Source organism: Radiomyces spectabilis (genome assembly GCF_025331425.1).
Source record: "Radiomyces spectabilis strain NRRL 2753 chromosome Unknown BYT42scaffold_6, whole genome shotgun sequence".
NCBI classification, from domain to species: domain Eukaryota; kingdom Fungi; phylum Mucoromycota; class Mucoromycetes; order Mucorales; family Radiomycetaceae; genus Radiomyces; species Radiomyces spectabilis.
The window spans coordinates 1-64,841 of NW_026251931.1; the positions used below are offsets into that span (position 1 = coordinate 1).

Genomic DNA, 64,841 nt, shown 5'->3' on the forward strand with positions numbered 1-64,841 from the left:
ACAGATGTCATGCCATAGGTATAAGAGTGGATTACAGGAAGACTTGTAAGCTCAATCTAACAAATGCATGAGACTTCAATACATCCTACGAGTTTCTGCATCTGATATTTTACCATGAAGGTGGATACAGTAGAGAGGCAACCTAATTGCTTCTGTAAGTGTCTATATTTTCATTAACCCGACAGATAATGTACCACAAAAACCATCAGCAAGACCTGTCAAAACATAGCAGGACATCAGGGACATTGGAACCCCCGATTGCAACAAGGATATAACTGCCAGAACAATAGATGCTATGATGTTAGCGGCGAAGGTGCCAATCGGAAAAACCCCTCCTCTCCACAAATTAAGGAATGATAATTGCCAGCGTAAAAGAGCGCCAATAGGAGCAAACACACAAGCAAATGCAAGCTCCCGCTGACCCTGTGCAAATACACTCGCAAAGATAACGCCCAACCAACAGAGGATGCCGAAAGCTATGATTCCGAAGTCTAGCCTCGCCAAGGACTGTAGAGAAAATCCGGCCGGAACTATACGTAATTTTGCTGGAGAACGGCCCTGCAGTATCCAAGCCTTGTAGAGTTTACCAATATGGTAACCAAAGACGACGCCATTGAGAGACATGGCCAATGTCACCAACAATTGGGAGATGGCCGCCAGGACGTTCTTCCCGGTCGAATGGGGATCTCCATCGTAGTTCGCAAAAGCTTTGAAGATCCCTAATTGCCATGAAGAGAACGTTGTAATGGATCCACAAAGTCCACTTGAGATTCCACCAACGAGCGGAAGGTACACTGCAGACAAACTTGGCTTGATTTCAGCGACGAAACCCATAATCACACAGCCTACCCACTGGGCGTAAAGCAGACCAAATATAGGCGCGCCAGGATATGTTTCAAGTCGTTGTAAGCCAATGCGAATCAGAAGACCAGCAATTGAAAAAGGAATGATCAACGCTGCAACGGGCCATTTGTTTTCGAATACAGCGAGTGAACTGTCAGACGTCTGCTTTGGCGATAATGGAGGTCTGTCGCTTGCAGTTTGCGAAATATTGCTGTACACAGCCTCGACAGTATTGTCAAGATTAACTCGGCGATTCACGTTAGGTATTACATCGAGGTTGGTAGTCGAGCTGTACACAGATTGTTGAGTTACATCGTCATCATCAGTTGAAGGAGCAGCATTGGGAATGTTTGCCATAGCCGAAGAAGGGCAGCCCATTTTCTGTGGAGCTGTAGTTGTTCAGAAAATTTTTGGTTCCGGAAGGACTGCATATCGCTTGAAACAAAACACCAATGTCTAAGATCGACAATTATAATGATTGAACGTATACGTATGTGCCCATGCCTGTAAATGGGTCCTAAAAGTTTTTGAAGTCTATGGCACTTCGTTCTAAATGTGATTACCTCTTTCTAATTGTTTGTGAAGCCAAAATCATCTATTTGTTATCCAAACCAACTTTCATCTGTATTGACTTGCTGTTGTGAGGGCTGACTACCCGCGAACTACGCTATGTCCGCTAGTAATAAAACGATTACTGCTGTAAAGCTTTGTATGCATGGCTTTGAATTGCCTCACGCAACGAAAAACTGACAAAGTGCTATCTGTACGCCATCACTCCAGGCAATGAGATGTTGGAATATCGAGAAGGGGTTGTGTACGAGCTCAGTTATGTGCAGAACAAACCAAGTGGTGGGATCGCTTGCGTAATCGTTGGTAGATAATGGTCAGCTGATGGCGCTGTTCCTGTTCCCCCTCTCTATTATGTTGAGAAATTGGGTATTGACCATGGATACAAAGTGGTCCAAAGTAGCAGTAACTCAGGATGAGGGGGATGAATGGTATAACAATATGCTAATATATTGGTACTATGGATATCCAATGACATTCTTCAGTTTTAAAGTAACGAGGCTAATCGCCATATTTCGGGATTTCTATAAGCTGTCCTTACCAGAAGACCTGCGCGTACCACTTCATTGCCGTTATACCTGATCTACCTTCAGGCGTGAATTGTCATTCGATTTTACGCAGTCAAATTAGGCAGCTAAAGAAGAGAATTTCATCCATCGACGAAATATAATGCACCAGCCATTTGTGCGGATGATCATGATGGACGGGTAGTCGAGCTCCTAAATATGTCTTTGCGTGCCTGAGTATGATATATAACCAACGTTCGGTCAATGATGAAGAAAGCAAGCTTCAGGTGGTACTCAAGTAAAAAGATATGCATTACGGTAAGGAATAGAGACATTGCAGGTGCAAAGTATGGTCAGTCCATTTGTTTATCGTTATTGTGGAGCCTTAAAAGAAAAAACGCACAATTGTTTTCAATGAATACCGTACGTTGATGCTACAAAAGCCAGGCTCGTGTTAACTTACGCGTGACGAGCATAGTGAGTAATGCTTTCGTTATTCACGAACGCGATGTGTCAATCAATTACAATTCGTACAAAATATCCTCCATTATCGGAATATACCAATATGACGCTATCCCATCTATTACACCTGGGAGTATGTGGTAAACAAAAAATAGTTCTGGCTTCTCAAGAAGTGACGATATTTTAGACTTTTAAGATTAAAGTTCTTGACCACGCCATTAGCTACAGATACTGTAACATAATCGATACATACCATCGCTTTCCTTGCTCAGTAATTCAGCTGTTCAAACTGATAAAACTTGTAGCCGTTTTTCTTCTGTCCGTATTGAGCACCGCTAATTTTGTAAGATCGATAATGTTTCTCGCTTTTCTGATTTGGAAACGTCCAAGGCTTGGTTGTGGAGATTGATTGCTTGTGATTCGCTTGTATAAATATTGTAATGTGTGTACATCGTAAAGTGGATGAAGCTTTTGTGTATACGCTTGTTTGGTAAAGTGCTTTCAATGGATTTTTGCAAAACTACAGATCAGTTCCAAATTTAGAAAGAACATTTGCTGATAATGTCTCCTTTTGTTGGTCATACTCATGAATAATCTGGGGATCTCACGTTGTCCTCCACCATTGTAATATGTTCAGACGTCCAATAGGGCCTACAACAGATGTGTCCACATATACAATATCACCAAGCATAATTTGTCATCTGCTTGAATTGATGTTTACCTGTTTTTTAAACGTATAACAATTTGCCAAGCATCAAATTTTGGCATAACAGTCAGTAGTTTATGAAATGCTCCGTTTTTATGTGCCTGAATGCCAGTCGGTCGCACAGAGCTACAGGTTTCTTCTCCGACAGACTCACCTATGAGAAACCAATGAAGTAAGCTGTGTTTGATGCTGTAACACAAATATTAATATGATAACTCTGGGTCTACCTCCATGCTAAGACTTAATTCGTATGGATTTCCCTCATCTAAATCGCCTGAAGAATCATTGAATTTTTTGCGGTCTAGAAACTGTATTGTTTCGTTATATCTGTCGATGCAGAAACGGATGCAGCGCTGCTTGATGAGTCATGGACATGCTCAACTGCGTGTAAAGCCCTGCACAAGATTGATTAGCTTCCAGAAGGAAGCAAATGCGTCCAACTTACTTTTGCCATATCATGTATCTCCAGAAGTTATGGTTCAATAAGGTTCCACACAAAGTTCTCTAACCAAATCATACGGCTTAATGCGGCCTTATCATGCAAAAAAAACAACAACCAAAAACTGCTCTTAATGAAAACATGACCTAAACATGGTGTAAAAAAGTCATATCTTCCACGAAAAAAATGGGTTACTCGATTGTTTACGATTGGCGATAAGTTACATGCCGTTTAATCTGGTTAAAGTAAAGTCGGAAGGTTCTATCTTCTCCCTGACAATTTGCTGCAGTCAATTTAATGAGGCTAATTGGATGACACCCAAGTTTTCTGCCATAAATGCCAATATCCAAAATTATCTTACCACAGCACTGTAACCGGCCATATGTTGGAGAACGCGTTGCTTGCACTTGCTACTAGCCTGGCGCCGCATCCTCTGCATAATTTGTGAATACACAAAATTGTGCTGTACTCATCATTTCAAGAGATTGTGCGTGCCCACGGTTTGATCAACCTCAGTGTGGAGCTCACCCTCGTCAGCTGTTCGTGACACTTTTAATTTGAAGACATCTCAACAACCCTGCGCTTCTATGTGATACCTCTGTCAACTAGCTCTTCGATTATCAACATCAGAATATCCATTCCGGGAATAGGAACCCGATGTCTCTCTATGCAGGGAGCATGCTTTATTGTATATTGATTATCTCCTGGGCCCACAGAAAAATCCCTGTCCGATTTGCTCTCGGACTCTATCAGAATATGATCATGGGAAAATATAAACACGTACTGCAGAAATAGATGGGAGCGCGTATAATCAGAAAGCAAAGATGTGTCTAAATAGCGCTTCGTTGTTGAGCACGTGTCCATACTCAACAAAATTGGCTTCACATGCAATAGATTTCAAAGGGATATTGCAAGGAATCGTTCTTGGTTCAATCCTTTCGAATATCAACATAAAACTAACTTCATGTAAATCGTCTGAACACAGGCATACGGTCCACGGCGCATAGTTGATGTTCTCTTTACTTTGTCTGCTCTTTCTGATGCTTGCCGTGCTCGACTTTTACGGCATTAGCATGTGCGGCTGCTTTAAAAAATTGCGAGAACGATATTGTACTTTTTCAAACGAGTTTGAATAAGCAGCAGCACAAAGGTAGTTAAACAATAATGAAGACTTGTTAAAAGTCCCTTCAGAGAAAAAGGAAAAGCAATGCAGAAAGTGACATTCTTGCTACTGTGGCTGCATTTGACTGCCATGGTTACGAAGACCCAAACAGAGAAGGAAGCTCATCTCAAACACCTGAAACTGGTGCTGAGTGACACAGACTATGATCTTTGTACGATGTTGGTCACCGGTGCCACTGACACTGGAGTAATATGACTTCCATCGGAATACTGAAGAATAAGGGTGGTGTGCAGGCCTCTTTCAAGATTTTTGCTCGCAGGCAATAACGTACTGTAAGCATACAGTGATAACATCTTCATCCAGAAATTAAGCTCTGAAACGTTTGTAGGTCTGTTTACGTTCGCTTGAGGTTATTCTTCGCCCTTTTTCTTCATAGTTACTGACTCAAAAGCCCAACCGGGAACAGTGAACCAAATTCTTCCAGTTCTAGTCTTGCTCAATGAACATGTTTAGAATAAATTAGCGTGATTACTTTTACGCTTGGTGCAGCCATGGTCCAAAACCGTGTTCACCGTGTTGGATTCCTATTGGACCATTTTATTTGACTTTCAATGCGATGCTCGAAGCCGGCGATCAACATCGAGCGGGTTTCGGCCTTTAGGAACAGCCAGATTCCGCTGGGTTTCCGCAGTCGTCTTAATAGGTATATAAGCTGTCGTGCGAATTTCTCATGCATGTTTAGCTTCGTTGATTTTAATTGATTAGTTTTCATTTAATTTTTCGTCGACTACTCTTCTTTTGTAATGGATCATTTCGTATGCATTATTACCGGCGCCAACTCTTTAAGTGGTATTGGGTAAACATATTAAGAAATTTAAGCATTGGCGCGATTATGCTAAATGAGTGACAGCCGCGCAACGGCGTATGAGTTTGCCAAACGCAAACCACAGGCTATTTACGTCGTCGACCTTTTCGACGACAATCTCGCCGAGTTAGCTAACGACATTACCGGTCGAGGGGTTGAATGCATTCCAAAAAAAATGGATGCTTCATGTGATGAAGAGATTCAGAACGTCATTGAAGAAGTTCTACAAAAGTACGGACGGCTGGACGTTTTCTTTGCTAATGCTGGCGTGGCAATTCCAGGAGCACTGGAAGAAGAAACTCGTGAGAAATTCCTGTCTACCATGACCATCAATGCTTGGAGGTAAGTTCTCACCACTAGTTGAGATAAATAATACAGCTGACGGCACACCAGTGTTTTTGCTGCCATTAAATATGCCTCCATTGCCATGGAGAAAGTGTCGGCTACCAAGAAACAAGGCGGAGGATCCATCATCGCTACTGCATCCGGTATGCAAAACCTGCATAGTCTGACGCAAAAGAGTTTTAGATTGATAAATGTTCTGTGTAGTGGCTGGTGTTCGATCAGGTGCTGGACCAATGTCCTATTCAGCGTCCAAGGCAGCGCAAGTATTCTTATAATGGCATTTAATCAGTAATACACTACTGATTTCATATCTAGTGTCATCAATATAGTGCAGTCAGCAGCATGGAGATTAAGAGGCAAAAATATCCGTGTCAACGCCATTTGTCCAGTAATTTGCTCATCGTGCTTCATTCCCTGGTTCTACTGATGCTTATCGAATTTTATTATCAGGGTATCATCGAGACCGCAATGACTGATAAAGTTTTGGGTATAATCCAGCGCGATGATGCAATGACATCAAATGCCGAGAAATCGACCGCATTGGGACGTTATGGACAAGCTTCTGAGGTAACTCCATAAAAATATTCACATTCCATGGCATTGCTAATCTGGGACACCTGTTTTAGATTGCCAATATGGTTACCTTTCTCGCAAGCAGCGAAGCATCTTATATAACAGGACAAGACATCAAGGTCGATGGCGGTTTAACAGCAGCTCTCCCTCATGTACCTATCCTTGCGTACTGCTAAATCACTTTCAAAGTTCCCGTATAATACAATATCGCTGATCTCCTTTATTCCTCTCAATACACGATATGATGATAACAAGCATCTTCACAGCTTCCAAGTTTTCGCAGATAAGGTCAATACTGCCACCTGCAATTGCAATGAAATTGCCAGTCATCGTATTATCATCGCAAATTTGATAATGATCGATCTTAAGTGTCAAGAGTTGTGCTTTGTCTTCACACTTTTCCCTCCATAGTATCTGGATCCAATTAAGCGCAGACAATGCTATTTTTGTGAAATAGATCAAGAAGAATTCGGTGTAAGGTCTGCTCCCGCGAGTAATGCAACCTATGCTTTTGGTTCCTTGTATGGTCAATGTAACAATGTGCCGTAGATAATTTAAATAAGCTTTTCTATACTACTTATGCAGAAACATCTGTAATAGCGTATGTGGAATTATAACAGAGCGGTCCAAAAGCGCCAAATAACTTTTTAATACTCATCCGTCCGATGATATATGACTATAGCTCCTCTGGAGGTTTTTCCGGATCAAGGCATAAGATAGCAATAAATGTGTCCATAATTGCTATGTATTACCCTGAGTTTTCGGCATATGACAAAATTAAACGTAAAAGCTCGTATTATTCACAGGCAGGAGGATCGAGCAATACAGCTAGAACAATAAAAGGTACAATACAGCTCTGTAGCCCCCTCCCCATTCCCCAAAGAAAAATAGCAGAAATGCGATTACGAAGTCTGCCCAAAAAATTGGATAACAGAGCATGATGGCCTCCGGTGTTTCGATACCATTAATCTTTTTAACATAAATGAAAGATGAAGTCGTCGATACGATCAAGCCACATTTAAACCCGGCAAACGCGTGAAAAAGATCAACAGTAGCATTGGTCTAACTCAGAAGTAGATTTTCATCAAGAACGATGCGAGGCGTCCCGTGACAAAATATTTGAGAGACCTGTTCCAAGTGAACCAATGTATAGTTTGGAGAAGGAAAAAGCATCCTGCTAACGACGACAGGAAATCGCGGAGATGGCTTGGCACAAGCACCTGCTTGCAACGAGAAGCATCCTGTTGCTTCTTCCTTTCCGCATTTGTAGTTGCAACGTCTTCTAAAGCTGTATATCACGAGTTTCCGAATACAGCGCAACTTTGCGGAGGTTGTTTAATGCATGAAGATGAAGTTCAATAGTCCAGGGAATGTTATTTCCAGATAAACTACTGTCGGTTGTCGGTCTAGCTCAACAACTCAATAGAAATGAAGGTAAGAAATGAATATCACAGCATGCTCTACTCTAGAATCTATCTCTATAATATGTATTGGACAACCCATAGCCTACTAGCATATCTTACAAAGCCGATCCACCATAAGTGTAACGACCCCAAGGAAATGGGTTGTACTCAGGTACACCTTGTGCATTAACCTTCGGCGCAGCGTCAAGAATCAATTCATGGAATTCAACATCAAGAAAACAGCCAAACTTGTATCCGACGTCGTGGAACTTTCCTGCAAGCACAAACTTGTGTTTTCCGAAAAGACCAAGAGAGGCAGCGTTGTCGGCAGTTACTGAAGCTAAAACCAAACAGTTCAGCTATTCTGTATATGCGAATCCCTCCTTGTAATCCATACCAATAATGCTGCGCAATCTCATTTCTTGAGCAATTCGAATCATTTCCGATAAGAGTACTTTTCCAAGACCTTGACGATGATGACTTTTGTGAATATAAAGGGAGATTTCGGCAGATCTAAAATAGGAAGGTTCTTTAGAGCGATGACAGTGGAAGTATGTCATTTGGTGTCGGCTTACAAGCAATAAGCAGGCTTAGATCGGAAGACACCTAAAGAGCAATAAGCAATAGTTTGTTCGGTGCTCTTTTCGACTGCTACAATAACGGGATAGCCGAGCTGCTTGCTGTCACTGAACCAAGACTGACGGTCTTGAAGCGGAATGGGATCGTATAAGAACAACGCAGTCGAATTCAAAACCTGCTCGTTGTAAATATCCAAAATGGCAGGCAAATCTTCTTCTGTGGCTTCTCGGATAGAATAACGCTCCAAAGGGTCTGTCTTTGTCATGGCAAATAGGTGATGTAGTGTGAAAGAACACCTTTGCAGCTGTATGAAACTCAGGTCGATCATTTCACTAAAAGCAGTCAAAGTCCGATCTCCGGAGATGAATTACTGAATAGGACAGCCAATAAAGAGCTTTTTGGAAAAAGGTGATGATGACAAGCTTTTCTCTTCTGTTGAGTCGTTATTTGGTTTAGGCTAGATAATTTAAGACAGCTGGTCGCTGAATAATATGTTCCTTTTGAAGGTAGCTAATAGGCCATCATTTTAATTGCTTTACTTGCAGCCAAGTGTGATTTATCGTGACAATGAGGTTTTCCAATCAAAGATTGTTCATGTTTCACTGCATCGCCCGATTTCTGATCCCGAATTGAGAGGCATCCATTACAGCTGTCATTCTCTTGGTCAAAACTCTGTATAGATGAGTGAAAATGCCCAATAAGCATTTTCTTTTCGAATATCACCCCACTCATTCAAATATCTCCAGTATTCAACAGATATACCAATAAATTCGGTTTTTCATCCCTTTCGGCTTTGTACTATTTGAGCGAAGTATACACAAATTTGACACTACTCCTCAGGGTGCGGGCAAGTTTGGGGAGTCATGATCCATCCTTTTTTGGTAATTCCCTGTTTTGGAGTATCCCGATTTTTTTTTTCTGCGGTGAGTTTGTGCGACCCCGAAAGCTTGCTTTGAACGCGACATGCTGGGATCATGAGCGTAGAGGATTTTGGATTTCCCTATGTGCCGTATTCTATTCAAAATGAGTTCATGGTGGCTTTATATGATACCTTATCCAAGGGGAAAATCGGTATCTTTGAAAGTCCAACCGGCACGGTACGCTTGTATATGAATCCCAACGCTCGATCCTGTCACTGACGATCGCCCCTCTTAGGGAAAATCATTGAGTTTGATCTGTGGTTCACTTGCATGGCTAACCAAGCTCGACAACGAAACAAAAGAGTCTACTGCGGAAACGGCCAATGCAGGTAAGCCCGTTTTTTTTCGCTCGGAAATCGATCGATCCAAAAGCACTCAAGCTTGCCTAGCCGACGATGAACCGGACTGGCTAAAATCGTTCCCGGCGAACGATGATCTGTTGAATAGCAGACAAGCAAGAGATCGTCAGAGAGAAGATTTACGTCAGCGAATTCAGAGAGTCCGCATGGCGCAGCAAACGGGCAATCATCTTTTGTGTACACATCAGAAATCCATGCGTTTCAAACGCCCAAAGAAGGTAAGTTGACCGTAATGCCAATGTATCCAACAACTAAACCATTCACAGGATTCTCCAGCCGCGAAAAACGCAAAAGATGAAGCATTTCTCTTGGATAACTACGACAGCGACGAGGAGGAGCCGCCGTACCCTGTAAACCAGAGCTCTCGACGGAACGAGGGACACCTGTCAAAGGAAGTGCAAAGCTTATTAGCGAGGTACAGTATCATCATTCGAGAAAAAGTGGAAAGAGGTCATTCTCTGACATGACACTAGATTGGAATCGAAAAGCACAACTGCAAATGACAATAGAGAGGACCTACCAGCAGAAGAAGATGTGCTTGCAGAAACCAAGGTATTGCCAAATAACATCTGCCATGTATATGCCATTGACTTTTTTTTTCGTCTAGATTTTTTATGCTTCCCGAACACACTCGCAATTAGCACAATTTGCGCACGAGATCAAGAAAACAAAGTATGCAGACGAGATCAGAGTCCTGTCTCTTGGATCTAGACAAGGCCTTTGCATCAATGAAAAAGTACAAAAATTGAAAAACCTTAATCGAATGAATGAGGCTTGCCTGGAAATGCAGGGACAAAGTTCGTGCTAAAAAGATGAAGAAATTATTCTGGACAACATACTTACGGTGCTTTTAGGTGATCCTGACAAGAAGTGCCAATATTTACCGTCCTCTTTGCAACAGTCAAAATGGAATGAGTTTCGTGATCATGCGCTGGTAATACTGAATTCGATTCGAATAATGCCACCGTAACTCCAGAATTTACTTTATTTTCCAGGCCGATGTTCATGATATTGAAGATTTGGGAAATATTGGCAAGCATTTGAGTACATGTCCGTATTATGGTACCCGACAAACACTGCCCCCTTCGCAAGTGAGTTTGATAGAACGATGTCGCCTTTCAGTACCAATTCTAAACAAGTTGAATAGCTGGTGGTTCTCCCGTATCAACATTTACTTCACGCCAACACAAGAGAGTCTTTAGGCATCGAATTGAAAGGAAACGTTGTCATCATCGATGAAGCACACAACTTGATTGACACCATCAACTCTATCCATACAGTGACGTTATCGTTATCACAAATGCGAATGGCCTTTTCCCAATTACGAATGTACTTACAACGATACAAAACGCGGCTTCTCGGCAAGAACGTTGTATACATACAGCAAATCATGAACATTATCAAAATGATGGCACAGGCATTGCAGCCGGCGGAGAAACGGGATCAAATACTGCGTGTCAATGATTTTGTGCACCAGATTGGTATCGACCACATAAACATGTTCAAAATTCAAAAGTATTTGAAAGAAAGCAAGCTTGCACGGAAGCTGAATGGATTTGTCGATTACGTGCGTGAAGAAGAAAATCAACGCCTGCAAAATGAGACATCCCATGGTCAGACCCAGGGAACCGGCTCAGCTTCCAAAGTATCCCATACCTCGACGGGCGTACCCATTTTAACACAAGTAGAATCTTTTGTTATGGCTCTTGTCAATCCGGACGCAGACGGTCGCATCGTATTGAATGTTACAGGACAAGAAGCTTCGGAACCTTTCATAAAGTATATGCTCTTAAACCCGGCTGAAGCATTTAAGCCGATCGTCGATCAAGCGCGCAGCATTATACTTGCCGGTGGAACCATGCAACCAGTAAGTGCCATTGTTTCGATCAATGAACATCTTAATTGCGCTATATGGTCAACGTCTCATTTTGTAAAGATCTCCGATTTTACGCGTACGCTTTTATACGAGATTCCTGCTGAGCGCTTGAACCAATTTTCCTGTGGACATATCATCCCTTCGACGAATCTACTGACTTTAGCCGTAGACGAGGGACCTAGAGGTGGACCGCTTTTATTTAACTTTACCAATCGACAGAATATGCAAATGGTACAGTGAATATTCGGAGCACGCTGTAACGGAATATACTCACCAATATCTCGATACAGATAGATGAGACCGGTCAAATGATCATCAACTTTTGCAATATCATCCCGGATGGCGTGGTCTGCTTTTTCCCCAGTTTCTCATACCTTGAATTGGTGTTTAAACGCTGGTCTAGTGCCGATAGCGGTCATATTTTGCAGCGGATAGAAAAAAAGAAAAAGGTGAGTTGGGCGTTTCCCGTGAGTTTTTGTCATTTTCTGACCATCGTATCTTTCCTTGATTAGGTGTTCAAGGAACCCAAAGAATCGAACATGGTAGAAGCTACCTTGCGGGACTACAGTCTGCAAATTGAATCGAAATCTGTATGTTTGTTTACTGGCCTGCATCAAATTTATGCCTTCATTTACTGAATTCTCTCTTAGTCGTCTGGATCACAAACGGGCGCACTGTTATTGTGCGTGGTCAATGGAAAGATGTCGGAAGGGATCAATTTCTCTGATCAGCTGGGAAGGTGAGCATATGGAACAATATCATTAGATACAAAATGCTTAATGTCTTCACAGAGGTATTATCATGGTCGGGTTACCTTTTGGTAATAAGGATTCCCTGGAATTACGCGAAAAAATCAAGTTTGCTTCAGAGCATTTGGTACGTTCCCCTGCATAACCTAGACCGCGTATGAAATTAAGCAAATTCTTTTTTTATTTCATTTTTCAAGCGTGAAGGAGAAGTAAACGGCGCTGCTGCCGGTCAGGATTACTACGAGAATCTTTGTATGCGCGGTGTAAACCAGTCAATTGGTAAGAGCTCAGTGGTCGCAAACATCGTGCGGTAGATATTAATACATCGTGCATAGGACGCGCTATTCGTCATAAAAATGACTACGCGGTGATTGTGTTGCTGGATAAACGCTACTCGACAGGACGAATACGTAACAAACTGCCCGGCTGGATTGGCACCCATGTTGATCATTGTACAAAGTTCGGTCACGCCATTGCCAAAAGTGCCCGCTTCTTCAAAGATAAAAAAATTGGTTGAAATTCGGGCATATTTGACATGCGATAATTGAAATAGAAAATCTTAAGCTGGATGGACAACAAGTGCATGTTGCCCTATGTATGATAATTTGGAGAAAAGGACAGCAGATAAGGCCCCATTGGAAAATTATTCGCTGCACCGCACATATAAGAGTGATGATCGAGAACCCGACGACTGTATGCTCTGAATTTGACTTTATTAAGTGGCCTTCAAAGCGAGGTTTATTTTTCTTCGGTTTCAGAGTATCAGCTTTAAAAAGGAAGGGTGGTGAGACAAACAAGAGTTGAAGGTCGTTAAGTGTGCCCGCTACGGTATTGTTGTGTTGATCCAATCAGTGCTTGATATTTTCGCAGCTAGCGACAGAGAAGTTTCTGTTGTTTTCTCGTGCTTCATTAATAACAATGACTCAATGAGAGATGTCTTATGTATTTCTAAACTGGATCCATATTTCTCCAAAACGGGACAAAATGCTCTTCAGGGGGATGCAAAATAATAAAAAAACTTGGTGCGAGCCAAAATTTAAACTGTTATCATTGGCTTCTTCAGAATAAGGAAATGTAAACCTTGTATCTTGAGCTTTTCAGGCCAGACAAAAGGCATTCGTTCACCGGTCTTCACAAATCCCATCTTCTGATACCATGCTAGAATGTCTTGACGATTCTCCAACACCTGAATGACCGCATTTTCGTACCCAAGTTGCTCCATTTTCTGCAAGGCTGCCGATAAAAGTTTGCCTCCAATACCGCGAGACTGATGAGCAGGACTGACGGAGAATAAGCCGATTTCAGCTTCGGTGCCTCCATTGCAGGGTTGAATCTGAATGGTGCCCACAACCAATTCTTCCCCATGATCACTACGTTCAAAAGCATACATCAAAAAGTTGGGCTTTCCGTTACATCGCACAGCATTTTCAATGTCTTCTACGCTGGCTCGGTCACCCTTGACCATATCCTTTTCCGTTGTCCAACCACCTGCAAGGTCACAGAAACAAGGTTAGTCCTCAAAGAACGCTTCATATTCTCAATAGGGCATAGCATACCTTCAGATCGATAAGCATCATTGACCACTCGATGCACGGTGGCATTATGTTTGAGATCATCCAGCACAACTTCTCGCACGTATATCGGTCGTAGCGTAGCCGTTACCATGGTTTTAAAGAAGCCCTGAGCTTTTTTTTTCCCACTCATCAATATTTTTTGGAAGACGAACCATCGTGGTTGGTGAAAAATTCAATTCCGTTCGGCGTTCATTTTTCATCCAACCAACCAGCAAAAAGAACGGCAAGCGAGTCCGACAGTGGTCTGAGAAGATCACAAGTTATCAGATCGATGGAGATCACACACATGTAACAAACGCTTTCGGTCAGGCTTGGCACACATTTTGTAATATATCGTATTTCTAAATGTTGGAGATGGGTGGAGGCATATTGTGGGAAACTTTACTTCTTACAGTATATCCATGTGGAACCACATGTTATGGATTGTCGTATGATCACGGCTTCCATCGCCCATGTCAATACGGTGGTCATGGTTTTATCGAAGCCAAGAATGATCTGAACAAAACCCACCCTTCTTTAATGGCATGATGGGATCGTACATTGGATATATGGTTTCTTCGACTGGACTCGATAATGCGAAATTCCGATCTTACCGCTTCAACATATTATACAGCTCAATCTTGTTAAATGCTCTACTTGTATTTGATTTATAGTATGAGACAGGAAAAGAGGAGGGAAATAAGTATACAAACGGATGTCATAGTTCTGATCACAGATATTATTGCCGTAATCTGTAAGATCCATGAGCAAAACTAATAGGAATGAGCTGGCCTAATTCAGCTCGTGCGTGCACTTCCAAAGTACTAGCATTGAGTACCAATAGGAACGACGTGTCCCGGATAGCGTCCATAACAACACTGACAAGCACGCCTTCATCTTCCGCGACCTCTTCGTCAGAGTTAGCAGGTGAACGAGGGATAAACAAAGGTTCGCTTGGATAACAATGCTCTTCATGCCAAGATGCAATAATAGACTTATTTTGAACATCCTGCAACACTATGTTTTAGGATAATTGATCATCAAAAATAAATATCCCCATAAGCACTTACCGTCTTGACAATACTGTCCCAAATTTCGCCGTCCCTTATGGAACTCGAAGCTGAGAATCCCAAACTGTACATGTAGGAATATTTCCGCAGATGATAGTATGGATTGATTTGCGGTAATTCCAGTGAAGGTTGGACCAATTTTTCATACGAAGCCACCGTCATCCAAGCATACCATTTGTTGGTATCAACGGCACGATTCTTTGTTTCCTTTTCCGATTTTCGTATATAGCTCCACATGGACGAAATGCGAGATGTGACGGTAGATGCAGATGACAAGGATGTGCTGTTGGCTAAATAGGTGGCGTGTTCTTCTTCAACGCTAGGAAGCAAATATCGTCGCACTTCGGACGGCATTAATCGAGGAGGATTCATGTTGTTCGGGTTTCGCAGACTTTCGGTGGTCAGCTGATGAAGAATGGTGTCGTCGGGATAGCAAACTATATCCACAAACACATTATTATTTTCGTCTTCAAAGGCATTAACATGATGAAGGCTAACAAATCAAAAAACCATGAGAAAGCTGATTGAACGAGAGCACAACTGCCATACGAACCCAAAGCAAGGATCAGATCGGTAAATAGATATGGTTTGGCCGGTTTCTCTCGAAATGACGTAGAATAAAGTAGGCTCGGTCTTGGAGAAAGAGAATGAGTCCAAAATACTTTCGTTCCACGTAAACTTGACAGCACCGCTATTGACCAACATGGGGAAGATGGTCTATCCAGGTAACAAGTAGGTTTAGAAAAAGGAAATTCACCAAGCAACACACATGCCAATTACCAGAATAATATAGTTTGAAGTGAGCGCAAAGCTATTCACAAAGGCCGGAGGTGCAACCACTGAAGCAACCAGCGACCCTTTTATGTTCTGCTCGTTTAGCGAAAAGAAATTGTATCGGGTGGAGTTGTAGCCGATATCCATGGTAAAGTTGATGTATTCTTTCGTTTTTGGATCAAATCTTCCATTCGGACAAGAACTGTAACCCTTGAATTGTGGGTTAATCTGATCCCACGATAACAATCGAGTCGGCTTCAGATCAAACGGATCGAGTTCTTGAAACTAACAATAAGTGTTGCATGAGAGACTGGAGTTTTCCGGGTGGTCGGCATAAACTTACATGATTGCTGCTGTTCTGTGCAAATAAACGTCCTTCCAGTCCCGGAATGTTGGGCAAGATGCGTGCGGCACAAGGTTCAGCATCGGGTTTGTTTAATTTCGTACCGGATCGGATAAATTTGGCGAGAATGGTTTGATTGCTATTGGTCTTGAACAAACTGGCGGGGTGAGAAGGAGCATAGCCATGATGATCGCGAATCTTATCGATAAGTCGGCGACTGGTAAGACGATTTCGATAGCTAATACTGTTACGCTGGCCGTTGAAATCGTATCGATTGACCAAAGGCAAACTATAAAGCCATGAGATTAATGTCGCTTAATTAACTGTTAACAGATGCGCAGACTTACCCATCGAACCAATGGCCAAAGGTAAATAGTGCCGAAGCACTCTGAAGCTGACCATCAATTTCTACCTTTCGGGTATACTTGATATCGTACGTTCCAGGACCGATGGTGAGCACTTCTCCAGTAAGCCAATCCGGCAACCGACCCGAAATAGTCAAATCGACGATCTGGCTGGTGTCCGTTGCATTGTGGAATCCCTAACATTCCTAAATGTTATCACACGACCGCCATGACGGTGATCTTGTCAGCGGAGCTTACTTTGCTGTGGCAAGTATTTCCACTTGCAGGTTTAACGTCCTCAGCCGTGGTGGTCGGTATAATAGGTGTATCCACATGACTGTTGTCTTCTTCATCCTCTAAGAGTGCGCTGTCTTGCTGTGCCCAAGGATTGCCGTCATTATAAGCGGAAGCATCGAGGGTCGATGTTTGTAATGGATGATCAGAAATAGGGCCATCTTCTTCCCAGGGGGTCGAGACGGTTTCCTTCTCTATATCCACATGGATGGTTGCGTCGGACGTTATAATATTGTCGACGGCCGCAGTATCTTGAGTAGCCATATCTTCTTTTTCCTTGGAATGCTGTTCGTGAAGCACGGTGCCTGCTGTATCGGACATTGAGGAACAAGAAAGTTTATCAAGTTTTGCCAAGGTCGTCGAACACTGGAAATTAAAGTTTTCAAATGACGCCAACGCCTTATAAAGATATCGTTTATGCAAAAAGAAATGTCGCCCTATTTGCGGATGCCTTATTGGCGCGACCCAGGGCACAAGTCCCTTGCCCATGATCCTACGGCTTTATCCGAGAGTAAATATCTTTCAGGAATATCAACTACTAACAGTGATCCCTCTTTTCACGATTGTGGAGTGTTTGGCAATAAAGGTCCTTTCTCATGAAGTGACTCTTTTGGCAGTGCTGTGTTGTACTACACCTTTGAACCTGCGATTATTGCAGCTTCACCATAGTAAACAAGCGATCAAGAACAAAGATTTTGATAGCATCACCCTCCAGTAGGAATGAATTGTTGACACTGCATAATTTGTTGAATCGAATGTAGACAATAAAAAAAACAAGCAATACATGCGTAATACATTGCCCAATGATTCATAATATAAGCCATAGCATGATTCTTATGTCCCTCGCCAAGCGTTAATGACTCTTATAAAAAATAGTTTAATGCTAGTGAGCAGCTATGTCAGAAAGGAATTTACCATTCGACTCAATGAATGAAACGCATGAAGTTTCGGAAACCGCGTCACAGAGTTTGTAGCACCCAATTATTCGGCTGGCACAATTGCAATCGTCCCAAAATGGCAGCTTGCGTTCTTGTTCATTAAGGATGGATGATTCCAAGCCGTCCGCACGGCCATCGGTGGACCGACGGCTATTTAATGGTCGATTCCTGATCTTTCTAGTGATACTATTGCTAATTACCGGGATTACATTTCTTCCTGGCACCATTCGCCCCGAATGTGAAACTACCGTGGACATTCCCTTGGATGGTCGACTTTCGAATGCCCGAGATTCTCTCGCTGATACCATGTTCGCAGAAGTGACGTTTCGAGATCTCAACGAGGAACATCGGGGAAATGTTCTCATTGCAACCATAGTGCAAGCCGATAGCCTAAAACATATGGAGCATTTTCTAAACTTGATCGAGCAACTGGCCTATCCGAATAATAACATCGACTTGGCCATCCTGGTTTTGGATCCTGCTCCCACCACCGTACATGCAGTTCGCTTATACGTAGAACGGGCCAATTTGCACGTATCAGTCGATCTGTACGCTAAAACGCTGGATGATGATTTAAAACTGGTCTTCCCAACCGAACAACCGGTGTACGAACTGGAGCCTCTCCAGCGTTCTGCCATGGCTCGAGCACGCAATTATCTTATCCAATCGGCACTAAAAGTTCATCATGATCACGTCTTGTGGCTCGATATCCATCTAGATGAGGTACCGGCAACCCTTCTTCAGGATCTCATTCAGCTCGATGTAGACATCGTCGTACCAAATACCATGATCCGATCCGGCGACAACGTTCTGGGATTCGACAGGCAGAACTGGCAAGAAACAGAAACATCACTATCGTTACAACATGAAGTGGCCGAAGATTTCATTTTTATGGAAGGTCAGTGAAAGAAAAATAATATGACTCCAATGTCCGTATTCACGAACTTTTTATGTATTTTCTCGACACAGGATGGTGGGAATTTGAAACACACAGATTACTCATGGTTGATATATCCAATGCCGCCGATCCGTTCCAAAAAGTCCAACTTGACGGTATCGGGTCCACATGTAGTTTAACCAAAGCTGAGATCCATCGTTCCGGTATATTATACGCACCATATCCATATCAGCATCAGTTGGACAGTGAAGCCATGGCCAAGATGGCGAAGGCAGCGGGTTATCAAGTGTACGGCTTGCCAGGATACATCATCTACTACTCGAATACCACCGTGTCATAATCTTAATTTTTTCTTTCAATTGCAACATGTATTACACGGTTCTGTTCAAGAAACCATGTGATGAATAAAAAGATAGAACAGTATCTACATAACAAGCTCATGTCATTGAGGCAGAGATTGCAACTGGGCTGAACGTGGGGAACCGGGTCTTTATACCGCGGATCACCTTGACGAACAAATCCGATGAAACTGGCATCCAATTTGAACGTCCCCAATTTCCAGTCCGAATTGCGTGTGCCATAACGATCAACAAGGCGCAAAGGACAAACGTTTGACTCGATCGGCCTTTTCCTACCTGTTCCAGTTTTCTCACATGGGCAACTTTCTGTTGCTATGTCGCGCGTGCGCAGGCCGTCGGCAATAAAAATCATGATTGTCCGTGACGCGAATAATCGATCGACTGGAGCTTACACTAAGCACATTGTGTACAACGAAGTATTTGCGAGCGAGCAGGTGGATCGTTGAGACGGATGTCATTCGCGCAGTGTGCTATGTTATATTGTTTCCTCATTTTTATATTTTATGTATTTACCCTTATGCTGTTGGTTTTATTATTCCTTTATATTTTACTGTATGTATTTTGTCTTATGCTCCTTTGCTTTCATCCTTTCCTATGATTTTTCAAGTTATTCTTCACCCTTATGTTTTACTGTATGCTTTTTGTCCTTATGTTCCTTTTGATTTTATCCTTATGCTATGTTTTTTCCAAGTAATGATTTTTTCTGCTCCTCACTTTGTGTACATATTGTTGTACCTCTGTCGTGGATGAAGAAAATGATCGTTATGTGGCGGTAGGTCAGGGGGGGAGGGGCAAGACCCCCGGGAAAAAAAGAAAAGAGACTGTGCTACTCTGTTGTCCATTGAATACGCAAAGATTTATGCGCACATCAACCGCTTATTGACAAAAGATTAAGAGTTAAGAAAATGGAAAATTAGCAATTTGTAAATCACATGATCTACACTAAGTTATCGGGACCTGTTAAACCTTTTTTTCATCTTTCAACCATGCCTCGCTGCCCACTTTCACGATAATAGGCGAAACAATCAGCAGCAAGATGCCGTTTGCACCAGTTGTGGTCAAACAGAGTATCGTCGTCTTTCGAATAAAAATGTGAGTAGAGCTCTTTTTGAAGAAAAGTGGTTGATGATACGACTGGCGTTCTTCTGTAGCATCATTCAATTTGTTGTTTTTTTTGTCAGTTATACTATATATGTCCTTTCATTCTCTTTCAATTTTCAATGAATCGAATAATACATAAGCAGACGTGCTTCGATCTATGAATTCATGCATCAGTGGGTGACTATTGTTTCATCCATGGAGAATCATATATTTTTGTCTTCTTATCTTTTTTCTTTTGCTTTTCTCTCTCTCTTTCCGTTTGCTTGATAAACCCTCACTATCATTGTATCAAGATCCCATCCGCATCCATTATCCAGACCATTCTTATCCCGTGTATATAACTTGGTTGAATCGACTACAATCCTCAAAAAGGTAAGGGTCGAGTGGTCCACCATCGATTTTGCTCCGGCAAAACAGACTCACCCCTCCTTTGCTTCCATCCTTCTTCCAGCTTCCGGTTTCCGTTTCTTTTCGCCTGACAAGTTCTGGATGCTACAAGTTGACGTTCTCTCGCCATCCATCCATCCATCCATCCATCTGGCGAAACTGGATGACGTCAAAGGTCATCGTTGGTGGTGTGACTCTCTCTTTCATCGGAAAAACGCTTACGTGTCCTCTTGATGTTCCTCTCCTTTGGATTGCTTCTCATGATATGGTATTCGAGATGTCTTCCCGATTATTGTATTTTGTAGTTCATAGTTTGTATTTTGTATTTTATATTTCATGTACATATTCTTTTCGCAGTCTTTTCCTCTTTTTTTCCCACAGGGTTTTTTAGGAGGTTTTTACTGACGCGACCATTGTTTTTTTATCATCATGTACTTTATTTGTTTCTTTCTTTTTATTCGGGGGACTCTCGATATCTGGAATCCAACTCGAAGTTACCGTCACTTCTGGCCACGTCAATATTTTTTGCCTGCTCAAGCTGACACCACCGATCCATCGCTTAACTGTCCCTGGAAGCAATTTTATTTTCCGCATCGAAGAAGAAGCTTACCTGGCGGTCCGTATTCATCGTTTTTTTTTGTCCGGTACACCATTTGCTTCAAAGGCAAGTCCAATTTCTTTTCATTTGCTATGATGTAATGAACGTATACTAATTCAAATTTTTTCAATGTCATATAACCCAAGTCGTGTCAAGCGATCAATGGCTATTGCAAACTCAAATAACAAAGGTAAAATATCTTGACGAAAATTTGAATCAATCAAAGAGCTTACTAACTCATTTTTTTAAATACCCAACATACCCACACATCTTTCTAGATCTATCATAGCCTGGGCGGGATGGAACTGAGGGGGGGAACCAGTGCTGCCCTGCGCGTGTTCAGAAACAAATCACGTTGCAACGTATGCCATAGGGTTGTCATTAATATACCGAAGTTCCGTCAAGAGTTCTCGCCCAGGTTATGCCGTGTATGCGTTAGGCTTTTTGTCTGACGAAAGTCGCTCAATGTAAGAGGGCGACCTCCGGTGGCAGGCGGCATCCATTGCACAGCGGGTGTACGGCTTGTTAAGAGTTAAGAAAACACAATCAAGCGAGACCTTTGGATACACAAATTCGAGTGCGGAGTTCTGAATATTGCAAATGGAGCATCCCATTCCAAACACATCTTTAATCAGTTACTATTCCCACTAGCCTCAGAGTAACAACAAACTACAGACCGAAAGAGCATAACTTTGTGATCTTTAAGATCAAGAGGCGCTACTAGTCTACATAATTAAAATCTTTGGGAAATTAGCGATTTTGTAAATCACATGATCTACACCAAGTTATCAGGGCCTGTTAAACATTATTTTTTTTTATCTTTCAACCATGCCTCGCTGCCCACTTTCAGAATAATAGGCGAAACAATCAGCAGCAAGATGCCATTTGCGCCATTTATGGTCAAACAGAGCATCGTCGTCTTTCGAATAAAAATGTGAGTAGAGCTCTTTTTGAAGAAAAGTGGTTGATGATACGACCGGCGTTCTTCTGTAGCATCATTCAATTTGTTTTTATTTGTCAGTTATACTGTATATGTCCTTTCATTCTCTTCAGTTTTCGATGATCGAGTGATTATGGAGCAGATATGCTTCGATCTATGAATTCATGCATCAGTGGGGTGGCTATCGTTTCATCCATGGGATATCCACATATATTTTGTCTTCGTTTTTTTCTTTTTTCTTTGGTTTTCTCCTCTATCTTCTGTTTACCTGAAAAATTCTCACTAGCATTGCATCCTCTCGCATCCATCATCCATCATCTAGACTATGGTTTATCTCGCGTGTATCTGTAACCGGTCAAGTCGATAAAATATCAAAAAGGTACGTTTTGTGTGATGTGACTATCCGTTTTTCGACAAGAAACAACTCACGTTCTTTTTTCTCTATTCTTTCTTTAGCTTTTGGTTTTCACTCCGGTTTTCTTTTCGCCTGGCAAGCCATCCATCCCTCCAAATCTATCCACTTTGTTTCGCGCATCAATGTGGCCAATCCGGTTTTTGTCGTCAAAGGACATTGTCGGTGATGTGACTCTGTTTTTCATTGGTAACGCTTACGCGTCCTCCTCAGCTTGGCTTCACCTGGATTACTTCCCGTGGTATCGTCTTTGATCTTCTTCCCGACCATTTTATTTTTGTTGTTTGTAGTTTGTAGTATGTGTATTTGTATTTCAGTTATAGTCTTCTTGCAGTCTTTTCCTCCTTTTTTTCCCACAGGGATTTTAGGGGTTCTTTACAGACACACCTATTGTTTAACTTTTTCTTTATAGTTGAATTGTTACTTTTTTTTTCGGTCGGGAAGCTCTGGATATCTGCTGCCTCACATAACAAAGGTAAAATATTTTGACGACATTTGAAATCATTCAAAGAGCTTACAACTCAATTTTTTAATACCCAACATTCCCACACATCATTCTAGGTCTATCATAACCTTGGGCGGGACGGGACTGAGGGCGTCAATAAGTGCTGCTGCACACATGTTTGGAAATCATGACTGTACGGTATGCCAGAGTATTGACATTAATATACCAAAGTTCCATCAAGAGTCTCGCCCAGGTTATGCCGTATGCGTTAGGCTTTTGTCTGACGAATGTCGCTCAATGTAAGGGGGTGACGTCCAGTAGCAGGTGGCATCCATTGCACAGCGGGTGTACGGCTTGTTAAATAATGGTAGATCAACTAAACTAAAAGCGTGATAGCCATTTACACTTGGAAGATTTTGAAGTCCAAATTTAGGCGGTCACAAAAAAAAAAACCGGTATAAAAAATTTCTGGGGCTCACCTTTTCGTCCACTGGAACAAATAATGAAGGACTATCAACGTGAATTCATCGAGTTTGCCCTCGCCAACGATGTGCTAAAGTTTGGGTCGTTCACTCTCAAGTCCGGCCGTGTTTCGCCGTACTTCTTCAATGCTGGATTGTTCAACAGCGGTAAAACGTTGGGCGCCATTGGCCGCTTCTACGCTGCCGCTCTCGTCGATGCCGGATTCAAATACGATGTGCTGTTTGGCCCTGCCTACAAAGGCATTCCTCTCGTCTGTGCCACTGCTTTGTCTCTTTCAACAGAACACAACTTGGAAGCTCCCTTTGCTTTCAATCGTAAGGAAAAGAAGGATCACGGTGAAGGTGGCAACATCGTCGGCACTCCCTTGTCAGGTCAGATCGTCGTGGTCGATGATGTGATCACGGCCGGTACAGCCATCAATGAGTCGATTGGTATCATCAAGGACAATGGCGCTGCTCTCGCTGGCGTGCTTGTGGCTGTCGATCGCGCGGAAGTTGCTCCCGATGGTTCTGGCAAGAGCGCTATCCAAGCAGTAGAAGAAAAGAACAATGTGCCTGTGCGTGCTATCATCAGCATGGACAACATTGTCGAATACATGGAAGAGAAGGGCACCTATACCGAAGAATTGAAACTTATGAGAGAATATAAAGCCCAATATGGGATCAAGCAATAAAGTCAGCGCAGTCTCTGTCATCATGAGCGATAAATTCAGTGACCGATCTCTGTCAATTTGCTGTCTCTGTAACAGCATCTGTAAAATGCAGTATTTCTCAATGCTATGCACGACCATTTTGAGCTACCTTTTAACGGAGGACAATGTTCCTGATACGACACGGCAGTTTTAGATCTTGCTGCGCTGATTCACCGTCCTACTGTTTACTGGGATGCAATTGCTCTTTTGACCCTTTACCTAATAAAATACGGATAGATCGCTGTAGTAATTAAAAGAGATGATTAGTTAGATTCACCCATGATTTGTAAATATCGAGGAGGAGAGCGTCAGCCAATGGTGTCACCAGAGAGCTCCACGTCGGGATGGAATGGGTCCAAAGCCGGTTGAGGCTAACTGAGTTTGAAATACAATCATCGCACGGCGAAAAAACAAAAAAAAAGAGCTCGTTTGTGCAGACATTCACCACCTTGCTTTCATCACACCATGGCTTCACGTCTTTTATTTAATTCTCGTCTCTTGAGCAATCGTCTTAGTCGATTGTGCTTGCGACGCGGATATGCTTCTCAAACCAAGAATGCTGGCGATCAATTCGCTGAAGAATGTAAAATTAAATCGCATATTTTCAAATGCGGCAACTTGTTACAGCTGTTAACTCTGTGCGTTTCCTAGCATTTGGCGCTAATATTTGGCGAAACACTGTGCTCGTTGCTATCGCCGGTGTAGTCTGGTATCGCGTTGACCAGTATATTACGCATTCGGGCGAGGTACTCCAAATTTCAGTTGAGACGCATGCGAACAATGATGATTCTAACACGACCATTGTCGTAGGAAAAACATCCTATCACCAAATGGATTGAATATCATATGACCCCTAGCGAAGAAAACGATCGTGCCACTGATGCTCAATTGGATAGAGCTGGCAAGCTTGCGGAATATCGGTAGGATGAGAAGAGGTGTATGGCAAAATGTGTTCAGTTACTGATATGAATATTGCTTTAGACTTATTGCACAAGAAGCTCAACGTCCTTTAATCTACCGCATGCGATACCCTGAGTATGTTATTGGACTCTTATATACTGAACAGAAAAGAAAAAAGAAACCACCCGTATTAATTATTGGCATAGGTCTTTCGAGATGGCTAGTCCTCGTGGCTTGACCGCGGGCACTCACGTGGATTTATCTGACCTCAACATCAGAAGGGATTAAACAGGAACCATGCAAACATAACTAGAAAAAAAGATCATGGAGCCAATAAAAAGTAGTGTAAACAGAAATAGGACATCGAGCCTCCTCCTACGTTTACTGATGCTTCGATGCATGGCAAACCATTTGAGCAGCATTCGTTTTTTTTTTACTTACTGCGACTGATATGAGAAAATGAATGGTGAGTGAGATGCTTAATCGCTGTAACAGCCGGCAGCATGACGCCAAATGTGCTTTTTTGCTGTATGGAATTCTTGTCTTTATACCGTGCTTTGACAGGACAAGTTGGTTTCATTCATTTGAATTTCGTCTTGGAACAATCGGACAAGGCTGACAACCAGAGACGGATAACGGCACAGGATTGTCAATATGGATTTAATCGGGCCGTCAACGATTCAGAGGGCTTTCAACGACAAACGAATGTGACATCTTTAAGTGATATTAAAATTTATCGCAATTATCCTTCAACAACTAGGATTTTGGATTAATTTTCTATGAAAACAATTTTGCAGTTCAATTATTTCAGACTCATCAACACATTTCTCCGGGATAGTAACATCACTAGAGGCAACGTGGCCCAATTATAATGCGTTATTCCGGCAATCAATGTGAATGTAGCTCGTACGAAACCTCACTTAAAGCACTGCAGACTTCTATTCCGGAACATCGGCCACAGTAGTCCCAAGTTACAGTATTTCCGTCCCCCACGCCACTGTACACGATTATTCGCGAAATACGGAGACATTTGACACGAGCTCAAAGTGTCAAGAATACATGTTTGACATAGATATACGCAAAGGCCAAACGCAAACCATGTCATTTATTCTGAACGTGCATTTTACAGGCGACAATTTACAAAGCTTCAGGTAGTATTTTGGATCATAAACAGCAACGGTCGCACTGAGCAGCTGCATCCTCAAAAGTTTAATCATAAAAGTAAAGTGTCCAAAATGCTCTTGTGATTAGTGATCAATAGATACTTGGCTCATTTGACTTTTTGATGATACTCGCAGTTCTTGATGTTGAGTGCACAAAGGGCCGCTCAATGGTTTCCATTTTGGGATTCCTATTGGTCAATGAATTTGATTCAGCATTTCAATGCCCGTCGAGAGCAAACTGACTTGACGGTGATTCCCATGGGTGCCTGAGCTTCCTTCTCTTTTCTTTACGACAGAACATGGACACTCTTAGTCTTCGCGGCACGCTTGAAGGTGCGTAGATGGGCGAATGGAAACTAGTGTTATTAACTGGAATCAGTGGATGGATGGATGGATGGATGATTGTACGGATGGATGGATGTGGGAAAGATGGAAAAAAGCATAGGATGGGTGGGAGGACAGTATGCAACAGAACCGCTGTTTACGAGACACCTATTGTGAGAACAAAACCATCTTACCGTATGCTTTCATAGGTCACGGCAACTGGGGTAAGCATTGAGTCTTGAATGCTTAAACAATATGTCAAGAGATCTTGCATCTCTTTTGCTTCAAGTCAATTACTCTTTGCTCGATGGAATCATACGCGTAACCAATCTATTCTTATCTAGTCACTGCCATCGCCACCACTTCCGAAGCTCCCGACATGGTCTTGTCTGCTTCCCGCGGTATGTATCGGTCAGCTGGAAATTATAAGAGCTATCTAGGTGGCGATGATCAGCTAATTTTTCATACTTTGTTATGCCATTTCTCCGTTAATAGACAAGTCCATCATCGTCTGGCACCTTACCAGGTAAATTGACAAATAAAAAGGATTGGGATATGAACATTGAAATTAAACCATTTTCTTTTTTGGTTGGTTGTTATAGAGAGGAAATGAACTACGGTGTTGCCCGCAAGTCTCTCCTCGGCCACAACCACTTCGTTGAGGATCTTGCCATCTCTTCCGATGGTCAGTTCGCCTTGTCCGCTTCTTGGGATCACACCCTCCGTCTTTGGGACTTGAACACTGGCACCACCACCCGCCGTTTCGTTGGTCACACCTCGGACGTTTTGTCTGTCTCCTTCTCTGCCGACAACCGTCAGATCGTCTCCGGTTCCCGCGATAAGTCTATCAAATTGTGGAACACCCTCGGTGAATGCAAGTACGATCTCACCGACAACGGTCACACCGAATGGGTTTCCTGCGTCCGTTTCTCTCCCAACCCTGCCAATCCCGTCATCGTCTCTGGTGGCTGGGACAAGCTCGTCAAGGTCTGGGATCTTACCAAGCTCAAGCTTCGTTCCAATTTCATCGGTCACAACGGCTACGTCAACACCGTTACCGTCTCTCCCGATGGTTCCCTCTGCGCTTCCGCCGGTAAGGACGGTGTTGTCATGTTGTGGGATCTCAACGAGTCCAAGCACTTGTACTCGCTCGAAGCCGGTTCCGTCGTCAACGCTCTTACCTTCTCTCCCAACCGCTACTGGCTTTGCGCTGCCACCGCCAACGCCATCAAGATCTGGGATCTCGAAACCAAGTCCGTTGTCGATGAACTCCGTCCCGAAGTTGCTCAAATCGGCAAGAGAAAGCCCCGCGATCCTGAATGTCTTTCTGTCGCCTGGTCTGCTGATGGCAGCACTCTCTTCTCTGGCTACACCGATAACCTTATCCGTGTCTGGCAGGTTTCCCGCACTCTTTAAGTGATCCATGTCTTTCAGAGTATACACAAAGAGTAATTAAAAATAAAAAAGAATTAAAAAATCATCTTTTTTGTATATCGTCATTGTGTGGAGGATGATTGGAATGAACTAACAAGCCGTACACCCGCTGTGCAATGGATGCCGCCTGCCACCGGAGGCCGCCCTCTTACATTGAGCGACTTTCGTCAGACAAAAAGCCTAACGCATACACGGCATAACCTGGGCGAGAACTCTTGACGGAACTTCGGTATATTAATGACAACCTTATGGCATACGTTGCAACGTGATTTGTTTCTGAACACGCGCAGGGCAGCACTGGTTCCCCCCCTCAGTTCCATCCCGCCCAGGCTACGATAGATCTAGAGAGATGTGTGGGTATGTTGGGTATTTAAAAAAATGAGTTAGTAAGCTCTTTGATTGATTCAAATTTTCGTCAAGATATTTTACCTTTGTTATTTGAGTTTGCAATAGCCATTGATCGCTTGACACGACTTGGGTTATATGACATTGAAAAAATTTGAATTAGTATACGTTCATTACATCATAGCAAAGGAAAAGAAATTGGCCTTGCCTTTGAACCAAATGGTGTACCGGAAAAAAAAGATGAATACGGAACACAGGTAAGCTTCTTTTCGATGCGGAAAATAAAATTGCTTCCAGGGACAGTTAAGCGATGGATCGGTGGTGTCAGCTTGAGCAGGCAAAAAATATTGACGTGGCCAGAAGTGACGGTAACTTCGAGTTGGATTCCAGATATCGAGAGTCCCCCGAATAAAAAGAAAGAAAAACAAATAAAGTACATGATGATAAAAAAAACAATGGTCGCGTCAGTAAAAACCTCATAAAAAACCCTGTGGGAAAAAAAGAGGAAAAGACTGCGAAAAGAATATGTACATGAAATATAAAATACAAAATACAAAATACAAAATACAAACTATCAACTATCAACTATCAACTACAAAATAAATAATCGGGAAGACAACTCGAATACCATATGATGAGAAGCAATCCAAAGGAGAGGAACATGAAGAGGACACGTAAGCGTTTTTCTGATTAAAAAGAGAGCCACACCACCAACGATGGCCTTTGACGTCATCCGGTTTCGCCAAATGGATGGATGGATGGTGAGAGAAAGTCAACTTGTAGTATCCAGAACTTGTCAGGCGAAAGAAAACGGAAACCGGAAGCTGGAAGAAGGATGGAAGTAAAGGAGAGGTAAGTCTGTTTTGCCGGAGCAAAATCGATGGTAGACCACTCGACGCTTACCTTTTTGAGGATGGTGGTCGATTTAACCAAGTTAGATACACGGGATAAGAATGGTCTGGATGATGGATGCGGATGGGATCTTGATACAATGATAGTGAGGGTTTATCAAGCAAACAGAAAGAGAGAGAGAAAATCAAAAGAAGAAAGATAAGATTGAAGACAAAAATATATGGTTTTCCATGGATGAAACAATAGTCACCCCACTGATGCATGAATTCATAGATCGAAGCACGTCTGCTTATGTATTATTCGAAAGAGAATGAAAGGACATACAGTATAACCGACAAAAAAAAAAAACCAAATTGAATGATGCTACAGAAGAACGCCAGTCGTATCATCAACCACTTTTCTTCAAAAAGAGCTCTACTCACATTTTTATTCGGAAGACGACGATACTCTGTTTAACCACAACTGGCGCAAATGGCATCTTGCTGCTGATTGTTTCGCCTATTATCGTGAAAGTGGGCAGCGAGGCATGGTTGAAAGATAAAAAAAAAAGGTTTAACAGGTCCTGATAACTTAGTGTAGATCATGTGATTTACAAAATCGCTAATTTCCCAAAGATTTTAATTATGTAGAGATTGTCAGTCATATATGTTCAACAGTCAGTGACAGAAAGTATAACCCATATTAATTGCGGTACTGCGTGGGACATCGTGAAGCAACAGTTCATTCATCTGTTGGTCTCTTTTCAGACTGTCAAAGCAATGGTTGGCAACGCACGCCTGAAACGACCCTGACATCCTTTTGTATCGACTGTTCATGGAAGGCGAAATGTCCGTTTCGAAAAGCCTTTGGATGCTTTGCTAATGATAATAGCTGCATATATTGTTTTGAGGAACTTGAAATTAAAAATCACGGATATCAGCATCATCGTAATCTATGTGTATGTGTATGGGAATAATTTTAATTAAAAAGCAGGCTTCACAGTACATATTGTAGGGTGTAATCTATTATAAGCGCACATTGTCGTATGGGGTATGGAGTATATTCTTTTACGCAAAAGTTCCATTCGCCTGTAATTGAGTATTCTGATTATAAAGTCTCTTCGACGTTTCGCAAGAGGAAAGACGGCAACTTTTTAAAATCCTTAACAAGCTATTGTTCAGTCATGCACCGAGGGATAATTTTAAAAGCGACAATTACTCAGGGGGATCTGCAGTTTAAACCACGCTATTTCGTGCTCACATACGCTGCATGTATTGAATGGAGTCACGAACGACGACGGAGTTGCATGGGTTGCACCATACGATGGGAGAAACTGCTATGTATTATACTGTAGACGTAAAAGGTCTATGGAGCAGCTTCTTGCCGTAAACGTTTGGAAAAACGGTAACTGAAAAACAGCGCGGGAATACTGTAGAATACATGCCAGAATTAGGCTTCACGTATCTCTTGCCGTATTAAACTTCAACCTCCAGGTCTTGTTCAGATGTCGTTTCGATATGCACGTCCTCCGTTTTGATGTGTCGTCTTCCTTTTCCTTTGCCTTTTCCTTGTTCTTATTTTTATTTTTATTTTTGAAGCTGGTATATTAATTACAAAGATCGATACTAAGAATACATTAAAAGAACAAGGAATCCATTCATGCTTGTCAAGGGTTGATACAAGACACGAGATTCAATGGATCGCCTATTTTGCGCTACGGCTGACGAGGAGGAGAAAGGGCATCGGCGGGTTTTCACAAAATCAATACATGACGGGGGGTATTTTTTCCTCTGCTTTTTGCCTGCTTGCTCCTACTTGGAGCAACCTTTGGTGCCAATAATACACCAAGTGATGGGGATCACGCCGATATCATATTCTGCAAGTTGACTAAACACTCTCGGAGTAAGATCGAGCGAATCTAAAAAAGAAACAAGGGAAAATTAGTCTTGCCAATCATGGATAGGGAGCCAAAGGTAAAACCTACTTGGTCCGCAACCAGGGCAACAATCCGTAATTGTGCACGTTGTCTGCTTGTTCTTATGCTTGATGAGCACTTTTTTGCCGCACCAGTGACTTTTACTGTCTTCGTCGCCATATTGATGAAGATTCTAAGAAGAATATAGTTGTAGTGTCAGTAAGCAACCTACGACCAATGAGAAATAATCATAGTTATCTCTTACCAAAGCACAGATCGGGCTATTGTCGTTTTCCTTTGGACCACATGAACCTGTAATAACAACGTAAATGAATCATTAATATATACGAACGAGAAATGAATCTCAACCGAGAAGATTCAGTCATTACCAATGGGTCCACCCTCTGATACTGGATGGAAAAACGTCGCCGAGCCCTTGAACAAACCGGTAATGGTGTGAACGACCTTGTCAACCCCCGATTCGCGTTTATCAATAGGCTGAGCAGACGATAGAGCACTCATCATCACGAGAAGCGTTCCGCATGCAAGAGTGAATCTCATAATGGATCTTTTAGAAGAAAAATAAATAAATAAAAAGGATCTCGAGAGAGAGAGAGAAAGTTGAGAAAGCAGTGGCGTTAAAAAGGTGAAAGGATTGAAATAGAGGCAATTTATATCGTCATTTTATACGAAGCAACATCATTTTACTTTCATGCTTTCTGCTTTATTTCTTTGTTGCTTTTCGAGGGGAAAACGGGGGGGTGTTTAAAGATTGTTCAAGAAACTGGAGCTGCTAAGAAGGGGAATCTAGGGGATAAAGAGGGCAGGGCCAGGAAGGAGTTAGCCATTAGTGTAAACTCTTCATACACCCGTCGCCCTATTACTACTACTATCTGCAGCGATCCCTTTATTTATGTTGCTTTTTTTCTTCTTCACTGTTTGTTTCTTTTTGTTATCTTTTTTTCTTCGTCTTCTTAATCAACAGATCTCCGGTAACCGATCGACATGACCGTATGTTTCTAGCTACAAGGTTTTTCGCAGAACAGCGAAAGGAGAGAGATGGATCGTATCCAAAGTGAACGACTACTTCTCCAATCAATGTGAAGGTTTTTGCTATTTTTATAGCAGTGTCATGAATCATACAATGATCAGTGGGGAAAATGGCGGAAAAGATGGGTTGGTTTCTGATATGCAGGTCATACTTGCTCCGATTTGTTTTCTTTGCAAGTGCATTCTGCTCCTGCTGTTTGGTATAACTATAATCTGGGATGATGCCCGAAGTTTTATTCTGTGTTAAAGTTCTATGAATCTATGCACCGGTTAGAACTCATTCTATAACTCTCACTCCTTTTGCCAATCATCCCATGGTAATAATTCTTCGAAATCATGGTCTAGAGTGCCTCTGAAAAAATAAGCATCAAAGCATCTCATTTATGAATAATTTGAATCACCGGCCCCCATCATGCACGAATCAAAATACTATCCGTCCTTCTCGCTGCTGTTTACCGGTCACACGACCAATGACAGCCGTACCTTGACGACATCTCACCTTTGATTAGTCTAGTACAATAGTGTACGCGTATGCTAGTCTTTTGAAGCTTGCATTTTATTTTGCTTCTTCTTTTTCGTCGTTTGGATGATAATCTAAAAATACCTGTCAAACATCGTTGCTTCTTTTAGAACGATGGCTGCCATCAGAAAACCCACCTCGTGGCTAGGAGAAATAGAAGACAGATAATGCAGGCAACCTAGGGTTATCAGGGGGAAAAGGATAACATAAGATGCACTTGTCGCTTTCCTCCGAATTCATTCTTGCAGCCACCCAAATACATGATGCAACCAGAAAAAACAATGCGTTTCTCTAATCTTCGCATTTATAAATTCAACAGTCTATTGTTCAAATAATTGAAGAAGCACAAAATAGTCATCACTCGATTTGATAATGGTAATGGATGGTCAGTTATCAGCTAGGTTTTTATGTTGGATGCAACTCCAAGAAACCCCTTTTTTGGTCAGATGGTAACCTCATAAAAATCGATATTCTCAAAAGCTCTCATGGCGTGACACGTTTGTACGACCGTTGCACTGTCATTTCATGCTCAGTCTCACCGCGAGTGCATGAGTGGCTGTGCACTACAGTTGCTCACGAAGGATTTTGTCTTAGTGCACATGCTTCGATTGACATACAACATTTGAAAATACGTATCTACATCTTCATATGAAAAAACTCACAAAATCTGATCAAAGATATAGGATGAATTAGAGACATCGTATCAACAATTATTCCAAGTTCGCCGGGGCACGATGCATATATGGTAAAAGATGCATTTCGTTTACGTAAATGTCGAGTCATAGTTGGGTACGAGCTCATGAATAACAAGGAAGACTGTAATTAACGAGTCGTCTCCTAAAAATAATGAAGCATCATCCTTACAATGTTTTTTATGGTGCTAGAAGCATAACTACTGACTACATGATAGAATATAATTCACCTGAATAATCTTTTTACAACGCAGATGGCGTGTTGATAGGAATTCAAGATGTGCTTTCCGGTTTATAGGTCATATCGTATCTGGAATACGTAGAACGCACATCACGGAGTTTGCCACACCTTTGAATGCCCGCTGTATTACCCCGTGATTTCCGATCACCAATACACTCGGCTTTGATGAATTTGTACATCCATGATTCATGCTAATCATTGTATGGCCGTACTATCGTAGAAGAATCAATGAAAGAAAAAGGTACCGCGTCCTTTGCTAGAATCCGAGTGTTAGGATTCTTACGGATGCAGTTTCTTTCTTATTTTCGTCAGGAATCGCTTGTTTGTTTTTTCTGGCGTCGCTGAACCCAAGGCCCTCACTTTTACCGCGTCGATTCAGAAAAAAATTTGAAGGTTGGAAGCACATAAGATTGACACCGATCAGTTACAATGCAAAAAGCTGATAAAAAAAAAAAGCATTGGTTTTTGACTTGATTTGACATGGTTTAAACTGACGTGAATGGGATTATTGCCAACAACAGTTGTCGGTCACCGATACTCGCCACGGCATTCTGATAGTGGATGGTTGGGAAGACAATGGTGTGATTGGCTGATCGTCGGAAGGATATGAGTAGGCAAATCGAGGGAGCATTCACATCACTGTTGTACCAGGGTCTTTCTAAGATTTTATCGGGTCAATCCAATTACAAAGATTTCAACCCGGAACAACTCATGAAGGGTTGACTTAAAATTTATTCATTTTTTTGGGGGATACATCAAAGCTCTGCTCCAAATTTCCCTATGCAACTGTCATCATGATTGCCGCGGTCGGAAAAATTGTTGCGGTCTGGAGCTTAGCTGGCAATCAAATTCGATATAGCGGACGAGGGTGTCGCGGATATTCCTGCACGCGTTGATATCCCGGTTCCACGCTTAAAAAGAAAGTCTAACGATAGTATCATTAACTACACTTCTCCTTTTTTGAGGCCAGTTATTCTCTTATTCTTACCTTGACCGGAACTGGAGCATGACCTTTGTATGATGGTTTTAAGGTCAGCGTCGCCGTAAGAGAAGACGTTTGGTCTTGGGTCCTAGCCGCGTGATGCTGTCGTCGCCGCTGACATTTTTGGACGTTCGCTGTTTCTTTTTGGTCTTGTACAACGAAGGTTGCCCCTCCTTAAATAAGACACAACGTTAGATTATATTTATACGATGTATCCTATTCCTTTAGTACCAAGGGGAACACCGGAAAACCGTCCAAGGATATGATCTGCCAGCAGATTCATGGTCATTTGGCGTGCAGAGAAGAGCATAGTGGGGGTTATCTAAAAAAAAACATACAGTTTGAATAAAACGGAGTGCTCCAGTTTCTTTTTCTTCAAACTTACCAGCTCTATGTAATATTCGCGTATCGTCATCCTCTTGATGAGATACAGGTGCTTACAGGCCAATTGACGTTGTTGGTGATACATGCAGCTGCAGGTGCGAATGACTCCATTTTGAATTGATACTTCATATTGGTTCTCGTTCGTAGACTGCACTTGATAAACTGCGACGTGATCAGTATCGTCAAGCTCTAACAAGCCGTACACCCGCTGTGCAATGGATGCCACCTGCTACTGGACGTCCCCCTTTACATTGAGCGACATTCGTCAGACAAAAGCCTAACGCATACGGCATAACCTGGGCGAGACTCTTGATGGAACTTTGGTATATTAATGTCAATACTCTGGCATACCGTACAGTCATGATTTCCAAACATGTGTGCAGCAGCACTTATTGACCCCCTCAGTCCCGTCCCGCCCAAGGTTATTGGGTATTTTAAAAAAAATGAGTTAGCAAGCTCTTTGATTGATTCAAATGCCGTCAAGATATTTTACCTTTGTTGTGTGAGGCAGTAGATATCCAGAGCTTCCCGACCGAAAAAAAAGAAACGATACAAATATAAAAAAAAAAAAGTAAATACAATAGGTGCGTCTGTAAAAACCCCCTACAAACCCTGTGGGGAAAAAAAGAAGGAAAAGACTGCAAGAAGACTATAACTAAAATAAAAATACACATACTACAAACTACAAACTACAAACTACAAAAATAAAATGGTCGGGAAGAAGATCAAAGACGATACCACGGGAAGTAATACAGGTGAAGCCAAGCTGAGGAGGACGCGTAAGCGCTGCCGATGAAAAAGAGAGTCACACCACCGACGATGCCCTTTTGACGACAAAAACCGGATTGGCAACATTTGATGCGCGAAACAAAGTCGAAAGATTTGGAGGGATGGATGACTTGCCAGGCGAAAAAGAAAACCGGAGAGAAAACCAAAAGCTAAGGAAGAATGGAAAAAAGAACAGGTAAGTTTTTCCTTGTTGAAGAACTGATAAAAAACCATTTGATGGTACCTTCTGATTGTGATGGTCGATTTAACCGAGTCAGCTACACGGGAAAGCCATAGTCGGGGCGATGGACGCAGCTAGGAACTTGATGAAATAAATAGTACCAGGGCTTCTTAGGTGAACCGACGTTAGAGAAAAACGAAGACAAAAAGAACAAAGGACCTCCAAAAATAAAAGCTTTAAATATAAAAGCGAAAAAGAAAAAGCTTCAAAAATAGATCTCCAAAGAACAATGAATTCACCCTTTTTCAGGAAAAAGTCCAAAATAAAAACTGCAAATAAAGACTGTAAAGATAAAAAGCAGAAAGAAGCTGCATAAAAATTAAAGCTACAAAAGACGTGTGAATGGCCACTTTCTAAATGAAAAAAAGCTCCAAAAATAAAAATCTGATAAAAGCAAAAAGAAACTGCATGAAAATAGAGCTCTATAAGTATGAATGATCGCCTTTAAAATAAATAAAAATTGACACACACCAATGAATGAACAATGAGCAATGTCGCCAGATCAGCTACATTGGTAAAGCATTTCTGCTCATGCACCTTTAATCACCGGAAACTGGAAAGAAAAAAATCAAAAGGACACACATTTACTGACAAAGACAACTTATTAAATATAATGCTACAAAGACGCGAGATCGACATCGACAATAGCCCTTTGCAGAAAGCTGTCCCCTATTGAACTTTTCCATAACCTCCACCCAACATCTTTGAATGAATAGATAACACCAAGCGAAGTAGCTGCCAAATCCATATGATGAAAAGGAACACCATGTAACTGGTTTTTAGCTCGCAAATTTTGGCGTGCGGCGACTGGTTTGTAGTTTGGCAGGAATTTTAATAGTATCACGTGTTGATCTTTTAAAGATCACAAAGTTATGCTCTTTCGGTCTGTAGTTTGTTGTTACTCTGAGGCTAGTGGGAATAGTAGCTGATTAAGATGTGTTTGAAATGGGATGCTCCATTTCCAGTATTCAGAACTCCGCACTCGAATTTGTGTATCCAAAGGTCTCGCTTGATGGTGTTCTCTTAACTCTAATCTTTTGTCAATAAAAGGTTGATTTTTCGGTAAGATTTAGTTGATGTGCGCATAAATTTTTGCGTATCAATAGACAACCTACACACGATACGATCATAGTCATCAAGTGTTCTCGGCTTATCGTCCGCATGTAGCACCAAAAGTAAATGAAGATGCGGTAAGCCTCGCTTCTGAAACTCCACTGTGTGTACATGGGCAACGACTCTTCCCAAAACATGGTTCTTCGTTAGATCTTCCATCTGAGCTTTACGCTCCATATTGAAGACTCGCGCACAAAGATCGGGCCGATCAACAGCGGTTTGGAGAGGAGCCAGCTCGTCCTGTATTCCCTTCCACTGAGGATTGCAAGTGAAAGTGATGAAAAGATCGGGCTGTCCGCATCGACGTACAATATTCATGGAGTCATGATAGAGTTGCCGCATGTGTCTGGGACTTCCTATGAAGGTGGATGGCAAGATCACTCGTTGCCCGACGCTCTGAAGGTCGTTGTCACCCAGCTCTGCTGCATCTACGACACCTCGGTACAGATCCGTTCGCAGGTTCGTCTGATTGAGCCGTAAATACGTCAGCCGATTCTGCTCCATTTTGGCGTACATATCAACTATGTACTGCTGGAACAGGCGTCCGAACAAATGCAGATCGTGGCCGTTACTTCGCACCATCAAACGGTAGCTGTACCATTGCATAACCGTGATACTGCGACCGCCAGGGGAGCGTGCGTGGATATTCCAACCAAGTTACCATGTGGGAACATCAAGACGTACTGGAGAGCATCATAGTGCGAAAAAAACAACCACGACGACGACTACAACCACCACGGCCGATTCATCTCGCTGATACGTTGAAGTCCATGGCTTCTCGATCGGAGCACAATATCGCGGCTACTATCAGGCGTAATGGTGCTATCGACCAAAATTACTCCAATTTCGCTTGCGGTGGGTGCGTTGTATCGGCGGGCATCGGGAGTGTTTTCCGCGCATATCAGCAATCGCACGTCTACAGCTCCATCCGACTCACGTAAAACTTGGGCCATCGACAGCAACAGTGGAACAAAGGGGTTAATTTCCATCAGCAGATCTTGGAGAATTAGCAGTGTTGCATTTTGTAAATAGGGCGCCACAGCGTTTCGGTGTGCCAACTGGGTGTCAGAGTCGTAAATGTACAGTTGAGCAAATGCAGGAGTATGGTTGTCCGTTGGCGGAAGCAGGCCACCGATCCGATGATAGATGCTTCCTTGTATACAATAAATAAATACAGTAAATATAAATATAGCAATCATGTCGTGCTTTACAAGAGGGTTGATCGCTTCAGCAGCAATTTCTCTGGCGCGCACCATTCGTTGTGCCTGCCCCATCCTGCCTCTGTTGAGCACTATACGCGAAATATTGCTCCTAATCCTCATGGACGTCATTGACAAGAATGTATACCAGGCGGTCAAGACGTCTGTTGCGCTTTCTTTGCAGGTACATCGTTTTGTGCTAATCGTGCCAACTTTCGATGTAGTTGTTGGTCTCTATGTTGGTGAAATATGTCACGTCTGCTTTCAAGAATATGAAACTTTGCAGGTACGTCGTTTTGAGCTGATTGTGCCAACTTTCGATGTAATTGCTGGTCTCCATGTCGGTGAAATATGTCAGGCATGCTTTTAAAAAATTGAAGTCCGTTCCTGAGGGTGTGCCACGTCTTAAATAACGGGGCGCATGCGTGATGTCATCATCCTAATTGAATTCCCGCCGCCGCGGCGGCTTTCCTGAAGTGGGGAAAAAAAAGGAAGCCGATATCAAGCAAACATTGTGAGAAGCATTCTTGAACAATCTCGGCATGACTGATCCATCACACTTCTCTTCCACTTGGGATTCAGCATTCACTCGTTTTCAGAAGTAGGTTTTTTTTTTCTTTCGACAGCTCCAGTAAATGGATAGCCAGTGGCTCATTCGAACTTTATTATCTTTTTTAGTAAATCAGCCGATAATAAAGATGATAGTCTAAATCCACGGGCCAAAGAATTCCAGGCAAGTATCATACAACGAGCAAACTTCAGATTCAAGGTCTGGTGCCCTTGAATGACAGTGTACTGATGTTCGATTCTAATGCAGCTGTTTGGACAATCCCCGACGTTTCAAGCGACTTCCCTTACTTATGAGCTTGCAAGTCCCTCTTTGAGCTCCTTACAAGCCTGTGCATCACCTTTTATTCCCAGCTCAGTAACGCATTCCCCACAACTATTTAACCCTTTTGAAGAACATACCCAAGCTTACGACGACACACAGTTGAGCGACCACTTATTAAGTACTCATCTCCTGGATGAGATGAACGCCGAACAAGAACCCGCATTACAGAGTGACGATAACAATAATTACCCGTGGCCATTGAATGGAAGAACAGCATGGTACTCATCGTCACCTGCGCATCCAACCGACCAATCCCTGAAGCACATATGGAAAGCCGACGTACAAGAAGAACCTGCGGATCAGCAAAAGCAAAAGCAGAAACAAAAGCAACAACCATCGAAAACAGAATCAAACAATGATCCACAAACAACCACCTTTAATACGCACGAAGAGGAATACATGCGTTACTCGCGTTGTTGGGACCGCTTCGAACCTTACTCGCATGAAGACGAAAGTGATTTTGATCCGACGTTGCAATTTTATCGTGGCGAACTATTGGATCACGACACTATTCAAGACATGAACCTACTTTCGCTTTCCGTTACCAACCCGTCCGAAGAAGAAACTCAGGCTGATAACGTCGGCGAAGACATGTCACCCATCCAAATGATGGAATCCATCTTCACTGATCTGAGCAAAGATGAACTCGACCAGGTTTTAGCAAAGCACGATTACGATGTCGATCGAGCCATGGAATATCTCATTCACCGAAACACCACCGAAGTCGAGATGCCTCCACCTTTACCCGTGCCCGCTGATACAGTGGTTAAAAAACGCCAAGTGTGTCGTCATTATCTCGCCGGTGAATGCTATCGCAAAGATTGCTGGTTTGCTCACGATCTCCAAGTCAAGGTGTGCAAGTTCTGGTAAGCATAAAAAACATAAAAAAAAAGTTGGCGCGCACAATGAATAGCTGACTGTGAAATGGGACTCCGCTGATCATGATAGGTTGCAAGGATCGTGCCTCAAGGGTGATTCATGCGAGTTCTCACATTACATTGACGTACAAGAAGTAGCGACGAAAATCACCAAGGAAACCAAGCCTGAGATCAAATTTAATGGAAATGATTACCCAGAGCTATCCAGTCGACCCACCAAAAAGTCATCTCCCCAAGTGGCCGTATCATCCCAAGAAGAATTTCCCTCGCTCACATCGGCTGCGAAAATGCGGTCGGCAAGACCAGCCGCGAAGATCATCAACTTTGCCGAAGCTGCCAAGAAAAAAGCATCCAGCAACACCAGTGCGAACAAAAAATCGCTCAAATCAGTTCAGACCAATGCTATTTCCAAACAACGTTTAAGGCAACCTGTTCGCATTCCATGGCTGGAAACAGGGAGCGCGTTGAATGCGACCTATCTTGAGCAGGTAAATACAAATGTGAACCTTGAAACATGAGAAAAAGGAGAACAGTGTGGAGCAGAGCAAAATGAGGTGAAGAACATGTGATGTTTGTACTGATACACTGATTCTTTTTCTTTTTGGCAGCGAAAACAAGCCATCGAATACGGTATGTTGCGCAATCGGTTCTTCAGTCGTGCAACGGAATTTTACCTCAACGGCGACGGTGCCAAGGCAAAAGCCTATTCGTTGAAAGCCAAACACTACAACCGTTTGATGCAAGAGATGCATACCGAAGCCAGCCGACGCATTTTTGAGCAGCGGAATCAAAGCGAAGCATTTGTTGATCTCCACGGTTTGCATGTGGATGAAGCACTGGATATTCTTGAGGAACGATTGGATAAATTGAAGGGATATCAAGGTACCATTTACATTGTTACCGGCACAGGGCATCATTCCGGCAGTACGGGGTTGAGCAAGAAACAGAGTAAATTGAAACCAAATGTCGAGCAATATCTGAAGGATAGAAACGTCGTGTTTGCAGAAACTAGTGTTGTCGGAGATAAAAGAGGCGGCGTTTTCGCTGTCGATCTTTCTCGGTGATGTGATTCCCCAATCCGTCGCCTATCCTATGTGGAGCCCTTTTATTTTTATTTTTATTTTTGTTGTCGTTGTTGTTTGGTTTGTCGCTTTAGCATCGCAAAGAATGATCACGATAGCAGAAAATTAAACTGAGGTTCTTGTATTTATCCTCTTGACATGAACATGATGATGAAAACGTTTGCTGTTGCTTGTTGTTACTGTTGTTGCATTTCAATAAAATTTGGCGTTCCCGCGTTCGTGAGATCAGCTGAGAATGTGGAAGAATATAAATTTTCTGGATAACCTTATGTATGTCCTAACCATGTTTGGATCTTCCGATCTTTTTTTTTTCGCAAATCCGTGGGTAATGTCAAAATGACGTAAGTCTTCTGTTGTTTTTCAGCGGCTGGAGTGATGTGCATACGAGTGGGGATAATGGATGTGATGGGGATAAACGGTGTAAACTGTGGCACATTCTGGTTTGCGCTGTCGATGGTTCACAGCCAACAGTGGGTGTCTAATCATCGTATTTTATAGTTAGTGTGCTTCAATGTCTTGTGTTTAAAAAATATCGTGGCGCGATCAGTAATTGACTACTCTATATGGTTGCTTTCGACGATGTATTCATGCGCCATTGTACTACTAGAGCAAGGGATTTTCAAGCTGCCTTTATTGAAAAAATGACGTGACCATCCGAAAAATCGGCGCTGCTGTTATTCCAAGATCTCCGTGATAAAGAATTGGATTCAGCTATTATTGTTCTTGTCATTTGTTCATCGTATGGTAACAGATCAAACAGCACAACAGTAATGAAAGAAATCAGATTATGCAGATCAACAGTGGTAACCTAAATATGGGAAGCCAATTTTATGCAAGGTGTTTGTTTGTGTTTCATAAAGTTGTCGTTGGATGTTTCTCTGTTGCGATATTTGTGACCCCAGTTTGTGGGTTTTAATAACCGCTTCCGGTCAAATCAGTTTTTTGAATCCTGGCGAACCAATCAATTAGTAAGGTTTACAAAGAACACAGTGCAAGACGTAACCGTTGCAGTGATAGTTAGATGAGGTGCGGGTGATCCTGTTTATTTTGCCAGAGGAGCTTTTGAGTGATGCTGCATGATTTATTACATTTTGGGAATAAAAAGAAGCTTGGCAAGCGTGGAGAGGGGGTTGTAATTTCATCCACAGTAAAATTGGATGGTAATTTGAATGCGAGCTTTGTATTAAAAAGTGTGTTGCTGATTTGTGGCATGTAAATCTAGAATGCTGTAAGAATTCTGTCGAGGAGAAATGAGCGAGGCATCTTTCAAACAATATATGAATGATAGACAAAAAAAGTTTATTGAGACATCGTTGCTGTGAATGATTCTCCGCTTTGAAGATCGATCATGAATGTTCCCAAATATGATGATCAATATACCTTAAAAAGGGATTTTCTGTTGATTGAATGGTAGGTTTTCCAAGGATTGAAATGGTGGGTTCCATTTTTTCCAAGCGAAGGAAAATCTATTCCACTGTATTATCTCTTCACAACCTGATTTCATAACGATAGAGACAGCCACAAAAAAAAGCAAGTTATTCAGGAGAGCCGGTTGCGTCATCTCCAGAAAAAAAAAATCCCGCTCAAATGATGAAAAAGAAATTGCATGCTACAAATAGCAGTTCCCGTTCAAGAAGGAGTAACAAACATCGGTGCCCGGTTTACTTTTGACGTCATATATAACTCCGCAACAAAGCATATGCCAAACACAGGCAGCTTCATTTCTATTTTTTTTTTTTTTTTTTTACAGTGTCCCTTAAATATTGAATTTCTGCTTCTCGTTCCTTTTTTTTTCTACCTTTGACTTTTTTACTTATATTTGATCCTTTCTTTACTTTGGTTCTACGTTTCTTTTTTATTTTATTTTCCCTGTTGCATTTTATTCTATATAAGTTGTGTCTAGTCGACTCCGCACCACGATGGCACACCCGGCTTCGTTTCCAGTAGGATATCCATCAACACACACCAGCAGCAATGTGGCAGCTGCAGCTTCACCCGCGGAAAACAGTTTACTGGCTCGAAGGCAACAGACAGCACCTTATCTCCAGCCACTTGAACTTCGTTCATTACCACCTTTATCTCACATATTAACTGAACAAAACCGTGGTAAAGGAAATCCATCCAACAGCGATGTTACCAGTACCGCCATGGCCGCCGCAGCCGTCGCTGCTGAAGTACAAAAACAACAGCAACAACAGCAGCAGCAACAACAAATGGCGGCTCCACCTTTACCTCCACCCACAGCAACAACGTTACCTTTGACTACCAGTCAACCTATGACACAGAATAGTCTGTATCCTTCTCAACCAATTTACTATGGCGATTACGCTTTGGCCCATTCTCAGCCCACCTCTACTCAGCCCACCGATCCTTTGTTGCCTTCAGCTTCCTTGGTAACGGCCAATCCTTCCTCAACAACTCCGGCACCGTCTGCTACAGCTGCACCAGCCGTTCCCTCCGCGACTATTTTCCCCACAACGAATCCAATGTTGGTGGAACAAAGTTTCACTCCAATGCCGCAACCGATGCTCCCCATCGACACGACAGCCATGTTTTCAAATAACGGTGATCCCTCCACAGCAGCCGGTGTGGCCGCAGCGGCCGCGGCCGCGGCTGCTGCTGCCGGGTATATGCGTCCCACCGACGACACTCGTCGCGTACGTCAGACCTCAGTTTCTAGTACTTCGTCCGATAAAATATATTCGTTTGTGGCTATCCCCGGTACCAATCAGAAAAAAAGACCTCGCCGAAGATATGATGAAATTGAACGACTTTATCACTGCAATTGGCCCGGTTGTACAAAGGCTTATGGCACCTTGAACCATCTGAACGCTCATGTGAGTATGCAAAAACACGTAAGTATACCCAACCGAAAAGGAAAACGAGGAAAAAAAATAATAAATAGATAAATAAATAACGTATGAAAAAAAATGATTCCCTGTACATAGTATGACTAATCAAACGTTCATTTTTCTGTTGAAACGTTTAGGGTCCCAAACGGCATCCCACTGAATTTAAAGAAATGCGAAAAGAATGGAGGCGTCAGAAAAAGGAACGAGAAGCTGCCAAAAAAGCCGCCGAAGAAGCGATGAAACAGCATCAACAACAAAGTAATCATCATCATCACCACCAGCAGCAGCAACCAACACAGCACGTACAGCACTCGGCTACCGTGATGCCACCCCCTCCATACCCGCCTACACAATTTCAGTCATATCCGCCTTTGCAACACACGATGACCATGGGCACGTTTTATTAGACAAGAAACAAAAAAGTGCGACCAACGTGTTCTTTTCATCCTTTCATGTATATTGTTTATTTTTCGTTTTTTATTATTTGGATGCTGGTTGTCCTTCCCTTTCATTTTCAAGAAAGATTGGAAGAGAGTGAAGCCTTTATTAATTTATTCTGTTTGAATCATTTATCCGTCCTCCAAAATGCTCAATTGTAAGATGAAAAAAGAAAGAGAGAAATCAGAACAAAGGAAATCATAAATATATTTATGATCTTTACTTTGTGCACTCATTTTCGATATGTTTGATTCCTTTTTCTCTTATCTCTTTTTCTTTTTATCCCTTTTTTCATGATTTGTCTTGCCCTTTTTTATGCCTCTTTTCTCTCTCTCTCTCTCTCTTACTCTCTCTTACCACCAACCCTCGTTTTGCTCCCTTTTTCAGAAAAGTGGCTTGCTTATTTATAATGTTCTGTAATTGAATCGTTTATATATCCTGCTGTTAATCAAAAAAAAGTCAGATGGATTATGACTATATGTAACCTTTTTTTGCTCTGAAGTGGTGCAACATGATCTGAGTTTTTTTCTGTATTCCTATTTTTCTGCTGTCGATCTCTGCCTGATATTGATGATGCCGAATCCGCCCACGGAATTTTTTTGTATGACCTGCATTGCCAATATCCTTTTTTCCTCACTTTATCCGAAGTTCAAGTCACACCCGAGGAGCAAGACATATGAAAAAGAAAAAAGGAGTTTCCATCTCAAGCCGCGGCAACATCGAACTCCATATTGCTACCAAAGAATCACAACAAATATTGATTGATCGCTTTTAATAATAAAGATCATCCATCATCGTCCGTAGGTAACGTCAATTATCGTTTCACAACAATTTCGTGGATGCCAAGCCCGTGTCACAATTACAAACCAACAACAGCATCTGGCTTACAAATTGTTAACGTCCCGATTGAGGAGACAATCCTTGACCGGAAGAAAGAACAAGCGCAGAAATTCTTCCCCCCAACCCAACCTCACTCTCCCCATCTCACTCTTCAATATATCGGTTCAAAAACGATCGCAAAGGTGCCGTGGTCAGATCCAAGGACGATTTACCCTCGAGGTTCAACGCATCCACATCCGCTCCATTTTGTAACAAAACCGCAGCGGTATCACCATGACCTTCTTCACAAGCAAGATGTAAGGGCGTGTTCCCTTCAAAGTCTTTCGGATTCAGACGTGCCTTTGCATGCAGCAAAGCGTTGACAAGAGGAGTGGAACCTTGTGCAGCCGCCCGATGTCTATATTTAGTGTAGTTAAGATTCAAGCCACTTCCTCAACCTGTGTATGGTAAATCAAATGAAACCTTACAATGGTGTTTGCTTTATCTTATTGATCGCATTCACCGCCGCCTTGTGTTCTAGCAACAGTCGACAAACCTACAAAAAGGAGAAAAGTCATGAGATTTTGTCTGACAACACACGCTCAGTCATTTGGAGACTGTTAAAAAAAACAGTGTACCTCAACGTTGCCTTTGGATGCGGCGTAGTGCCTAGATAAGAACAAACATTATCCCTTAGTGCGTTTGTACTATGACAACAGCGGGCACCCAAATTTTTTGGCTTACGCACAATGCGGTTTGTCCACTTTCATTTTGGACACTCGGATCAGCGCCGTGTTCAAGTAGACATTGTACGACATTACCATGTCCAGACGAAGCTAGTGGCAAAAAATGGAAGAGGAAAATAACGGTTAGTTAACCACCTCTTCGGACATGAATGGATTATCCCTTGACTCTTTACATGCAATCAAAAGTGGCGTCCAGCCTGACTACGAAAATTTGCATGAAACTCAGTTCACGCCTCACAGAGCGTTCGTTTTCTGTTTTCTTACATCGTCCGCCGCATTTACGTTGGCTCCTTCATTTAGCAGATATTCCACAACATCGAGACGTCCGCCCATGGCCGCCCAATGCAACGCGTTGCGTTCATCCTGCGTATCCGTAATAGCACGTGAGTACAGTATTTGAACCCATTCGCGGTTCGTGGTTCCCAAAGTCATGAGATCCATCATACGCGTGTTGAAATAGTCACGGAACGGGGAATGACCCAAATGTACATACCTCATCTTTACTTTCAATAGCAGTGGGTTCATTTTCTAAAAGTTGCTGTACAACAAACAGTTTTCCTTCGTAAGCAGCCGTGTATAAATTCAGCATGGTGCAACTTGATAAAGAGGTCAATCCGACAAAAAAAAAGGTCAACTGCGCACAGATGATTGGAAATTTTGAACATGCAGTCACATGAATAAAAGTTCCAGGCCGTTTTTGTGTCATGCTTGCTGATGTTTAAGCGACGGTCAATACAGTTGTTGTTATCATGATGTTTTATTTTATTATGTTTGATCTCAACAATATCCAGTCTAAACTATGAGCCATGCATCTTTCGAGTTGCATATACTGGGCTATAAAAAAGAAAAAAAAGGCAGATGCAGTGGGACCAAATAACACGAAATAATAATGGCAATTTCCGATGGTGATAAAGATGATCATAAATAGCGTGGGGTTGTTAAACCGGATCGCTTGTCACAATGTTTCTTTTGGGTCGGCTTTTTGATGGACCGATCCTTTGGTTATCATTGACATTTTGTCTATTCTTAGGAAGGTACCGGGACTTCACGGCAAAGTGGACATTCGTTTTTCCCCTCCATCAACCACTTGTCGATACAATCTCGATGAAATCCGTGATGACATGTCAAAACGCGTACTGGATCTTGCGCTTTGAAATCATCCAAGCATACTTGACACCGATCTTGATCGCCCACCATGGACTGTTTCACCTGCGCTGTGAATGCGTGGAGCGGAATGTGGACATTGATCGCTTCCTGCGTCGTCGTCATTCGTCGTGCGGGACCAATGATATTAGCCAACGATAACAGGTCTTCGTAGGAAGGATTATCGCCCAGCATGGAGGGCATCATGCCGGCCGAATTGGTACCGCTAATCACATACACGACCCATCGTCCGTGACTGACTTCCGTCTCGGTTCGAGCCGATTGTTGTTGTTGTCGTTCCCGAATACGTTGACTCCTCCGCAAGTTGGGATTTTCGTTTTCTGCAGCTGATTCCGGCGGTGGAACTCTCGTTCGTCGATGCTGGACCGGGGTTCGATAACCGAGAATAAAAACCGGCATCATGATCGTACGTTGACCAGCAACGTCGGTGGAGGTGTCCTGTTCATGCGTCGCAGCCACCGCTTCCGCGGATGGATCGTCTTCATTCACTGTCACTGGCATCCGTACAAACCGGAAGAAAGAGTTATTCCCATGTTCTCCATGTTCAATCTCAGCTTGCTGCTGTTGTTCTTGTAACCAATCGCTTGAAAGATCCATTCCTATTCGCTGCTGCGGTTCGGCCGACGCCGATGCCGAAGCTGATGCTGATGCAGAAGGTGAGGTCGGCGATGGCGAAGAAGACGAGGGAAGAGATGTGGTTGGTAAGGCTGCGGAAGATAACGAAGACATGGTAGCGGCTTCTTCACTTCCTTCTCCAAACAGCTGTTCGCGACGCTCATTGAACGATTGCATAACAGCTTCCGTGATGACATCGGTGATAAATCTAGAAAAGGCGGTGGTATGCCGATGGAAGCTACTGTTGCGATTATCAATCTGAGAAGCAGCGGTTTGTGCAATAGCTGTGGCATGCGTCATTAGAGTCGAATGAATAGATGACATTGGATCAGCGGTCGGGATAGAGGTAGCCGATGGAGTGCTTGGTGATTGCTGTTGAACTCTGGCAGGATTAGTTGGGTTGGAGGTACTTGCGCCTGCGGACGCCAATGGGTCTGTCGTTGCATTGTTACGAGAGGATGACGCCGCTTGACGAGATCTTCGACCAGTTGTATCGATAGGATCATGACGCCTTGATCTCAAGGTTTGAGCTCTGGTTCGTGGTCTTACGGCTCTTCTCCGTAATGAAGCGCCTCCTGTTGACTGTGCTGTGCGTCGTCTTGGAGGTCGACCATTATTATTGTTGGTGTTATCTGTGTTATTGGTATGATTATTCTGACTGGAATAGGTTTGACCCATGGAGAGAACAGCGGAAATAAGAAAAAAAAGGTATGAAGGTAGTACAGTTGGTTTGATAAAGAAAGAAAAATAAGAAATGGAAATGGGATGATTTCCCCAGTGCTGGTCTATCTCTCTCGCTGACAGACCCGACCAAGAAAAAAGCGAGGTCACAACCAATGGGCACAGTCGGAGATAGAGCGTGATTTCAATGAAGAAAAAAAGAAATAGCCCTTGCCACAATGAATAGATCTGAATGGATTGCCATAAAAAATCCAAGTCTGCACAACCCATTATCCATGGGTTATCAGACGAATCATCTCTTTATACGATGAATGGAACGATTCAACGTGATTCACAATTTCATCCACATTCCATGGTAACAAAAAGTGAATTTTCCATAATCATCCGGTAGGTTACTCTTGCTCACTTGGCCACATGAACTGAACTGAACTGATCTGACCAATATCATCACTTGTCACTTGTTCCCACTAAACATGGGTTACAGTATCGGTGTCATCTTACCTTTGTCTTTTTCAAAAGGAAAAAGAAAGAAAAAAAAACGACCAATCTCAGATTGGCAAAATTGAAAAAAAAGGTGGGAAAATCGAAACAGTGAAAACCGGAAATTGGAAGCAGTATGTCTGCAAAATGTTGATGATTTAGAAAAATAACAGGCATTAGTGCATATAATGGAACAGCAGGATTATATGAATAGTTTATTCTGAATATAATAATAAGATAATAAGGAATGGATGGAGAGAATAAAGAAAGGAGAGACAAGGTGATAAATGGTTTCACCAAGAAACAAGCGAATAAAGATAGGACTGGGTTCAATTAACTTTCGTTACTATAGCAAACAGGAAGCAAAAAGAGAGAGAAAGGAAAGGTACAAAAAGAACACAAGTAGGAGAGGAAAAAAAACAGAAACACGGCAAAAAAGGGAACATAAACAAAAGGAATGGCAAGTGAAACAAAAAAAAGAGAATGGGAAGGAGAACTATGTAAACCCTAAGATGACCGACCTACTTTATTCGGGAAGCAAGGCTATGCGATCACTCAACCAGAGACAATCACCTTTCCATCGATCTTTTTCACGGGCTACCTGGTCCATTTTGTGCGTTCCTTCCATCTGACGGGACATGATAGCTTTCTCGAGAATCATACGAGACTGCTGTTCCTCGGCCAGTTGCATTTTGAGTTGTTCAATCATACCCAGCAACATCTTGGCTTCGTCGGTCATGGTCGATTCATTCAGCTTATCCGTAACCGCTTTTAATAACTTGCCGGAAGCTAACACGGGAGGACACGACAGACGTCGTGGCTCGGTGGCTGTCAAGGGAACCGACGGCGAAATCACTTGATGACAGTGAGGACAAGCTCGTCGATCCGTTTCCGGACTGGAGGCTGCCCCGCTGGAGGGCGGCTGGTGCTGACCCGTTGCGGTTTGCGTCTGCACCTGAGCATGCCGAATTCGAACGGACCGACGTTTCAGGGCCGCCGCAGGGACTGATCTCAGTACCGACTTGTCTGACAGATTGGAACAAATGGATAATGTGCGTGGTTCATAGTCAAATGACGCAGCGCTGTTGCGACACGCAGCAGCAATAGCGGCCGAAGCCACTGAAGCTGGTAATGGGGCAGGTCGTCGTGGTTGCGAACGGGCTTGCGACTTTAGAGGAAGTGAAGGCGGTACGGGAAAATGCAATTCGTTGACCGATGCCGCGGTAGTAGATGGGAAGGGAGGTACCGGTGGAGCCACTGAGTCTTTATCCGACACTTCACTGTACACTCCTGAATCACGTAACGTCGATGTCGCTGTAATACGTGAATTGGGCCTCTGTACAGGCCGAGGTTGTGGCTCGGATTGAGAATTCTCTTCGCTGGATTCAGTCGAGGTGAGACTGGGAGGAGTGTAGACGGGGAGTGGGATGTGGGTCTTTTTTGGTGCCCCGGCAATGGAAGTATTCAACAGTGTCGCCGACGATGTTAGTGATGATTTGGTAGACGGTCGCTTACGGAGGCGGTTCAGTAAACGTGAGGCTCGCTTCAGTTGTTGATTCTGTTTTTTGCCATTTTTTGAAAACTCCTCAGGGCCCGTGTTGGCCAGAAATCGCGCCAACGTGAGCGTATCATCGGTTCGATGAGCGTCCAAAGAATCTATTGTCCCATTTGTGAAATCGGTGATAAAGCTATCTACTTCTTCATCATCGTCAAAATCGTCTTCATCAAAGAAAGCGACGTCTTTGGCAGCCGGGCGAGGAGTGAACCGCTGAGGCTGCTGAAAAGTAGTGTTGGTCATCTTTATCAATTAAAAGAGAGGCCAACGATACTACAAAAAAAAAGATTAAAACAAGAGATCTGAATCAGATGGTTTCGTTATTGAGTCTAGTAAATAAAGGAGTGAAAGTAGACAGTGTTGCTGCGATGATAGTAATCTGGCAACAGCAATAATAAAGTCAAAGGAAAGAAAAAGGAGGAACGAAGTACAACAATTAGAAGAAGAAGAAAAAAGAGGTTTAGAAGAATCTTCAGAAAAAAAAAACAGATGATAACAATGAGAAACTGGAACTTTTTTTTTGCACAAAGGAGAGGAAGGAGAATGACAACTATCCGTCCACAACAGAATCAAGGATTGAAATGGATGGGAAAGAGAAAGCGTGAGGGTTTCCATGTTTAGCTTTCCGTCAAAAAGACCATGCCCGACCTCCCTCATTTTCCGACTATTATCTTCCAGGAAAAACTTGCGCACCCTTCCCCCCCCCCTTTTTTTTTTCTTTTCCGCTTTGTGTTCCCTACAGTTGCTTCATCATATATAGTGAATTATGTTCTCCTTGTTCATTCAACCCTGTTCATGCTTTTCTGTCACACATTTTTATTTTGATTATTTATTGTCTTTTTTTTTATTGTAACACTCAATCATCCCAAATTTTTATTGCAATATCAAAGCCCATTGCGTTTGATTACTCTGTGTTCATCATTAGATTGACTGAACGGTACGACCTACTTTGTCGATCTGACGTCTGGTGTCATACCGTGCTTTTGATCATCTCGTATGGTTTCACTACGGTAGATGGTTGTGTATTCAAAAAAAGTAGATATGACTAACGAATAAAAAATCAACATGTAAAAAAAAAAAATGTAAATGCATAAAGGGAAGAAGAACTAACTGCATCTCATCGCCGATATTGTACAAACCACGTGGGGTTATTGTGAAATGGAGGAAAGAACCGTAATAAACATATACACACACTACCCCGCCGCCTCCTGCTGCACTGCATTCTTTTCCTGAACGAGAGATGAAACAGCCATGGTAACAAACTTGGTTTCGGGGCAACTTTTAACGGACTGGAGTTTTTGTAAACGACTGATGGCCTTTTCGCCCAGCATGGAAGACGTTCGTCGTTTTTGTACCAACTCCGAAGCGCCTCGTAACAAAACTCCTTTCCTTGCACTTGTTGTCTTGGCAGAGGTGGGCTGCTCTTTTTCAGGGTTAGCCGCACCCGCGTTCTCGGATTTAGCGGCATTCGCCGACAACTCTATTGCGGTGACGCGCTGGTTGGCCGACGCCAATGCCGCATCTGCCGATCGTTTCCACATTCTCCATCCTTCGAAATCAATCAAGGCTTGCATACATCCCCACTCGGTGATCTTTTTCTCCAGCCATTCCAGACTCACAGGCTTGGTTAGAAAGTCGTTACACCCCGCTGCCAGCGCCGCTTGTCGATCGGATTCCAGGGACGACGCTGTAAGCGCTACGATAATGACGGGCGACCGGAAGACAGAAGGCATCGACAACGACGCGCCAGCAGAACTATCCTTGGCCTTCTTTCCGTCAATATTTTCTTGAATCATTTTTTTCGCTTGACCTTGCGTCATGGGTAAAACACCCGTTCTCTGCTCCCGTTCAATCGTGCGAATCATTCGCGTGGCATCCAAGCCATTCATTACCGGCAATTGAATATCCATCTACCACATCGTGTCAGAGAATTGATATTTGTCTCTCCAAAGTGGCCACAGAAGGCACTTTCTCTCTTATTGGCCTTACCAGCACGAGATGGAATCCTCCCGATTTCCATTTATCCACGGCTTCCTGACCATTGCTCGCTACCGAACATTTGATCTTGTGTTTCTTCATCCAGGTGGATAAAATAGCTTGATTGATCATATTATCTTAAAAAGACATTCACTCGTCAGCCAAAGAAGTTTAGCACACTGACGAAAAGGGGGTTAATCGATTTACCTTCGACAATAAGCACATTGATAGGCGGACTGTTGGATTTGTTGGCCGTGTTGTTTTTAGCTTTTCGTTTACGGTTGCTAAGCTTGAAGCGACTTTGATGATTTTTGTCGGTTTCTGCGCTCGGGGCAGGAGTAGACGTTGATAGATTGACCATACTGTCTGACGCCGACACTTCAGCCATCTCCGGCCGCTCTGGGGACGGTACCTCGTTTGTTTTATTTGCTTCATCTTTCGGTAGATCCTTTTCGGTTCCCTTCGTTTCTCCATTGTCATTTTCCGTCCCGTAAGTTTCTTCCTGTTCTGCTGTTGACGACCTGGGCGACTGAAGTGTGAAACTGCTCATTCTTCGCATACGATCTGTGGTATTACTCAGGTGAGGTGACCGCGGTTCCTTGGGGGATTGGGGTGGTTGGGGTGGAGCCGTGGAGGCCGAATGCGTCATTTCCAAAAATGATCGTCGTCCACTGGCATGCGCGCCACTGTGAGATCGCAAACGGCGTTTGCTCGAATCCGACGCAGTGGACGAAGCGGAAGCGGTACTTCCCTGAGACGAAACACTGTTGGACGCTGGTTGGTTGACTTGGGCCAACGAGGCGACGGATGACGCATTGCCTAGTCGGCCTGGGGTGCTGGCACTGCTTGTTCTTCGGTGGTTGGCGAAATAGTTGTCGCGTTCAGTGACATTGTCGGTTGTAGCTGGACCAGGCGTAAGTCGTGGTCGTCCATGCATATTGCGACCGAGGGTCCACATTTCTTGTGAAGGCGTCGTCGGTCCCAAAGAGTTTAACAACGGCGTCACCACCGGACTCACCGGTGAGGTAGCGATGGGAATGAACTGGGGCTCGACAATCACGTTTTTGGCCGCTGTATACAAGGCTGTCAAGAAACGTCGTGGGCCGGCCGGTTTCGGGACGACCACGACACGAGGTGTGGAAGCCGGGTGGTAATTTGGCAACATGGACAGCCAATGGATGGTATCGCGTATGTATTTAAAGTTCTTTAGCGAAGTGAAGAAGATGATGCCGGTGGTCATTGCCTGATGACCATGCGATTTTATGTTACTCTTGAGCGATCGATGACCGCGCGCCGGAGAAGGATGGGTGCCGACATGGCTTGCAGGCGTGCCATAGCACTCCCGCAATTTTCGCTTCAATGACAGTATATCATCATCAATCAGGATAAAAGCCGGAGGGATGGAGTGCAAGTGTTCTTCTTCGATGGCGGGCGACGGAACTTTGGCACTGCCTGCGGAAGATCGATTGGAAAAAACCGAGGCGATGGACCGTGCTTCGGAAACGGACGATGAAATACTGGAATGCCGTGAAGCGCAGGACCCATTGGGCGAGGTAGCGTCGGAATTGAAGTCGTGTTTCGTCGCGTCGGTCGAGGTATCAGATCCATGGTGGGATTCATTGAAGCCCGATACCGGGATATGGCTGATATCGACATTCCAGCTGGCCAGGCAGCTGGTTAGATGTTTGGCAAAAATACTCTGCTCGGGCGCATGCAATACCATCTTGGACCCTTTCAAGGTACCAATGAAATCCAGCAATTCTTTGGAAGACGGTTCATTCGCGTACTCAATGTCGTCCAAATGTTTGTCCAGCATCTGCGAAGGTCGATCAATGTGCAACGGGCGATGCCCGATGATCTCGCCCGCCTCCATGGTCAACTTGATATCAAACTTGGTGCGATTGTCACCCAACGCTTCAGTGGAGAGTGAAGCGCCAATATATTCTAGCAAATGGACGGTAAAGTTGGCATTGGGTAAGAGAGCGGCATTCAAGCCCAGGGGAATGGCAGGCGACATGGTATGAATAATCTCGATGGTCACATCAAACTTGGAAGACGATTCAATAGCAGCAACGTTGAGACCCAACTCGATGCAAGCACCCGGGGTGCAGCCTTCCAGGATGTTTCGAACAAGCTATTTCTCTCAGCATCAGTCACTGTATTTGGCTGATCCACTAAGCCATTTAGTGAAACGTTATTGGTAACTTACGTTGATCACTGCATGTTTGATAGCGCCTTCGTCTCCGAGAACGTTGGCATAGTACAGCCCATTATCGCAATGGTTCACCACGAGATGGACATCAAACTTCAGGGCCATTCCGGCCATGGTATCGCCGATGCTTTGAACGAGATCGCCGAGATCAAATTGCTGTCGCGCTGTGCTTCGAACAACGTCCGCTGGAGCTGTCATGGCTTCGCGGCTTTGGCGTAATAACTTCGACATGAGATACAGGTTACTACTGACATGATAGATTTGGTGGATGGCGGTGTTGACGGCAGAAATACTGGCAATAGGAATAGCGATGGAGCAAGCGCTTAACAGTTCATGGATATTGTTGAGCACCATGCTGGGTGAAAATTGATCCAGTAAACTCGTGGTCATGAAGGCGGTATCCTGGATCTCCTGAGCAATCGTTTCGAAAAACGCTTGTCGATCGCTCATAACGATATTGAACGTCTCTTTCATTCGATTATGCGCTACTGTCTGTTGATGCTGCCAATGCTTGTGCATCAAATCCGCTTGTTGATCATTGACGTTGTACATACGTCGAGCAATATAACAGAGGACCACTGAGACGGCGGTGGGGAGCATACCATAAGAACAACGCCATTTCCAAAAAACGCAAACCTGAACCACATGCAATACCAGGGTGATCAGGGCGATCAGCTGCAAAATGTGAAGATATCGACGCCAGGAGGTTTCGGAAGGATGCCACCACGTCGCTAAGGTGGCCGTCGACCAACACAGCACATCTAAAGAATGCAGCCATGACCAGGTCGAAAAAGCCATCCGATGCAAGATACTGATGCAATAAATAGTCGAAGCACAGATGATGATATGGTGGACTTCGCGAATGATCCCGCTTTCATAATCGGTACTAGTGAAAGCGGGAATCGAAGGCAATTTAATGGTGTATCCGGCTTCACTGAGCCATTGATGATCGGATATGTTTTGGCTAGTGTCGTCGGATGCGCGACCAGAAGATGCTGGCGGAGCAGTAGACGTCGGTGCATCGTTATTCTTGTTACTAGAGAAAGGTTCGGTCGTGGACGATGGATTCGACCGGTCGGGCGGGTCGCATGGGGCAAGTCGCCGAGTTTCCAAATTTGGATGAACTGCAGGAGATTCTTGCTCTTTCTTGGGGGCCCGCTTGTCGTGTGCCTGGAATCCCGGCTGAGGCGGCATGTGCAATGGCATAGATGGAGGAATAGCGATCATGGAGATTTGGCCAGCCATACTCTTTTTCGAAGCTATCTCCTCTTCCTCGGGCGAATACTATCTTTTTGATCCTTCAATACAGATAAAAAGGGAAAATTACAGCAGGCACAAATGGTTACACAGCAAAGTAAGGGAAAGCAGTACAAAAGAGAAACCAGCGATGAGTGAATGGGATTGCGCGGGCGGGGGGGGGGGAATGGTAAGGAATGGAGGAAGCAAGAGTAATAAAGAGCAGAAAACCAAAAAACAGAAAGAACCAGTAAGACTAGTGTGTCGTGTTGATTCATATTGTTCGGTCCCCTTCCCCCACCCCCCAGAAAATACACAATATGATTAAATGTTGATTCACATTGGGCCAGTCACCTTTGCCAGGTCCAGTGCATTATCTTTCTAGACATTTTTCCTTTCATATCGCCATTCAACCGCCGCAACCAATCGTAGCTGATCGTTCAGGGTCCACTTTGATAAAAGCGCAAGAACGTGGTCCTCGTCATTTGGGTAAAAAAAAGGCGGTGATCCGTCGTCTAGGTCTCATTGGCAAGCCAGATTTTTCGGTGGTTTCAGATCCATTATTTTATTGGCCAGACATGTTGAACAATGAGAAATTTCTGAATCACAGGTCAGTTGAGCAAGACCACTCTCACGCAATACACAGTAATATGACGAAATTCATCCCTTTCCCCTCTTTTACCGAGACTTACATCCATGGTAAGAAAGGAACTCCAATGCGAGGTTTGTTGAAAACGGTTTCTTGCGAATCATGACGAAAGGTGGGGTGTTTGGTTCTTCCTAACGGCGTGTTACTCCGATTAAAAGGCAGATTTTCCAAAAATCCATCCATGAGGTTGGGATTTTCTCTTCAGCAGAAACAAATGATACAAATGAACGTAATGGATTGACTGATGTTTCGAAGTCACAACCCATTCACCACAACACTACCATAGTGTCTCGCCTGCTGGCCAAAAGTGTGTAAGCACAGTGGGCTACCTTTCAACGGTCCAACAGAATGTCTTCCATCACTAGCCTAGAAAACCAAAAGGATAAAAAAAAAACTCGTCTATTGATTTAATGATTTGGTCGTTATCTCTGATAAGACAATTGGGGTTGGGGTGGATCGATACAGGTGGTTGATTTAAAAGGTGCGTTTGTCAAGATCGAATTCCCGTGGTAATTCATGCACAATATCCAATTTCTCGGACAAGATGGTCTTTTGATCCTGGATGAAAGAGAACGGTCAGAACGTGGTGGCATGGTATGGTGGATCAATAATGAATATTGTTACCTCTGCGAAATAGTATTCTCCAATAAACATTTTACCGTCCAAAGCGATGGGAAGCCAGAATCGATCATCGGTCCACATCTGATCATATGGGATAGCATCATATGAGAACCATTCGGGTCTCATCTCTTCAGTTCTACCGTCATTATTGAGTGAACCTGAAAATAATAATAATCAGAAAGCACCTACTCGAGGGGCGTTCCTTCATAATTCAGGGTCACAAATACATGGACTTCCATTGCAATGGGATTATTTTCAAAAGTGAATAAATTGATCCCAACATGCTTCATATCTTTGGCCTTGATATATGATTCCTCCTATCCATTTTTTTTTTTTTTTTCACATGAACTCGCTGTGCGGAAAGTCAATTACCATGAGACCTCATCTCATTGAACGAACCAGTAATTCACGATACGCCGCTTCTTCAATGGTTTCGCCCGGTTCCAACTTGCCCCCAAAGCCTATTTTTTAAACCCATCATCATTATCATCCATCGCGTATTTAAAAAGAGTACAGATCGTCGAGTGAAACACTTGCCATTGTATTTATTCATTCCAAATCCTCGTTTCTTCATGCCGAGGAGAATCTGACGTGACGAACCTGCTTGAGTTTCGTGGTCGGTCGTACACAAGCTCCAGTTGTGTAATGGGAGTTTTTAGAGGGGTTTGTTACCTTTTGATTGGGTTGATCCAATGTGAAAACAAGTGTGTAGAACTTCTTGCCTTGAATGGTCATGACAGTTAATAAAGCAAAAGGCTATCAAAAATTTTCAAATTAAGGTTGTGTCTGCTTTGACCAAGGCAAAGCGGCTGAGAATGAATATAAACATTGTTGAACGACGCTTCCCTTTCCTGTTGCACTTCCGGACGGGTTATTTTTTTTATTTTATTTTCCTCTTTCTCTCCTCTCCTCTTCTCTCTCGGCTCATTTCTCTCTTTTGCTTTGCTTTTTTCTTTTTGTTTTCCTTTTTTTTATCACTGGCACCATGTCGATGCTAGCCGATGCCTACGGTATGCTTGCGCTTCTGTCAGAAACAAGACTTGGACTCTGTTGGACTGCGTGTGTCTTACTAAACGTTTCGTCTGCATATTATTGTGCTGTTACTGGACTATTTTTTTATGGGGCGACTTTTTTTTTTTTTTTTTTTTTTTTTTTGGCTAGATTTTTTACTAAAGCTGCTGCTCGTCGGCGATTCCGGTACAGGAAAGTAAGTCTTTTTATTTCCTTTACTTGGAGAGTCAGTTATGAAATAAAAACATGTTGAATGTCGTGTGTTGTAGGTCCTGTCTTTTACATCACTTTCTAGAGAATCAATGTATGTAATGGGCTGAACTCGGTGGCATGGTCACGGTGACGCTCGTCTCTCTCTGTGTGTAAACATATGTCTGTTAACGAGTTCATCCTTCCCCCTCTATGTGCAGTTAAGAAAGATTCAGTGAATACGATCGGCATGGAATTTGGCACGCGTATTATTCACATTGTCGAAAAATCCATCAAACTCCAAATCTGGGATACTGCAGGACAGGTATATATGATATATATGTGTTGAAAAAAAAAAGTTCATTATCGATCATGAGAACATGGATCTTTCTCAAAAAGCAAAAAAATAAAATTCGCCTTATGATTCCACCCGCCTTGTAGGAACGGTTTCGGTAAGGTGGATCATTTTGAGAAAAATGGAAAAGAAAAAAAAGAAGACGGTTTCGTGATTGTTCATCGGTACTGAAGTGCGTGAAATCAGCGCATTAACAAAGAGTTACTTCCGTGGGGCAGCAGGCGCTTTAGTAGTCTACGACATCTGCAAGTAGGTATGATATGCATGAGTATGGATCCATGAACTCTTTGATTAACGCGTTCGTCTGGGAACACTAGTAGAGATACCTTTTTGGGCGTACGATCGTGGCTCAAAGATGTACGATCACTGGCCAACCCGGAACTAGTCATTATACTCGTCGGTAACAAGACCGATCGTGCCGATGAACGTGAAGTTTCTTATATTGAAGCGAGTCGATTCGCCCAGGAACATGGTATGAAAACTCTCAAAAAAAACATGAACACCACTCGAGTGCTGTATGTTTTGAACACGCTTATGGCTGAACTTTGCGCAGAACTGATGTTTTTAGAGGCCAGTGCACTAACCGGTGATGGTGTTGAGGAAATGTTTTTCAAATGTGCAAGATCTATTTTGAGCAAGATCGAAACAGGTATAAAAATGACACTTGCGTGGATGACAGGCAGATAGAGCGTTTCATTGACAACCATCGGAAAATCAGGGCAAATTGACCCGGAACGTAGTGGTAGTGGTGTGCAATTTGGCGATTCAAGTTTAAGGCGAATGACCCAGCGTACGCGAACACGGAGAAAGGAACGATCATGCTGTTTCTAGATTGGCTTTTCTTTTCTATTTAATTTATCCTCGACGATTTCCAGCCATAACCGGCACCCTTGATGACCCATCTTTTAGCCGCCTGTCAGACGGCTTTTTTTTTTACCTACGCTTAACGATAATAAGATATACTTGATTAAAACATTTTGTCCCTCAAATTGCCACATCAGACCACATGACGAATGATGTTGATGATGATGATGAGACCCGACATTTTCCCACGATTGTATCTATGGTGTTTGTATCCATGGGGATCTTTATTTAAAAAGAAATTAAGGAAAACTACATGACAGAGGATCCGATCCGTGAACATTCCTGTTTCCCGATTTATTACCATGCATGTTGATGGTCGAAAAAATTCATCTACAGCTTATATGTCATTGGTCGACTTTTTACGGCACTGGTCATGTGAGGCAAGCACCATGCCTTGACGTCGCTTGATCAATGCTGCTTTCACAAAAGGTTCACAGAAGATAACGCCTGCAAACACTGACACCTACTCTGGATAATAACAACATGGTATGGAGCTTGGTGTATCGTATTTACTTTGGTCCGTCGTGTATATCGGATACAAAATGTATAAATGCACTATGCTCCCCATTCACCACGCAATTTTCGCATCGCCACAATCTGTTAAAACGTGCTGATGGTTGCTTTGACCATCGTATTATGGCAGCCACCAGGGCATGTACTTTATTGTTTTGCCATGGAGATGCATTTTGGCGCGAGAGGTGGCGAGTGGGAATTTGGTATAGAGCGATTTTCTGTCAAAATCTTTTCCAGACCTGTGATTGGCTGATTTCGAAAAACATTCTTCACATATGGGAGGGGTGGTCACGCAACGACCAAAAGGAACCAAAAAAAAAGAAAGGTGGATTGCGGAGCAACGGTTATCTCCCCTTTCTCTTTCTGTTATAACGCCTTATTCCCTTTTTTCCCAGTTTATTCCTGTTTTATTCTTTTCACTTGCTTTTCCTAAACAAATTTTCAAGCTCGTCTCAAAAGCTTGTTTTTCTTGGTCGAGAGCGCATTCCTCAGCAGCCAGCACTGTACATTATTTCTCTTTTGCTCCAACTTAGTGACACATCACTTTCTTTTACTGGTGTTATCCATCCGTTTCTCTTATTTGTTTGACCTAGGACTTGGGTTTGTTATCGTGGGCATAATTTCTCTTTTGCTGTCCTCTGCATTTCATCTGATTGATTTCACCGGCACTATTTCTTTCTTCTTCAAAAACCAAGACAAAACGTCTTTGATTGACAATGACAGCCAGCGGTGATTATCATTATGGTAATCATGATTCAGCTTATGGAAATGGTATGTGGCTGCATTTAGTAGAGAATGGGTCGTTGAGAACTAATGGCCAACAACGCATGCATATCACAGATTCTTCCATAACATCCACCCAAAACCACCAACGAGAACTTCCCAATGGACGAAAATTGCGTCCGTGTCATTTCCAGCGTTTGCCTGAAGACCTTTCCAGCGCATCCTATCTCAGCTCATCCTCTCCTTCATTGGCTTTTGCGTCGAAACCATCCATGTGCCGCAGCAATTCAAATCACAACTCCCTAAACACGACTGCGGACAGTCAGCCACACACTGTGAGGGACACCATGAAGACTACTCCCGTCACAGGATCCATTGACGTAGAAAGCGGTTCGAGCATCCTCAAAGGCTGGAACTCGGATCGAGATCTACTGGAACACATGAATGACATTGAACAGCAGGAAACGGAAAGCTCACTTCTTCGTTCTCACGGAGCGTCACGAACCGTTCGAACTCTTTTTCTGGGAGCCACCGCCGATCCAGGGAAACACTTGCTGCTTAAAAAACTGGCCATTTCCTATTACGCTCAAATGTATGCTTTGCCTCATCGGTCCGCGCCTGATCCCAAGGAGTTCAAGGAGAAAAGCTTCCATGTTACATGGGAACCAACAGGACACAAAGATAAGCATCAAATCGTGCTACGAGAATACAGTGGTCTCCTTGTGATTGAAGCCGACTTTACACGATCATCGACTGAATGTGTGGAGGAGGGGATTGCTTTTGTCAAGGAACATCTACACACGGCTCGCAGGACACCTTTCTATACCACATTTCCGGAAACCTCCCCCAATGGAATCGATTTATGCGTTTATTTCTACGATGGATATCATGAAGCGGTGGACGATGAATTGTGTGCTCTATGGTCGATTGGGGAATCTCGCATTCCCATTTTACCCGTGGTTGTCTCCAACGATGCAACACCGATGGATTCCCCAGATTATCACCTCACCGAAATACAATTGAAAAAGGACTTGGCCCACTTACTCGCTAGCTACAAAGTCCAATGCATCGATTTCACCAATCTAGACGATGAACCCAAACCCTCCTTCAAACGAAAGAATCCCAAACCAACCGGCGATCCCAAACTGCAGCAACGTATGGGAAGTGTCTGGGCCATGCAACAACATGGCATGGATCCTGCTTCGTATCCCATCTTCTCTTTACGAACCGTGCTCGGATTTGAGCAGCAAACGTTTGCCGATTATCTCGAAAGTAAACGCAAGAAACGGGCCAGCCGTGACTTTCCTGAAAAAGCACTCTCCACCACTCCACCCAAAGAATTATCGGCAAGCATTGAATCGTTACCAGAACCCACCTCCTCCACCCTGTTCAGTCAGGGCTCATGGCGGTATACTGCAACCTTTTTACTCCTACTGGTGTCTTTCACATTGTTCTCTGGGAGTTTCTATCGAGAATGGGTGTTGAGCAAGCAACGATGGACCGCTTCATTAATCGCCAAAGATTTATCCACGACGATGAAATTTGCTGTCGAGGTGCGCCAGAAAGGTCATTTGCAATGGCCACCGAGAGACCCCCTGGTGATGTTTCAAAACAAATCCATTGCCGTCTACCGCAGTAAAAACGTGGGTTATTACAACTTTGAAGTCACCTTACCCCCCTGTCGCCCTCTATTCCACCCCTCCGAGTTTCAGTTGGACGTCGATATCCCTTCTCTGAGTTCGGTCGTCATGGGAAGTCCTCTGCTTCTACCCACGCCTCCACTATGTCAGCAAGCGGCTTTACCCACCTCGGTCGCCCCGACTTCTTCATCATTGTCGCCAACAAGACCCGCACCATCCCACGTCGAAGCGTCATCAAAACAACAAGAGACAGATAAAGCAACATCCGTACCTGTCATGATCAACGATACCCCGAATGGGTTTATGGAATGGATGGGCTTGATCCGAGATGTATACCAAGACCTTGGATTTTATTACCGTCACCGTAAAACGCTGTTAGCAATCATGCTAAATGGGGATGGAAAAGAGCAGCTAGGCAAGTAAAAAAGCAAAGAATGAAAACGAAATAAAGGACTCAAAAAATACAGGAAAAACTGGAATGATTCATTCCGTGTAGATGCATGACGTATCGTGTAAGGCAGCACAAAATTCCGCTGTGCCTCTCATTGCGAGCCTTGTCCTATGAAAACCTCCATGAGTGATCTAGGTTTTTCCGATGCCACAAGGTACAAAATGTCCCAAAATCGACTTTTGTATTACCCAGATCAGGTACCAAAAACGATTCCACCAGAAAAAAAAAATCCAAGAAAAACCATAATAAAGTCTACCTGTCATCAAAGAAAGTATTTTTTTTTTTCTGATTTCAAAGCAATATAATTTTTACATTAGTCCTGCAAGAGTCATCCCTGTTCGTCATAAATCTGGTTGACCCATTAGTAGTTGTATGTTGTGATGACAAGAGAAAAAAAAGTGGCCATCTCTTTATCGGGCCTATGATGTAGTGTAATTTCCAAAAATTGAAATATTGATGAATGGGTGAAGATGGATGCGATCTCTTGACCAACGTGATTAAGCTCAAACCAATCATGCTAAATAGTGGTTCAGCTTGCTGGTTTAATTCGACCAATAGCATGAATCGAATCGAGTGTGTTTCACGACACGCTTTTCTGGAAACGGAATGAAAAGATAGATCCCGGATTGCTCATATTGTCAACTCCATTTTCTGCTACGGCCCGAAATCACTACCTTTTGTTGAATGACAAAAAATTGGATCATTTTATTGTTATTTTTTTTTTTTTTTTTTTTTTGGAATGATTATGATGGGGGAAACAACCCCTTTGTCTAGTCTATCCATTGGAACAAGGGAGTCAAAATATGATGTATGGTATATACAGAAAGAAATTCGAGAACATAAAAAAAAGAGTAACAGAAAGAAAAAGGAAAATACAATCCAAATTAGATATCGCGCACAATCGATTCAATCGGGGCACCTTCATAAATGATACGATAGACTGTCTCGAATAATGGGAACTCCGAGGTCATATTGCGTGCGGCCAAAAATGAGTGCACTTCCTCCGCCGTCAATGTACCTTGAAGCTTCTGGCCGTTTAGTAACTCGCGTTCCAATTCGTCAATCGGCTTGCCTGTTTGCGCAAACGCTTCGGCCACTTTACGGTTACGGCCCCCCGAACACGTCGTGATCAAATCCGCCACACCACACGACTCAAAAAAGGTGGTATCTTCGACACCCCCAAAGAAAGTTTGTCCAAACTTTCGCATTTCCATCAAGCCCAAACGGATGATCGCAGCCTTTGTATTGCTTCCGTATCTACAATGAGTTCATGCATGAGTCTACATTTAATCCAAGTCACAAATGTACAGACTCCCTCTTTCTTACCCTAATCCGTCCGAGAGTCCCGCACCCACAGCGACCACATTTTTAAGCGCTCCACACAATTCGACACCAACATAATCACGAATCACATTGACTCGGAAGTAGGGTGTGTTGAACAGTTTGAAAAACAGCTGACCGTCGGCGTCTGACCGGCATCCAATAGTAGTTTCGCAAAATCTTTCCATGGCTACCTCGTTAGCAATGTTGGCGCCACTCAGGGCCGCCACGTTAATTCCCAAAAGACGCGAAATCTCCTCGGAAAATAGCGTGACACCGTCCGGCTTGATCTCGAGACCTTTGATGAGTGAGATCGCTTTGGCCGTGGGAGCAATGCGACCCTGAAGCTTGTCACAAACGCCTCGAACAAATTGATGGGGCAGGACAAACACGAGGACAGAAGCGCCCTCACATGCTTCGATCAAATCAGGAACGGCACGAACGTTGGAAGGAAATTTGATACCGGGCAGGTACCTTTGAATCATCCGAGTGAGACAAATGAAAAGCGGTCTATCCATGACAACATAACGGAAACTTACTTTGGGTTCTCGTGTTCTCGGTTAATGACGTCGGTAAGTTTCTCGCCCTTGTAGTTTTCTTCAAACACCCACTGTCGTACTTCGGATTCAAAAATGGCGGGATACTTCAACACATTCTGACCGACAATCTTGCCAACAGCAGAACCCCTGCGAATGGAAACACGATGAGCACGTCACTTCAAAAGTTGGGAAAGACAAGTAAAAAATGGGAAGCGCTCACTTACCAGTTACCGGAGCCAATAAGACAAACACGTTCTTTGATCATGGTGGTAAAAGGTCGCTTAAAGTTAGA

General features: G+C 43.2%; 23 protein-coding genes across 23 annotated transcripts in view; 11 read left to right on the plus strand and 12 right to left on the minus strand.

Annotated features, from left to right (window-relative positions):
- BYT42DRAFT_567242 (uncharacterized protein) lies at positions 1-1,304 on the minus strand. The gene is made up of 2 exons (XM_051568071.1): positions 114-1,304; positions 1-56 (listed from the first exon to the last, which is right to left on the minus strand). Exon 1 carries the CDS (start codon positions 1,219-1,221, stop codon positions 163-165), a length of 1,059 nt encoding a protein of 352 aa, XP_051423403.1. The 5' UTR covers positions 1,222-1,304; the 3' UTR covers positions 1-56; positions 114-162.
- A 4,027-nt stretch (positions 1,305-5,331) lies between these two features.
- Positions 5,332-6,958, plus strand: BYT42DRAFT_567250 (NAD-binding protein). The gene is made up of 7 exons (XM_051568072.1): positions 5,332-5,502; positions 5,557-5,853; positions 5,905-5,999; positions 6,061-6,115; positions 6,172-6,244; positions 6,307-6,423; positions 6,483-6,958. The coding sequence occupies exons 1-7, from the start codon at positions 5,450-5,452 to the stop codon at positions 6,603-6,605; spliced, it is 813 nt and encodes a 270-aa protein (XP_051423404.1). The 5' UTR covers positions 5,332-5,449; the 3' UTR covers positions 6,606-6,958.
- Positions 6,959-7,948: 990 nt separating this feature from the next.
- On the minus strand, positions 7,949-8,676 carry BYT42DRAFT_496088 (acyl-CoA N-acyltransferase; the record flags this gene model as incomplete). The annotated part of the gene is made up of 3 exons (XM_051564398.1): positions 7,949-8,172; positions 8,230-8,345; positions 8,408-8,676. 3 exons carry the CDS (start codon positions 8,674-8,676, stop codon positions 7,949-7,951), a joined length of 609 nt encoding a protein of 202 aa, XP_051423405.1.
- Positions 8,677-9,347: 671 nt separating this feature from the next.
- On the plus strand, positions 9,348-12,946 carry BYT42DRAFT_567255 (ATP-dependent RNA helicase chl1). The gene is made up of 16 exons (XM_051568073.1): positions 9,348-9,508; positions 9,567-9,660; positions 9,721-9,908; positions 9,957-10,105; positions 10,164-10,242; positions 10,298-10,487; positions 10,545-10,624; positions 10,686-10,781; positions 10,838-11,557; positions 11,627-11,797; positions 11,857-12,015; positions 12,079-12,156; positions 12,217-12,305; positions 12,358-12,442; positions 12,513-12,594; positions 12,651-12,946. Exons 1-16 carry the CDS (start codon positions 9,386-9,388, stop codon positions 12,830-12,832), a joined length of 2,565 nt encoding a protein of 854 aa, XP_051423406.1. The 5' UTR covers positions 9,348-9,385; the 3' UTR covers positions 12,833-12,946.
- A 405-nt stretch (positions 12,947-13,351) lies between these two features.
- On the minus strand, positions 13,352-13,980 carry BYT42DRAFT_545481 (acyl-CoA N-acyltransferase; the record flags this gene model as incomplete). The annotated part of the gene is made up of 2 exons (XM_051565817.1): positions 13,352-13,803; positions 13,872-13,980. The coding sequence occupies 2 exons, from the start codon at positions 13,978-13,980 to the stop codon at positions 13,352-13,354; spliced, it is 561 nt and encodes a 186-aa protein (XP_051423407.1).
- A 627-nt stretch (positions 13,981-14,607) lies between these two features.
- Positions 14,608-17,014, minus strand: BYT42DRAFT_613399 (carotenoid oxygenase; the record flags this gene model as incomplete). Its single annotated transcript, XM_051571729.1, has 7 exons — positions 14,608-14,877; positions 14,939-15,431; positions 15,492-15,655; positions 15,719-15,997; positions 16,056-16,344; positions 16,403-16,596; positions 16,658-17,014. 7 exons carry the CDS (start codon positions 17,012-17,014, stop codon positions 14,608-14,610), a joined length of 2,046 nt encoding a protein of 681 aa, XP_051423408.1.
- Positions 17,015-17,937: 923 nt separating this feature from the next.
- On the plus strand, positions 17,938-18,869 carry BYT42DRAFT_496296 (uncharacterized protein; the record flags this gene model as incomplete). The annotated part of the gene is made up of 2 exons (XM_051564413.1): positions 17,938-18,529; positions 18,601-18,869. The coding sequence occupies 2 exons, from the start codon at positions 17,938-17,940 to the stop codon at positions 18,867-18,869; spliced, it is 861 nt and encodes a 286-aa protein (XP_051423409.1).
- Positions 18,870-22,219: 3,350 nt separating this feature from the next.
- Positions 22,220-22,667, plus strand: BYT42DRAFT_567274 (uncharacterized protein). The gene is made up of 2 exons (XM_051568074.1): positions 22,220-22,242; positions 22,410-22,667. The coding sequence occupies exons 1-2, from the start codon at positions 22,240-22,242 to the stop codon at positions 22,578-22,580; spliced, it is 174 nt and encodes a 57-aa protein (XP_051423410.1). The 5' UTR covers positions 22,220-22,239; the 3' UTR covers positions 22,581-22,667.
- Positions 22,668-23,106: 439 nt separating this feature from the next.
- Positions 23,107-24,325, plus strand: BYT42DRAFT_567281 (orotate phosphoribosyltransferase). Its single transcript, XM_051568075.1, has 2 exons — positions 23,107-23,176; positions 23,251-24,325. The coding sequence occupies exon 2, from the start codon at positions 23,274-23,276 to the stop codon at positions 23,925-23,927; it is 654 nt and encodes a 217-aa protein (XP_051423411.1). The 5' UTR covers positions 23,107-23,176; positions 23,251-23,273; the 3' UTR covers positions 23,928-24,325.
- A 43-nt stretch (positions 24,326-24,368) lies between these two features.
- Positions 24,369-25,261, plus strand: BYT42DRAFT_567283 (uncharacterized protein). Its single transcript, XM_051568076.1, has 5 exons — positions 24,369-24,528; positions 24,597-24,691; positions 24,756-24,865; positions 24,927-24,980; positions 25,052-25,261. The coding sequence occupies exons 1-5, from the start codon at positions 24,411-24,413 to the stop codon at positions 25,131-25,133; spliced, it is 459 nt and encodes a 152-aa protein (XP_051423412.1). The 5' UTR covers positions 24,369-24,410; the 3' UTR covers positions 25,134-25,261.
- Positions 25,262-26,306: 1,045 nt separating this feature from the next.
- Positions 26,307-27,748, plus strand: BYT42DRAFT_567288 (guanine nucleotide-binding protein subunit beta-2-like 1; the record flags this gene model as incomplete). Its single annotated transcript, XM_051568077.1, has 4 exons — positions 26,307-26,341; positions 26,677-26,733; positions 26,828-26,858; positions 26,935-27,748. Coding segments are annotated over 4 exons (937 nt in total), but the record flags the coding sequence as incomplete, so codon positions are not given.
- Positions 27,749-30,344: 2,596 nt separating this feature from the next.
- BYT42DRAFT_567303 (RlpA-like double-psi beta-barrel-protein domain-containing protein-containing protein) lies at positions 30,345-31,541 on the minus strand. Its single transcript, XM_051568078.1, has 4 exons — positions 31,247-31,541; positions 31,123-31,169; positions 30,927-31,050; positions 30,345-30,860 (listed from the first exon to the last, which is right to left on the minus strand). The coding sequence occupies exons 1-4, from the start codon at positions 31,416-31,418 to the stop codon at positions 30,754-30,756; spliced, it is 450 nt and encodes a 149-aa protein (XP_051423414.1). The 5' UTR covers positions 31,419-31,541; the 3' UTR covers positions 30,345-30,753.
- A 6,618-nt stretch (positions 31,542-38,159) lies between these two features.
- Positions 38,160-38,396, minus strand: BYT42DRAFT_495541 (uncharacterized protein; the record flags this gene model as incomplete). Its single annotated transcript, XM_051564367.1, has 2 exons — positions 38,160-38,219; positions 38,304-38,396. Coding segments are annotated over 2 exons (153 nt in total), but the record flags the coding sequence as incomplete, so codon positions are not given.
- A 942-nt stretch (positions 38,397-39,338) lies between these two features.
- BYT42DRAFT_496001 (uncharacterized protein) lies at positions 39,339-40,881 on the plus strand (the record flags this gene model as incomplete). Its single annotated transcript, XM_051564393.1, has 3 exons — positions 39,339-39,805; positions 39,888-40,305; positions 40,426-40,881. The coding sequence occupies 3 exons, from the start codon at positions 39,339-39,341 to the stop codon at positions 40,879-40,881; spliced, it is 1,341 nt and encodes a 446-aa protein (XP_051423416.1).
- Positions 40,882-43,586: 2,705 nt separating this feature from the next.
- Positions 43,587-43,954, plus strand: BYT42DRAFT_473238 (uncharacterized protein; the record flags this gene model as incomplete). The annotated part of the gene is made up of 2 exons (XM_051563583.1): positions 43,587-43,754; positions 43,889-43,954. Coding segments are annotated over 2 exons (234 nt in total), but the record flags the coding sequence as incomplete, so codon positions are not given.
- A 1,219-nt stretch (positions 43,955-45,173) lies between these two features.
- Positions 45,174-46,343, minus strand: BYT42DRAFT_613408 (ankyrin repeat-containing domain protein; the record flags this gene model as incomplete). Its single annotated transcript, XM_051571730.1, has 6 exons — positions 45,174-45,426; positions 45,497-45,564; positions 45,647-45,677; positions 45,753-45,844; positions 46,019-46,117; positions 46,248-46,343. 6 exons carry the CDS (start codon positions 46,341-46,343, stop codon positions 45,174-45,176), a joined length of 639 nt encoding a protein of 212 aa, XP_051423418.1.
- A 151-nt stretch (positions 46,344-46,494) lies between these two features.
- BYT42DRAFT_567337 (uncharacterized protein) lies at positions 46,495-48,327 on the minus strand. Its single transcript, XM_051568079.1, has one exon. The coding sequence runs from the start codon at positions 48,209-48,211 to the stop codon at positions 46,781-46,783; it is 1,431 nt and encodes a 476-aa protein (XP_051423419.1). The 5' UTR covers positions 48,212-48,327; the 3' UTR covers positions 46,495-46,780.
- Positions 48,328-48,795: 468 nt separating this feature from the next.
- Positions 48,796-50,887, minus strand: BYT42DRAFT_567338 (uncharacterized protein). The gene has a single exon (XM_051568080.1). It carries the CDS (start codon positions 50,490-50,492, stop codon positions 49,221-49,223), a length of 1,272 nt encoding a protein of 423 aa, XP_051423420.1. The 5' UTR covers positions 50,493-50,887; the 3' UTR covers positions 48,796-49,220.
- A 383-nt stretch (positions 50,888-51,270) lies between these two features.
- BYT42DRAFT_644402 (uncharacterized protein) lies at positions 51,271-55,683 on the minus strand (the record flags this gene model as incomplete). Its single annotated transcript, XM_051572634.1, has 4 exons — positions 51,271-52,159; positions 52,239-52,363; positions 52,434-54,360; positions 54,436-55,683. 4 exons carry the CDS (start codon positions 55,681-55,683, stop codon positions 51,443-51,445), a joined length of 4,017 nt encoding a protein of 1,338 aa, XP_051423421.1. The 3' UTR covers positions 51,271-51,442.
- Positions 55,684-56,684: 1,001 nt separating this feature from the next.
- Positions 56,685-57,765, minus strand: BYT42DRAFT_567352 (NUDIX hydrolase domain-like protein). Its single transcript, XM_051568081.1, has 6 exons — positions 57,617-57,765; positions 57,482-57,530; positions 57,344-57,405; positions 57,134-57,261; positions 56,948-57,080; positions 56,685-56,881 (listed from the first exon to the last, which is right to left on the minus strand). Exons 1-6 carry the CDS (start codon positions 57,677-57,679, stop codon positions 56,798-56,800), a joined length of 519 nt encoding a protein of 172 aa, XP_051423422.1. The 5' UTR covers positions 57,680-57,765; the 3' UTR covers positions 56,685-56,797.
- A 32-nt stretch (positions 57,766-57,797) lies between these two features.
- BYT42DRAFT_567355 (uncharacterized protein) lies at positions 57,798-59,482 on the plus strand. The gene is made up of 9 exons (XM_051568082.1): positions 57,798-57,954; positions 58,106-58,151; positions 58,225-58,259; positions 58,366-58,469; positions 58,586-58,596; positions 58,686-58,748; positions 58,817-58,971; positions 59,053-59,148; positions 59,218-59,482. Exons 1-9 carry the CDS (start codon positions 57,930-57,932, stop codon positions 59,328-59,330), a joined length of 648 nt encoding a protein of 215 aa, XP_051423423.1. The 5' UTR covers positions 57,798-57,929; the 3' UTR covers positions 59,331-59,482.
- A 740-nt stretch (positions 59,483-60,222) lies between these two features.
- Positions 60,223-63,120, plus strand: BYT42DRAFT_567367 (uncharacterized protein). Its single transcript, XM_051568083.1, has 3 exons — positions 60,223-60,647; positions 60,717-62,654; positions 62,736-63,120. The coding sequence occupies exons 1-3, from the start codon at positions 60,593-60,595 to the stop codon at positions 62,741-62,743; spliced, it is 2,001 nt and encodes a 666-aa protein (XP_051423424.1). The 5' UTR covers positions 60,223-60,592; the 3' UTR covers positions 62,744-63,120.
- Positions 63,121-63,416: 296 nt separating this feature from the next.
- BYT42DRAFT_567370 (glycerol-3-phosphate dehydrogenase [NAD+]) overlaps positions 63,417-64,841 on the minus strand; it is a 1,549-nt gene continuing 124 nt past the window's right edge. Inside the window, exons 1-4 of the mRNA XM_051568084.1 lie at positions 64,774-64,841; positions 64,550-64,696; positions 64,017-64,484; positions 63,417-63,947 (exon numbers count right to left, since the gene is read on the minus strand). The exon at positions 64,774-64,841 is cut by the window's right edge and continues 124 nt beyond it. Coding sequence (XP_051423425.1) covers positions 63,575-63,947; positions 64,017-64,484; positions 64,550-64,696; positions 64,774-64,841 — 1,056 coding nt within the window. The 3' untranslated portion in view covers positions 63,417-63,574. The remainder of the gene's footprint in view (positions 63,948-64,016; positions 64,485-64,549; positions 64,697-64,773) is intronic.

Excerpts from the sequence above, each read along its gene's own strand:
- BYT42DRAFT_567355 (XM_051568082.1), top strand. The coding sequence starts at position 57,930 with ATGTCGATGCTAGCCGATGCCTACG. Across the intron at positions 58,260-58,365 it reads TCACTTTCTAGAGAATCAAT|TTAAGAAAGATTCAGTGAAT; the intron begins GTATGTAATGGG and ends CTCTATGTGCAG. Across the intron at positions 58,749-58,816 it reads GTAGTCTACGACATCTGCAA|TAGAGATACCTTTTTGGGCG; the intron begins GTAGGTATGATA and ends TGGGAACACTAG.
- BYT42DRAFT_567283 (XM_051568076.1), top strand. The coding sequence starts at position 24,411 with ATGGCTTCACGTCTTTTATTTAATTCTCGTCTCTTGAGCAATCGTCTT. Across the intron at positions 24,529-24,596 it reads CGATCAATTCGCTGAAGAAT|CATTTGGCGCTAATATTTGG; the intron begins GTAAAATTAAAT and ends TGCGTTTCCTAG. Across the intron at positions 24,981-25,051 it reads TACCGCATGCGATACCCTGA|GTCTTTCGAGATGGCTAGTC; the intron begins GTATGTTATTGG and ends TTATTGGCATAG.
- BYT42DRAFT_567250 (XM_051568072.1), top strand. The coding sequence starts at position 5,450 with ATGGATCATTTCGTATGCATTATTACCGGCGCCAACTCTTTAAGTGGT. Across the intron at positions 5,503-5,556 it reads AACTCTTTAAGTGGTATTGG|CCGCGCAACGGCGTATGAGT; the intron begins GTAAACATATTA and ends AATGAGTGACAG. Across the intron at positions 6,424-6,482 it reads GTTATGGACAAGCTTCTGAG|ATTGCCAATATGGTTACCTT; the intron begins GTAACTCCATAA and ends CACCTGTTTTAG.
- BYT42DRAFT_567338 (XM_051568080.1), bottom strand. The coding sequence starts at position 50,492 with ATGACCAACACTACTTTTCAGCAGCCTCAGCGGTTCACTCCTCGCCCG.
- BYT42DRAFT_567303 (XM_051568078.1), bottom strand. The coding sequence starts at position 31,418 with ATGAGATTCACTCTTGCATGCGGAACGCTTCTCGTGATGATGAGTGCT. Across the intron at positions 31,170-31,246 it reads ATCAGAGGGTGGACCCATTG|GTTCATGTGGTCCAAAGGAA; the intron begins GTAATGACTGAA and ends TTGTTATTACAG. Across the intron at positions 30,861-30,926 it reads TTGCCCTGGTTGCGGACCAA|ATTCGCTCGATCTTACTCCG; the intron begins GTAGGTTTTACC and ends TTTCTTTTTTAG.
- BYT42DRAFT_567281 (XM_051568075.1), top strand. The coding sequence starts at position 23,274 with ATGAAGGACTATCAACGTGAATTCATCGAGTTTGCCCTCGCCAACGAT.
- BYT42DRAFT_567367 (XM_051568083.1), top strand. The coding sequence starts at position 60,593 with ATGACAGCCAGCGGTGATTATCATTATGGTAATCATGATTCAGCTTAT. Across the intron at positions 60,648-60,716 it reads TGATTCAGCTTATGGAAATG|ATTCTTCCATAACATCCACC; the intron begins GTATGTGGCTGC and ends TGCATATCACAG.
- BYT42DRAFT_567352 (XM_051568081.1), bottom strand. The coding sequence starts at position 57,679 with ATGACCATTCAAGGCAAGAAGTTCTACACACTTGTTTTCACATTGGAT. Across the intron at positions 57,262-57,343 it reads CGGCGTATCGTGAATTACTG|GAGGAATCATATATCAAGGC; the intron begins GTTCGTTCAATG and ends AAAAATGGATAG. Across the intron at positions 57,081-57,133 it reads TATGAAGGAACGCCCCTCGA|AACTGAAGAGATGAGACCCG; the intron begins GTAGGTGCTTTC and ends TAATGACGGTAG.
- BYT42DRAFT_567337 (XM_051568079.1), bottom strand. The coding sequence starts at position 48,211 with ATGGGTCAAACCTATTCCAGTCAGAATAATCATACCAATAACACAGAT.
- BYT42DRAFT_567242 (XM_051568071.1), bottom strand. The coding sequence starts at position 1,221 with ATGGGCTGCCCTTCTTCGGCTATGGCAAACATTCCCAATGCTGCTCCT.
- BYT42DRAFT_567255 (XM_051568073.1), top strand. The coding sequence starts at position 9,386 with ATGAGCGTAGAGGATTTTGGATTTCCCTATGTGCCGTATTCTATTCAA. Across the intron at positions 9,509-9,566 it reads TTGAAAGTCCAACCGGCACG|GGAAAATCATTGAGTTTGAT; the intron begins GTACGCTTGTAT and ends CGCCCCTCTTAG. Across the intron at positions 10,106-10,163 it reads GTGCAAAGCTTATTAGCGAG|ATTGGAATCGAAAAGCACAA; the intron begins GTACAGTATCAT and ends ACATGACACTAG.